Source organism: Cynocephalus volans, chromosome 12 (genome assembly GCF_027409185.1).
Source record: "Cynocephalus volans isolate mCynVol1 chromosome 12, mCynVol1.pri, whole genome shotgun sequence".
NCBI lineage: Eukaryota > Metazoa > Chordata > Mammalia > Dermoptera > Cynocephalidae > Cynocephalus > Cynocephalus volans.
The window spans coordinates 64,963,536-65,034,494 of NC_084471.1; the positions used below are offsets into that span (position 1 = coordinate 64,963,536).

The 70,959-nt window shown below is 34.0% G+C and overlaps 3 protein-coding genes across 3 annotated transcripts; all 3 read right to left on the minus strand.

Annotated features, from left to right (window-relative positions):
* Positions 1–16,234: 16,234 nt before the first annotated feature.
* Positions 16,235–17,179, minus strand: LOC134360674 (olfactory receptor 6C6-like; the record flags this gene model as incomplete). The annotated part of the gene is made up of 1 exon (XM_063075338.1): positions 16,235–17,179. A coding segment is annotated over exon 1 (933 nt), but the record flags the coding sequence as incomplete, so codon positions are not given.
* A 28,542-nt stretch (positions 17,180–45,721) lies between these two features.
* On the minus strand, positions 45,722–46,681 carry LOC134360576 (olfactory receptor 6C6-like). Its single transcript, XM_063075139.1, has one exon. The coding sequence runs from the start codon at positions 46,676–46,678 to the stop codon at positions 45,722–45,724; it is 957 nt and encodes a 318-aa protein (XP_062931209.1). The 5' UTR covers positions 46,679–46,681.
* Positions 46,682–56,670: 9,989 nt separating this feature from the next.
* On the minus strand, positions 56,671–57,609 carry LOC134360633 (olfactory receptor 6C74-like). The gene has a single exon (XM_063075258.1). The coding sequence runs from the start codon at positions 57,607–57,609 to the stop codon at positions 56,671–56,673; it is 939 nt and encodes a 312-aa protein (XP_062931328.1).
* Positions 57,610–70,959: the final 13,350 nt, after the last annotated feature.

The window sequence follows — 70,959 nt, forward strand, 5'->3', positions numbered from 1 at the left end:
GACCCAAAGATACCCAAACATATTCAACCCAAAAAGGTCCTCTCCAAGACAGGTTTAGTCAAACAGGAAAAACTCAAAGTTAAAGAGACAATCTTAAAAGCTGCAAGAGAGAAGCATCAAGTCACCTATAAAGGAGAACTAATCAGAATAACATCAGACTTTTCATCAGAAACCCTAAAAGCCAGAAAAGAATGGGTTGATATATTCAAAATATTAAAGGACAAAAATTGCCAGTCAAGAATACTTTACCCAGCAAGGCTATTTTTCCAAAATGAATGACAAACAGTACATTTCTCAGACAAACAAAAACTGCAGGAGTTTACTACCACATGACCAGTCCTATAAGAAATTCACAAGGGAGTACTGGGTATGGTACCTGAAAAACAAACATCACTGCCATGAATACTCAAGAAAGAACAAAACCCACCATTAAAACAAAAATGCTAACAATAAAGAGAAAAAATGGTTTATCTACCACCCCAATAAACCAACAAACACAGAAGACAAGCAGAAAATCAGAAAGAAAAGAAGATACTCAAGAAATCTAAACAAAAATCAATAAAATGCTAGAAGCAAATCAACACCTTTCAATAATAACTCTAAATATAAAAGTATTAAATTCCTCACTCAAAAGACACAGACTGACTGACTGGATTAAAAAGATGGACCCAGCAATATGCTGTCTTCAAGAGACTCACCTGACCTGTAAAGACACACATAAACTAAGAGTGAAAGGATAGAAAAAAATATACCATGCAAAGAGAAATGAAAAACGAGCTGAAATCGCTATTCTTAAATAGGATAAAATATACTTTAAAACAAAAACCATAAAAAGAGATAAAGAAGAGCACTATATAATGATAAAAGGATCTATCCATCAACAAGACATAACGATTATAAATATATATGCACCCAACATTGGAGCAGCCAGATTTATAAAGCAAACAGTAATAGACCTAAAGAATGAGATAAATACTAATACCATAATAGCAGGGGACCTGACACTCCACTCTCAACATTGGACAGATTATCTAGGCCAAAAATCAACGGAGAAACATAAGATCTAAATGACACCCTACACCAACTGGACTTGGTAGATATCTACAAATCATTCCATCCAACAACCTCAGATATTCATTCTCATCAGCACATGGAAAATCCTCTAGGATAGACCACATGTTAGGTCACAAAGTTTTGACAAATTCCATAAAATTGGAAATATTCTATATATTTTTTCAGATCACAATGGATTAAAATTAGAAATTGATAACAAACAAAACTCAAGAAACTATCCAAACATATGAAAATTAAACAACATTCTACTTAATGACATATGGGTCCAAGAAGAAATTAAACAGGAAATCAAAAAATTCCTTGAAACTAATGAAAATGATGACACAACATACCAAAACCTGTGGGATCCTGCAAAAACAGTACAAAGAGGGAAATTTATCACATTAAATGGAGAGATGTCAAGTAAACAACCTAACACTTCACCTTAAAGAACTAGAAAAACAAGAACAATCCAAATCCAAAGTTAGTAGATGGAAAGAAATATTAAGATCAGAGCAGAACTAAATGAAATTGAAACCCCCAAAAACAAAACAAAAGATCAATGGATTAAAAAGTTGGTTTTTTGAAAAAATAAATAAAATAGACAAACCTTTAGTAAGGCTAACTAAGAAGAGAGAAGACCCAAATAACAAAAATTAGAAATGAAAAAGATGATTTTAGAACAGATATCTCAGAAATAGAAGGAATCATTAGAGACTACTATAAACAACTGTATGCCAACAAATTTGAAAATCTGGAGGAAATGGATAAATTTCTGGACACATACAAACTACCAACACTGAGCCAAGATGATACAGAAAATCTGAAAAAACCAATAACAATAAAATAGATCGAAGCTGTTATCAGAAGTCTCACAACAACAAAAAGGCCAGGACCAGATGGGTTCACTGCAGAGTTCTACCAAACTTTCAAAGAGGAATTGATACAAATTCTCTACAAACTATTCCAAAGGACTGAAAGAGGCCATTCTCCCAAACTCATTCTATGAGGCGAACATCACCCTGATGCCAAAACCAGTCAAAGACACAACAAAAAAAGAAAACTACAGGCCAATATCCTTGATGAATACAGATGAAAAAAATCCTCAATAAATTACTAGCTAACAGAATACAGCAACAAATACACAAAACTATACACCACGATCAAGTAGGATTCATCCCAGAGATGCAAGTTTGGTTCAACATATGCAAATCAATAAATGTGATACACCACATCAATAAAATCAAAGACAAAAACCATATGATCGTTTTTATAGATGCTAAAAAAGCACTTGACAAAATTCAACATTCTTTCATGATAAAGACTCTCTACAAGTTAGATGTAGATAGAAAATACCTCAACACAATTAAATCCATATATGGTAAGCCCACTGTCAGTATCATCCAAGAGCAGGTACTAGACAGGGATGCCCACTCTAAGCACTCCTATTCAACATAGTGTTGGAAGTACTAGCCAGAGCAATCAGAGAAGAGAAGGAAATAAAGGGCATCCAATTGGAAAAGATGAAGTCAAACTGTCCCTGTTTGCAGGTGATATGGTCCTAAATATCAAACAGCCTAAATCCTCTACAAAAAAACTTGTAGAGTTGATAAATGATTTCAGGAAAGTTGCAGGATCCAAAACCAACACACAAAAATCAGTAGCATTTCTATACTCCAACAGTGAACATGCAGAAAAAGAAATCAAAATAGCTAGCCCATTTACAATGGTCATGAGAAAATTAAAATACTAAGGAATAGGGTTAACCAAGGATGTGAAAAATCTCTACAATGCGAACTACAAACCATAGGTGAGAGAAATTAAAGAGGACTCAAGAAGATGGAAAGATATCCCATGCTCTTGGATTGGAAGAATTAACATTGTGAAAATGTCTATATTACCCAAAGTGATCTACAGATTCAATGCAATCCCCATCAAAATTCCAATGACATTTTTCTCAGAAATGGAAAAAACTATCTAGAAATTTATATGGAACAACAAAAAACCATGAATAGCCAAAGCAATCCTAAGCAAACACAAATAAAAATAAAAAGCTGTAGACAAAACACTACCTGACTTTAAACTATACTACAAAGCTATAGTAACCAAAACAGCATGTTACTGGCATAAAAACAGACATACAGGTCAATGGAATAGAATGAAAATCCAGAAATCAACCCATACACCTACAGCCATCTTATCTTTGACAAAGGCACCACGTCTACACACTGGCAAAGAGACTGCCTCTTCAGCAAATGGTGCTCAGAAAACTGGATATTCATATGTAGGAGAATGAAACTAGACTTGTACCTCTCACCATATACCAAAATCAACTTAAAATGGATTAAAGATTTAAATATACATCCTGAAAGAATAAAACTCCTTAAAGAAAACATAGGGGAAGCACTCCAGGAAGTAGGATTGGGTACAGACTTCATGAATACGACCCCAAAAGCACAGGCAACCAAATGAAAAAAAAAAAAAACAAATGGGATTATATCAAACAAATAGCTTCTGCACAGCAAAATAAATAATCCACAGAGTGAAAAGACAACAAACAGAGTGGGAGTAAATATCTGCAAAATTTACATCTGACATAGGATTAATATCCAGGATATAGAACAACTTACAACAGAAGACCCAAAATAACCCAATTAAAAAATAAGAAAAGGAACATAATAGGCATTTCTCAAAGGAAGATATTTGAACGGCCAATGGACAAATGAAAAAATGCTGAACATCACTCAGCATTCAGTTAATGGAAATCAAAACCACTTTGAGATAGCATCTCACTCCAGTTAGGATGGCTAATATCCAAAAAACTGAGAATGATTAATACTGGTAAGGTTGTGGAGAAAAAGGAATTTTCATACACTGTTGGTGGAACTGCAAAATAGTGCAGCCTTTATGGAAAATGGTTTGGAGGTGCCTCAATAAATTGCAGATAGATCTACCATATGACACAGCTATTCCACTGCTGGGAATATACCCAGAGGAATGGAAATCATCATGCTGAATGGATAGCTGTAGTCCTATGTTTATTGCAGCACTATTCACAATAGCCAAGAATTGGAACCAGCCCAGATGTCCATCATCACATGAGTGGATACTACTCTGCTATAAAAAAGAACAAAATACTACTATTTGCAGCAACTTAGATGGACTTAGAGAAAATTATATTAAGTGAAATGTCAGGCACAGAAATAGACATACCACATGTTGTCACTTATTTGTGGGAGCTAAAAATAAATAAATAAATGAATATACAAACAAATAGATGGTGGAGGGCTGGAAGAAGACACAACCATCACAACAATTCTTTGAGCTTGTTAAGACAAGTGAACAGATATGATATAGATGGGGAGGAAGAGTGAGTGGTAAAGAAGAACACATAAAGGGACGCAAAAATCAACTAGAATGTATATTAAGAAGTTAAAATAAAAATAAATAAATACACAAAAAATAAAAATAAACTTCTGGTTTCATTAATTTCCTTTCTTGTTTTGCCATTGATTTCACTGATTTCTGCTGTAATATTTATTATTTCTTCTCCTCTCCTTACTTTACATTTAACTTGTACCTCTTTCTTTAATTTTCTCAGGTGGGAAGGGTGTTTTGATTTCAATTGCATTCCTTTAATTGTGTGCACACAGACATATATTGATGCATGTGTGTCTGCATATATATATACATATATATACTATACCTATATAGTCTGATTTAGTTGTTTCCCAAAATATACATTTAATGCTGTACGTTTCTCTCTAAGCACTGATTTAGCTCTATCCCCTGATTTTGATATGGAAATATATTTTAATGTAGTTTAAGATATTTTATTTTTCTCTTGAGACTTTCTCTTTCATGCATGTGTTACTTAGAATTGTATTATTTAATTTCTGAATATTTGTGGATTTTCTAAGTATATTTCTATAATCAATTTTTGGAATTGACTTTTCGTTTAATTCCATTGTGGCCTGAGAATGTTAATTGCATGCTATCTAGTCTTTCAGTTTGTTTATTTATTTATTTATTTTATCTATGAAAGGCTATAGAAATGAAGTAGAATGCCATTAACATTTAAGTCATAATTTCTAAAAACTCTTCTAAGCCTATTTCAGGTGAATGTACCTATTTATCTTTTCTGCTGATGTCATAGACTTGAAAATTGTTTTAATTTAAAAAATTTTTTATTGATTATACATATTTATGGGGTACAGAGTTGATTATCAGTATTTGTGTATAATATGTGATGATCAAATCAATATTATTATCATGCTCATTACTACAAATTGTAATTATCCTTTGTGTTCCTTACATAGCTTCTCCCTAAACCCCTATTCTTCCCCCTTTCCTAACCTCTAGTAACTATAGGTTTGTTCTCTCTTTCGGATAGTTCAATGCTTTATTGTGGTCTTTCTTTCCTCTTTCTTTCTTTTTTTTTTTTTTAATTGCCAATTATCTTTATTTTTTTTATTTTTTATTTTTTTTAATTTTATTTTGTCGATATACATTGTGGTTGATTATTGCTCCCCATCACCAAAACCTCCCTCCCTTCTCCCTCCCCGCCTCCCCCCCAACAATGTCCTTTCTGTTTGCTTGTCGTATCAACTTCAAGTAATTGTGGTTGTTATATCTTCTTCCCTCCCCCCCCGGTTTTGTGTGTGCGTGTGTGTGTGTGAATTTATATATTAATTTTTAGCTCCCACCAATAAGTGAGAACATGTGGTATTTCTCTTTCTGTGCCTGACTGGTTATACTTAATATAATTCTCTCAAGGTCCATCCATGTTGTTGCAAATGGCAGTATTTCATTTGTTTTTATAGCTGAGTAGTATTCCATTGTGTAGATGTACCACATTTTCCGTATCCACTCATCTGATGATGGACATTTGGGCTGGTTCCAACTCTTGGCTATTGTAAAGAGTGGTGCGATGAACATTGGGGAACAGGTATACCTTCGACTTGATGATTTCCATTCCTCTGGGTATATTCCCAACAGTGGGATAGCTGGGTCGTATGCTAGATCTATCTGCAATTGTTTGAGGAACCTCCATACCATTATCCATAGAGGCTGCACCATTTTGCAGTCCCACCAACAGTGTATGAGAGTTCCTTTTTCTCCGCAACCTCGCCAGCATTTATCGTTCAGAGTCTTTTGGATTTTAGCCATCCTAACTGGGGTTAGATGGTATCTCAATGTGGTTTTGATTTGCATTTCCCGGATGCTGAGTGATGTTGAGCATTTTTTCATATGTCTGTTGGCCATTTGTATATCTTCCTTAGAGAAATGCCTATTTAGCTCTTTTGCCCATTTTTTAATTGGGTTGCTTGTTTTCTTCTTGTAAAGTTGTTTGAGTTCCTTGTGTATAGTCTTTCCTCTTTCTTAGCTCCCACCTATGAGTGAGGAGATGTACTATTTCTCTTTCTGTGCCTGGCTTAATTTACTTAACATAATTTTCTCCAAGCTCATCCATGTTGCTGCAAATGGCAGAATTTTATTCTATTTTATGGCTGAGTAGTATTCCATTATGTATATATACCACATTTTCCTTATCCATTTGACCAATGAAGGACATTTACTTTGGTTCCATATCTTGGCTATTATAAATAGAGCTTTGATAAACAGGTATCCCCTAGATGTGATGATTTCTTTTGGGTATATACCCAGAAATAGGATTGCTGGATCATATGGTAGATCTATCTGTAGTTGTTTCAGAAACCTCCATACTGTTTTCTATAGTGGCTGTACTTACTTACAGTCCCACCAACAGTGTACAAGAGTTCCCCTATCTCTGCATCCTTGTCAGCATTTGTTATTCCAAGTTTTTAAGCCTATCTAACTGGGGTGAGATGATATGTCAATGTAGTTTTCGTGCTGGAAGAGAGGGTCCGGGGAAACCTGATGTTTAGCCTTAACCCACCCCATCCTCTTACCAGGTTCTTGACTGAAGCACAGGAAAGAACTCAAGAGCAGAGTCACAGTAGAAACTGAGAACAGGTTTAATGTAATGAATAAGAGATACAGACTTCACAGGGATATTTCAGCCTAGCTTCAGAGACTGAGAAGGGACCACACTAAGTTTAGCACAAAAGTAAGAAATACACATTTATGGACAAAGTGAGGGCTGGCTCTAGAGTGAACAGCAGCCTGCTAAAGGCAAGTTTGACACAGAAAGAAAGAAACACACACTCCACAGGCAGAGTGCGGGCTGGCCCCAGAAAGAGTGAGTGATAGCCCCGCCTTCTACCAGGATTCCAGTTTTATCGTTTTGCCATCTAATACATACACATGCTATCTAATGAACCGTCAACTAAGGGAGTGGTTTCCAGTTATGCACATGCTCAGTTGGCACCCTTTCATGGCATGTTCATCAGTCAAATTCTATCACATGCACTGCACATATTGAAGGATGTTCTGTGCTTGTTCGCACCTCCAGTGGAAGGTTAATCAAAGGATAAACTCCTTTCCACTGAGCATGCTCAGTCACTGGGGTCATATAAGCCTACGTAAATTCCTTTTACTGAGCATACTCAACTACCAGAGTCATATAACTCCCTTCTACTGAGCATGCTTAGCCATTAAATTTGCATGTTTGCTTCTTGGGGTCTCAATCTCCCCATGTTGGTACTAAAAATAGGTCCAAGAAGCAATGGTAACTCTCCTAGGGGAGGGCTTAGAGAAGGGGATTGAGACCTTGGAGAGTGACTTGAAACCCAGAAGTGTGTCCTGAAGCCCAAATCCATGGAAACGGAGCACCTCCTATCACAGTTTTAATTTGCATTTCCATGATGATTAGTGATGTTGAACATTTTTTCATGTATTTGTTGGCTATTTGTCTGTCTTCCTTTGAAAAACGTCTATTCAGCTCCTTTAACCATTTATTAATTGGGTCATTTGTTTTTTTTACTGTGAAATTGAGTTCGTCACATATTTTGGATATTAATTCCTTGTTGAATGTATAGTTTGAAAATATTTTCTCAAATTCTGTAGGTTGTCTTTTCTCTATATTGATTGTTTCCTTTTGTTGTGCAGAAGCTTTTTAGTTTGATACAATCACATTTATTTATTTTTTCTTTTGTCACTTGCATTCTTGGGGTTTTATTCATAAAGTCTTTGCCCAACCCTACTTCCTGAAGTGTTTACTCTGTTTTTTTCTAGGTATTTACAGTATCAGGTCTCATACTTAAGTCTTTTATTCATTTTGAGTTGATTTTGGTATATGGCAAGAAGTACAGGTCTAGTTTCATTCTTCTGCATATAGATGCCCAAATTTCTCAGCACTATTTATTGAATAGCTAGTCTTTTCCCCAATGTATGTTCTTGTCAACATTGTTAAAGATCAGTTGGCTGTAAGTATGTGGGTTGACTTCTGGGTTCTCTATTCTGTTCCATTAGTCTGAGAGTCTATTTTTATGCCAGTACCATGCTGATTTGGTTACTATAACTTTGTAATATAATTTGAAGTCAGGAATTATAATGCCTCCAGCTATATTTTTTTTACTCAGGATTACTTTGGCTACTTATGGTTTTATGTCATTCTATATGAATGTTAGGATTTTTTTTTCTATTTCTGTGAAGAATGTCATTGGTATTTTGATGGGGATTGCATTGAATCCGCAGATTGCTTTAGGTGGTATGGACATTTTCACAATGTTGATTCTTCCAATTCAAGAGCATGGAATATCTTTCCACCTTTTTGGTTCCTCCTTAATTTCTTTAGTAGTGATTTGTAGTTGTCATTGTAGAGAACTTTCAACTCCTTGGTTAAATTGATTCCTAGGTATTTTATTATTATTATTATTATTTTTTGGTGACTATTGTGAATAAGCTTGCTCTCTTCATTTCTTTTTCTGCTAGTTTGTTACTGGAGAATAAAAATGCTGCTGATTTGGGGTATTGATTTTGTATCCTGCAACATTACTGGAATTATTTGTCAGCTCTAAGAGTATTTTGCTAGAATCTTTAGGCTTTTCTCTATGTAGGATCATGTCATCTGCAAACAGGGACAGTTTGACTTCATATTTTCCAATCAGGATACTCTTTATTTCTTTCTCTTGCCTTATTCCTCTGGCTAGTATTTCCAATACTGTGTTAAATAGGAGTGGTGAGAGTGGTCCTCCTTGTCTTGTGCCTGTTCTTAAGGGAAAAGCTTTCAGCATATCCCCATTCAGGATGATACTGGTGATGGGCTTGTCATAGATGGTTTTTATTGTGTTGTTATTCCTTCCTCTTCACCTAATTAGCTGAGAGCCTTAATCAAGAAAGGATGTTGAATTTTGTCAAATGCTTTTTCTGCATCTATTTAGGTTTTTGTCCTTGATATTGTTGATGTGATGTATCCCATTTATTGACTTGCATATGTTGAACCATCCTAGTCTCGCTGGGATGAATCCTACTTAATCATGGTGTATAATTTTTTTGATGTGTTGCTGTATTCTGATTGCTAATATTTTGTCGAGCTTTTTGCATCTATGCTTATCAGAGACATTGGCTTGTAATTTTCACTTATTGTTTGATCCTTGTCTGGTTTTGGTATCAAGGTGATGCCGGCCTCATGGAATGAGTTTGGGAGACTGGCTTCTGTTTCAACTTTGTGATATAGTTTGAATGGAATTGGTATTAATTCCTCTTTAAAGGTTTGGTGGAATTCAGCAGTAAAGCCATCTGGTCCTGGGCTCTTCTTTGTTTGAAGATTTCTGATTACTGCTTCAATCTCATTGCTTGTTATTGGTGTGTTCAGGTTTTCTATTTCTTCTTGATTTGGTCTTGGTAGTTTTTATGTGTCTGGAAATTTATCCACTTCCTCCATGTTTTCAAATTTGTTGATGTGTATTTGTTTATAATAGTCTCTAATGATTCTTTGTATTTCTGTGGCATTGGTTGTAATGTCTGCTTTGTCATTTCTGATTATTGTTATTTGGGTCTTCACTCTTTTTTGTTGTTGTTGTTACCCTAGTTAATGGTTTGTCTGTTTTTTAAATTTATTTTATAGAACAGAATTTGTTCTTTTTTGGTGAATGTTTTATGTTCCCTTAAGAAGTATTAGTAAAGTGGCTACAATAAATGCAGTTCATAAAGACAGAAGAAAAAGAACAACAGAGTGTTTACTATCAGAAATCTCAGTCTTGAAAAGTCTGTAATAATATATATATAATCAATAATCTATGTGCATAGAGAACAGCGTAGGTAATTCTGCTTACTTAACATATGGAAATTGAATATTGTTATTTAAATGACTTGCCACATTTCTACTATCAGGTAACCCTAACCTCAGTTTATTGACTGAAAGTTCGGAATTCTTTTTGTTATAATTAAACACTTTGATAAAATGATAGAATGTACATTGCTGTTTATATTGTTCAAAACAGAGTTATGTTTATGATGGAAATGTGTAGAATGATATTTCTAAGTTCACAATAACTATTAAATTCTGTAACATATTATTATACAAAGTGACAGTTGACATATTCTTTTTATAATTTCAATTTTACTATAAATGTTTTCATATTTGATTTTTACTTTATTTATTATTTGAACTCATACAGATTCAGGATAATTAGCCTGTCTTGGCAAAGAATAACAAATACTTTTCTTTTGGGCATTCCCTTGTCCTTTTTTGTATAGGGATCACTGACCAAGATACTTTCTATGTTTGCCCCATGAAGCATTCTAATTTTATTCAAGTTGTAACATGTGAGTTAAGCAAATCCTCATTGAGTCTGTAATTTCAAATTTATTTGACCCTCATTCACCATATGTTAAACTTAGTATTATTATCCTGTTTATACTATATAAAAACATTGATACATTAGTTATAATAGAATCATATATTGCATGAAAATAATCCATAGCTTTGTTACTTGCCCTGCACTCTGATACTATTCTGTTCTATTCTATTCTATTGCTAATGGCTAAGAATCTTAATTACTTTAAATTTCACTAATATCTCAGAGTCATTTTGCCAAAGAACATTAAACACCTTCAATGACTCCCCACTTTATACTTATTTAAACAGCAAAGCATGTGTTGTTGGTTGTACTTATGTGTGTAGAAACAAAGACTATTGAGGTAAAGACGCAAGACAGTTAAGATAATTAATTTTAATTATCTTATACAATATGACCATACGTGCTTTAATCAAATTATTGTCTCAAAAGACTGTTAGTTTCACATCAGTGGAAAAGAAATACTTAAACTGACAGACTAAAAGATGGTGAAGATGCATTTAATCATTAATTAGTATCATGATATATTCATTAGATACTAAACTTATTCATTGATTTATGGTTTTATTTCTATTAATTTATTAATATGATGATAATTTATATTTAATTATTAAATTATAAATAATAAATATACTCTTCTAGTTGCCAGAGTGTACCCTGAGGTAAATGCAAGTAAGTTAATCTCATAAATCATTTAATTTTATAGTAACATAAATAAATAATTAGAATTTGACTTTTTTGTATAGATGAATAAATTGACTGGACCCGAGGAGCAGAATTTATTCACTGTTTCTGAGGGTGTCACAGCAGGTTTAAAACAAGAACAACTATTTACCACAGTGAGAACATGGGTGATTCCATGATGAAGATAAAGACATTCCAGATAAAAATAATCTCTAAATGTTATTTTCAATAAAGAGCAATATTTTTTGTTTCCATACATATAATTTATTATAGGGAATACTTGCATCATGGAGAAGAAATTTAAAATGGTCAAATAAAATTATTTTCAAACTTCTGTTGTTTTTTCATGAGATAAAAGATTTGAAGATCTACATCAATTATGAAAGAAATTATAACAATATGCATTTCTTCCATTTAGTAACCACTCAAAATATGCCAGTGACAACTGTATATATATTCTATATATTTTCTTCATATTTACATGTGCTTGTCACTCTTCTACGTGACATGAGCAAAAAGCCTATGGACTTGGTATTTTATTACTCATTCCCATTAAATAGATGAAGAAAAAGTAGCACAGAGAGTTTAAGAAATTTTCCCAGGTTTACCAGATAGTTCTCATAACAAATAGCCTACACTGTCTGAGCTATGTAACTTCTTCATTATTGTGTTTTGTTAATTACCATCGTTAAAAAAGTGAAACAAAATTAATTACTTTTGGGTCATCAGGGAAGGAGGGAGCTGAGATTATCATGTCCTAATCCACAGCAACACCTAGTGAGAAGAACTGCAAATACTGAAATGATCAGAGTTTCCTATTAAAAGAGAGAAGAGTGAGATGAGTCTCGCAGACTTTACTAAAAAAAAAAAGACGTGCATTAAGAACCAATTTATGTTATACAGCATTGTGTATGTAATTGATTCCATGCAATTCTGTGTTTTAAAATGCTTAAAATGACAATCCTTATGTTATACGTATTTTGCTACAATTTAAGAAATGGAAAAAAAGTATACAGTACAATGGCAGAAAATAAAAAAAAAAAATTATGGCTGAAAAGAGGTCCAAGAGGTCCTAAACTGAGCAAGAAAAATAAATGCATTTTTTAAAACATTTATCCTTTTACTTTGCTCTTATATCAATATCGTGAGGTATTTGCTTGAGAAGTACAATAAAGAGAATGTGAGGGAAAAAAATTATTTCCCTTTGGCAGTTCTTTTAATTGAGATAAAACTCTTATAATATAAAATTCACCATTTGACTACTTAAAAATGCACACTATGTGGTGTTTAGTTTATTCACAGTATTGTGCAACCACCATGACTATAAATTTTCAGAACATTTTCATAACCCCCAAAAGTAACCCCTATCCGTTAAACAGCCATTTCTCTTTTCTCAGCCCTAGGCAACCTAGAAATCTACTTTCTGTCTCTATGGACTCACCTACTCTGGACATTTGACATAAATGGAATCACACAGTATGTGGATTTTTATGTCTGGCTTTCTTCACTAATGTAATGTTTTTATGGTTTATCCACGTGTTATAGCATGGATCAATACCTCATTCCCTTTAATGGCTTAATAGTATTCCATTGTGTGCATGTGGGTACTTCAAAAATTTCATGGAAAGATTAGTACATTTTTTAATTGTATTTTTTCACTAACTTTTTGAAGTACACTTGTGTTTAGGTCTTCTTTAATGTATTTAATTTTTTGTAGTTTTTTTTGTACAAGTTTGTGCTTCTTTGGTTAAATAACTGTTACTACTCAAAGATAAAAAGATGAGAAATAATGAAAAATAGGCAAAGGACTAGAATAGACATTTCCCCAATAATGACATCTAAATGGACAGTACAGACATGAAAAGATGCTCAATGTCACTAGTTAGAAAAGTGAAAATCAAAACCACAAGGACATACGACTTCACAACTTCTAGAATGGTTGTATATTATATACAAAGTATCTTCAAAATTTCATGAAAAGAGTCGTATTACCTTTTAATTCCATTTTCCACAAACGTTTTGAAGTACCCTCGTAAATAAAAAGACATCTATGTTCATGGAATAAGAGATTTAACATTGTTAATTAAGTTGGCAATATTCCCCAAACTGATCTACAAATTCAATACAGCCCGTATAAAAATTCCATCTGTTCTTTTTGTATAAATGGACAAGCTAATTCTAAAATTCACATGAAATTGCAAGGGACCTTGGATGGCCAAAACAATATTGAAATAGAGGAACAAAGTTGGAAAATTGATACTTTCAAATTTCAAAACTTACTATAAAGCTACAGTAATCAACACAGTGTGACACTGACATAGAAATATAGACATATAGATCAATGGAATAGAATTGAGAGTAATAGTGGATCTACACATTTATGGTCAATTGATTTTCAACAAGAAGCCAAGATCATTCAGTAAGGAAACAATAGTCTCTTCAACAAATGGTATTGGAATAACTGGATATCCACATGCAAAAGAATGAATTTTTACTTGTACCTCACACTATATAAAAAATCAACTCAAAAGAAATCGAAGACCTAAATGTGAAAGCTAAAACAGTAAATTCGTAGAAGAAACCACAAGTATAAATCCTTGCAACCTTGGTTTAGGCAATATTTTTAAAAAATATGATATGAAAAACAAAAGCAACAAAAGACAGAAGAGATAAATTTGACTTTATGAAATTTAAAACTTTCGTGCATCAAAGAACGTATCAAGAAAGTAAAAAGACACCACAGGGATGGAAAAATAATTGCAAAATATATATCTGACAAGGGTCTACTAATTTTAAAGTGCTTATTGAAAAGCAAACTCTGTTTGGAGAAGGCTTTCAGGGCCCTGAATATAATAACAGACTCAATACCTTCTATTTGTCATGGAAAAACAGAAGATTAACAGTTTTGGCTAAAAAACTGTTAATAAATCAGAACACAAATCTAAAGTTAAATTATTTCTATTCAGGGCCACATAGATAATAGTTACACTACCAAGCACCTTAATGTTTTTTTTTTCCACTCATATTTCTCGATGGCATATTATATACAATATGGAACCCTATTTATTCTAGGGATTTCTTTGTAGATCATTTTTTTTTATGTGAAAGCATATGAATAATACTCCTTTCTTAAAATATATTAAATATATGAGTGTGTGTGCAGGAGTGAATAAAGAGGAAGGCCCAAGAAGAATTATTTTTAAAACTTCCTTTTATTTATTCCAGATATCCAGATGTTTAACAGCTTCCTTCAGTTTGTTCTTCTAAATATCTCTGGAGCCATCTTTATGAGCTTCAGATTCATTGCCACTATTGCATTTCAACTCTCTAAATAACTCAGTTTAAATAGCTTAAATAATAACTTCAGTTTAAAATATTAGAACTCTAACCTGTCTTTCTGACTCCAAACATCTGAAATCCCATTCTCAACACACTTAACAAAGCAATTTTTCTAAAATAAAAATCAAATTACATAGATTTTTAGGTTAAACAAAGAAAAAAAAAAAAAAACCCTCATGTGAACCACTTGCTTCAAAGTCATCTACAGTCCATGTTTCCAGAATGTACTCCAGGTGAATTAAAAATATGTTTTAGGGATTAGATCATGGAATTAGTATTTAAATAAACTAAGCAGGTGAGTGATTCTTATTAACTCTAAATTTTTTTAGGTCTGTAGACCTGAAATATGTATTAAGTTCTGCTATATTTCAGGACATACAAACTTTTCATGATTTAAAGCCTGCCTTTTTTTTTTTTTTTATTACCTTGTTGTATATTATCCCAACTAAGGCAAACTTTTTCCCCCAAGGTAAGTTAACATTTATTGAGTATAATAAGGGTTAGGGACAGATGTAGACCCAGAATTACCTTATATGCACTGCTTCTTTTCATTTTCAAATAACTTTGTAAGGTAAGAATTATTATTATTATTATTATTATTATTACATGTATTTTATAAATAGAAAAACTTAGCAACACAGACTTTGAGAAAGTGGATCAGGCTTAAATGTATGTCTGGATTTAAATGCTGACTTACTGAATCAAGAGTCTATTCTCTGAATTACTATGCTAGTGATACTAGTTAGTGACATTTGGAGTACTTCCTAGTACCCAGAGGTTGCGTATGTTGTCATAACCATGTCGATAACATTCTCTTAGTTTCTTTCCTATATATCAAAAGTCTCACAAGAATTGCCTTTCTGAACTGCATGTATGACTCACTAAAAAATTAAGTGCCCATTATTATTTCCCCACAGTTCTGTATATGACTCTATCATAAATCAAGTTACACGATTTGATTGTTACTGGTTTTCTCATTTGTCTCCCCACTTTTAGCTGTGTAACCTTAATGAGAGATAAAAGTATATGTCTAGAGTAGTATCTGGGATAGAGTTGACCTATAATAAATGGATGTTGAATTAAAGGATTAACTAAGTACATTTAATCAGACAAATTAATATATGATATGGTAATATGTAATTAAAAATAGGTTGTTTTGGAGAGGTTTTGTTTTGTTGTTATGAGTGAGTGTCATGTCTCGGATAGTAAAGGAAATTTAACATTTTTGTTGAAACTTGAAGAAAGGACTTTTAGGATAACACACAAAAGAGTATTAGTCATAAAGAGAAGTAGAAAAGGTGCATTATGCTTAAAGGTTGGTTAAAATGTTATGAGAAGTTTCTTTAATTAAGGACAAATTAAGTAAACTTAAAACATGAATAACATTTTATTTGCTTTTTTCTCCAAGATTTTAAAATTATTTTTTGCTCATTTTTTGAAATAAAAAAGATCTTTTGTAATGTATCCTTGAAAGCTTGTTTCACTTGCTGGTTCCTTAGAGTGTAAATGAAAGGGTTTAACAAGGGTGCAATGGAGGTATAAATAACAGCTACAACCTTGGATGTAGTCACTCTTTCCTTTGCTGATGGCTTCAGGTAAATAAAGATACAGCTACCATAAGTAAGGGAGACTACAATCATGTGAGAAGAACAAGTGGAAAAAGCCTTTGTCCTTTTCTGAGCAGAGGACATTTTTAGAATGGTCTTGATAATATAAATATAGGAAAGAATCACTAAAAGCAATGTGGTCACCAGAGTTACAACAGCTGACACAAATGAAATCAGTTCTAGAAAATGAGTGTCTGTGCAAGAAATTTGCAGGATAGGGGACGTGTCACATATGAAATGATCAATTACTTTGGAAGCACAGAATTCCAGTTTCAGTCCCATAACCAGTGGTGGGAAGGTAATCAGAAAGCCAGCTGCCCATGAACTGAGTACAAGCTGGTAGCACACTTTGTTGCTCATAATGATCGGGTAGTGTAGAGGTTTGCAGATTGCTAAATAGCGGTCAAAAGACATGGCAGCCAGTAGGTAAAATTCGGTAACTCCTAATAAGAGAAAAAAGAATAACTGTGATGCACAACCATTGTAGGAAATGATTTTGTTTTTAGTCACGATGGTTATCAGGAATCTGGGAATACAGACTGTTGTCAATGCGATTTCCAAGAAGGAGAAATTTTGGAGGAAGAAATACATTGGAGTTTTGAGGCGGGGATCCAGCAGGGTAAGGAGAATGATAGACAAGTTCCCCATCACACTCAACATATAGTTTAGGAAGAGAAATATAAAAATTACAATTTGCAGTTTTGAGTCATCTGTCAATCCCAGAAGAATGAACTCTATCTCCCTCGACTGATTCTTCATTTCAAATTTGAGTCCTATTGAATAGACATAGCAAAACAACTTCGAAGGCAGAAATAACAAGATTTTTTAAAGCTACAGACATAGAAAAAACATGTTCAATAATGTAAACAAGTTTAAAATGTATATCCAGTTTGATAAGGCATACAATACCTAAAATTATGGCATAGATCAACTAAGCATCTTCCAATTGATTGCTCCATTTAAGCCAAAGTTATCTTTACAATACTATTTCTTTCTTTTTCCCCCCTCTCAACTTGAAAGGTAATTTAATTTTTGGCTGATCATTTCCAAATAAATCTTGCTTAAATGTTTTAAATGGAGAAATCATGAATATTACTTAAAATGTATTTTCTGTGTATATTTAATAAAGTACTGAAAAAAATCTAGACAATTCTGTTGATGGCAGTTTCCAAGGATTATTAAAAAATCTTTAGCCCACCAAAAGACTTTTAAAATCTTTTTAAGGAACATGTAGAAATACTAATAGTTACATATTTTCTCTTTCATTATAATTCTCTAACACATGCCATTGATTTTTTGCCCCACTGTGGTTTTTCCTTTAATTATTAATTTTCTCTGGTTTCAAATACATCAATCTTCTCATAATCAGTTGCATTACACTTGTTCCTGTATAATCAGGAACTATTACATCTACAGAAAAATAGAATAAATATGATAATTCACATATCAGTGAAAATTATGTGGCTTTTACTGCAGAATTGCTCTCATTTATCTGTAGATATTTATTTCAAGGTACAAGTGACTTACCGTATGCAAGATATATTGGAATAATTTTTACCCTATAGGAATATGGCAGAATCAAGAGTTGAATAATAAATGACAAATATTCTCATTTTTTAATGTTATAAAATATTCAATTATTAATGTTATAAAATATTCAATTATTTCAAGAGGAAATTTAATTCCAATAGTTACCTTGAGAAGGGTTCAAAGTAGAAAACATTTGGGAAATTATATGCACTTTGCACTTCTATTCATACTTACTAAAATCACAGGACCCAGATGTTACACAAAGTTCAATTAGAATCCTCTTTCATACCAGATATGATTCATATTTTGTTTTTTCCCTTAAATTTAAACAGAAAAAAATTTTGCTCGTAAATGACTCAAGGGGATTAATTGAAATACAAAGAAGATAGAAAAAAATTCCCCCTGGAGACTGTTGTTCAAAACATACAAATTAATTACAGAAAAAGAAGGAAAAAGAAAAGAAAACAAACAAACAAACAAAAAAAAACCCAAGGAAATAAAAAAAACTTTGTGAATCGCTTTTAACTACAAAGCTGAAGGGCCATTCTCCCAAAAGACGGCTAGAGATTATTTAAACTCCATACAGAATGCCTACAAGAATTCAAATATTCCATTGTCCTGGGACAATTCTACTGGTTTACCCCAAATAGGAAATGGGAACCTCTCTTCTGCTTCCATTATGAAATGTATTAGGATTTCATTAATTTGATTGTTATTTGCCTAAAAATTGGCGAGGGTGGGGGTGGGGATCAGTACTTAAGTGGTTGCTATTTAATTTTTATTTTGAAACAACCTGAACTTAAACGTTACAAAAGCACATTGTTACTAAAAGTTACACAAACATTGTTATTCCTGAACAATTTGATGCTCTATCTCCTGACCAGTAGAGTATAGTTACTACAGAAAAGAATATGTATTATTACATAACCACAATGCAACCATCAATATCAGGACATTAACATCGATGCAGTACTAATACGTAAATCTTCAATCCTGTTCAAGTTTACCAATTGTCTTAGAATTGTCCTTTATAAGAAAAAAGATACACTTCAGAATTACATGATGTCTCTGTAAGGCAAGATTAGATTGAATTCATTAACTTTTGGAAAAAATACCACAGAAGTGAAGCTTCGTTTCACTGAATGCTATCAGGCATCAAACTATTTCTTTTTTGTTGTTGTTGTTATTCTTTTTTTTTTTTTTTTTTTTTTGTTACTAATGATGTTTTCTTGATTTATTGATTAATGTAGCAATTTGCAGACTTCTACACAATAAAGCTACTCTTTTATCTTTGTAATTAATAAGTATTTTGATATTTTGAATACTATACAAATATCTCAATATTTTGAAAACTTTCACCTTATAGATTAATTATGTCATTATAGAATCATACTTTCCAATTTTATTCATTGCTCTCATTAATTATTTTGATGCTCAATTTCTCCCGGTTTGGCCAGTGTAGGTCCCTTCAAACTTGTTCTTTTTCCTCAAAACTAGAGTGTTCACCAGGGCTCCTCTGATGCACCTTATCTTTTTGCCTGGATGCATGAAACAGTCAAAAATACTGAGTATTTACTCACTTTCTCAGCCATCACTTCTTAACCAGCAATTCCCTCAGGGAAAATAGGACCCAAAGACCAATTTTATTTTCCTGGATCTCTATACCCTGTGTACTGGCCTGGTAATTCTTTCTTATATTACCTCTCTAATGTCAAGCACATGTTTTTTCATATTTCCCATCTGTTCCAGTTGTTTTCCATGTATGGATTGTAGATATTTCTAAGTTTTCTGAATTACTTTTTTCATAGTGATGTTAATTACATTTTCCTAACCAAAAATGAGGTTAAAACTCATCTTCTGATGTTTCAAGCACTGTGAAGTACGCCAGTTTTACGTAGGTTGTTTATTTATTTCTTATGGTTTTGTAGGAGATTTATATATAATATGTATATATATTGCATATCCTAATCATTTCTGGCTGCAGATACTGCCTCTTGTGACATACTTTTTCTCATTTTATAGTGTATTGAGGAACTAACTTCCATAGCTAATTTTCTGCTTAAAATGCCTTTAAACTCTAATTCTTAAATAATGATTTTGCCAAATATAAAAATCTAATCTGGAAATTATTTTTCTCTCCGTATTATTAAGATATCATTAAACTGTCTTTGTATCATGAGGTTGTTGTTGAATAGTTCTTTTCCATGTGTAACTAATCTATCTTTACTTTCTGGCTGCTCTGAAGATCTCTTTATCCTTGTGGTTTCAAGAATTACATTACGATTTGTCTACTTACAGATTTCTTTCTATTTAACTTGTTTAAAATTTATTTTGTTTCATAAAAATGCAAACTGGTGTTTTTAATGAATTCTGGAAAATTAGCACCCATTTTCTCTTTTAAAAAATTATTAATTATTTTTATATTTATCTTCATGGGATACAATGTGAAGTTTCAATATATGCATATACTGCACAATGATTCACTTAGTGTAGACAGCATAGTTTTGCACCCTTTGGTTCACTACTTATCCTTCCCTGAATCCCTCCCCCTCCCAGTCTCTGGTAACCATTTTACAACTGTCTACTTCTAAGAGAAACCGCCCCGCCCCCCTCCCTTTTTTTATATTCCACATATGAGTGAGACCATGTGGTATTTGTCTTTCTGTGCCTGATTACTTCACTTAACATCAGGGATTCCGGTTCCATCCATGCTGCTGCTGCCTTGGCATTGGTGGTTCAGTGGTAGAAATCTCACCTCCCATCCATGCTGCTGCAAGTGATAGGATATCAATTACTTTTATAGATGAATACTATAGGTTTTTATGTCCATTCATCATTGACAGACATTTAGGTTGATTCCATTTCTTGGCTATAGTGAATAAAGTTGTGATGAACACGGGAGTGCAGGTGTCTTTTTGATATATTGATTTCACTACTGTTAAGTATAATAGCAATTGCTTTATATAACTGGCTGTTCCAGAGTTGGGTGCATATAAATTTAGAAGCATTATATCCTCTTGTTTAGTTGATCCCTTTATTATTATATGAAGACCTTCATTATCTTTTGACACTTTCCTTGGCTTGAAGTCTATTTTATATGGTATAAGGATAGCTACTCCTGTCCTTTCTTGATTTCCATTTGCATGAAATATCTTTTTCCATACCTTCACTTTCAGTTGGTATGTGTGTTTGTAGGTGAAGTGGTGAGATTCTTGTGGGCAGCATATTATTAGTTCTTGTTTATAATCCATTGAGCCACTTTATGTCTTTTAATTGAGGCATTTAATACATTTACATTTAGAGTTATTATTAATGTATAGGGAATTGTTAATACCATTTCGTTACCTTTTTTCTGGTTGTTTTGTTGATACTTTTTTTCCTTTTTTTCTGATCTTACTGTCTTCCTTTGTAATTGAATGGTTTTCCCTAGCAGTGTATTTAGATTTCTTGCTATTTATTTTCAGTGTGTCTCTTACAAGTTGTTGCGTTATGCTTACCATGAGGCTTACAAAAAAATGTTATACTTAGATTATTTTAGACTAATAACTTAATTTTGATAACAAAGAAAAAGAAATAATCAAAGCCAACTCTACACTTTGGCATTACCCTCCTTCCGCAAACTTTTTGATAATTTGTCATTTCAGGTTACATTTTTTAATATTGCTTATCTTTTATGTGGTTATTTTATTTGTTGTTTTGTTACATTTGTCCTTTAGTCTTCACATTCAGGATGTAAGTGGTTTATTCACCATCCTTATGACACTGGAGTATCCTGAGGTTGTCTGTGAATTTACTTTACTAAAGAGTTATGTACCTCCGAATGTTTTCTTGCTGCTCCTTCTAGTGTCCTCTTCTTTCAGACTGAAGAACTCCCTTTAGCATTTCTCATAAGGCAGGTCTATTGTTGATAAATTCCCTTAGCTTTTGTTTGTCTGGGAAAGATTATTCTCCTTCATATTTGAAGGTTAGTTTTGCTGTATTCAGAATTCTTGGCTGACAGTCTTTTTCCTTCAGCACCCTGAATATACCATCCCTTTCTCCTCTGGCCTGCAGGATTTTTACTAAGAAATCTGCTGAGAGAAGTATAGTTCCCTTGAATTTATGTTTTTTTTTTTTCCTCTTACTGTTTTCAGTACCCCTTCTTTGTCTCTGGTTTTTGATAATTTGATTATTTTGTGACTTGGGTGTTCCTCCTTGGATTGAATCCGATCAGCCACCTCTGAGCTTCCCGTACGTGGATGCTTTCATCTTTCTCCTTACTTGGGAAATTTTCAGCCATTCTTTCCTCGAGTATGATTTCTACACCTCTTCCTCTTGCTTCTCCTTTGGGTACACCAATTATGCATAGGTTATTTAGCTTGACGGAGTCCCATATTTGCTGTATTCTATTTAATTTTTTTAAGTTCTTTTTCCCCCTCTGATTTGATAATTTCATATGTTTTATCTCCAAGCTAATAGATTCCTTCCTCAGTTTGATTAAGTCTGTTCTTGGAGCTTTCTATCACATTTTTTGGTTCAGATATGTATTCTTTATTTTTAGAATTTCTGGTTGTTTTTTTTAATTGATTCAATTCTTTTGTCAAGTTTCTCATTCTGCTCCTGGACTGTTTCTCAGATATCTTTTAATTTTCTATCTGTATTTTCTTGTGACTCCCTGATCATCCTTAAGAGGTTTATTTTTACTCTGAGTTCTCTGTCTGACATCTCATAAATGTGCTGTTACTCTGGGTCCATTGCTGATGCTTTGTTTCTTTCCCTTGATGGTCTCATATTTCTCTGTCTGACAGGGGTTCATTGGTGGTGTAAGACTTTTAGTGGTTAATATCAGAACTTTGCTTCTGGTCTGTGTTTTTTTTCTTTTCCCCCCCAGTACCATGTTGGATTATTAGCTACCACCACCACTTCAGCTCTGCACTGGAACTAATTTGTTATCCTTTGGTTAATTCCAAACTTGGGAGAACTTCTTACGGGGATCAGTGTTTGAGCCCTGTGGTCGAGCTAAAATGCTGCTTTGCTGCCGATTCTCTGGGGAAGGCTCTTTGTGTGGCTCAGATTTTAACTGTTGGCCTTTCCATCATTTCCAGGTCTTGCAAGGTCACATACACCTGGGCTGTGTGAAAATTCTGGCGCAAGACTGATTCTTTCCACAAAATTGCATCCCCTCCTGTTCTACCACACTAACCAGTCTCACTGAGTAGGCCTGTACCAATCAGAAGGCTGAACAGATGCCCACACTCTGCTCCATTTTCCCAAGGAGGACCAGCCTCCCTCCTTTACTCCAAATGCTTTCCGTGGGGTGGGCTGTGCCCGGGTCCCTCACTGTGACTCACAGGCCTCTGGGTGGCCTCTTTCTTTGGTTATCTGGGCCCTTCCATCCTATATGCGTCCTCTGGAACCCTGTTAGTGGTCTCACTGGCCTAGTGGCTTGTATGGTATGCTCCAAGGCTCTCTTTTCCCCTGAGACTTCAAGAAACTTTCTACAAGGGGCACAGCTGTGGCTTTTGGCAGCCTCTGCTTTGTGTGCTACAACCTCTTTCCACCCCTCACCAAGACAGCCCTGACATGGCCAGGGCTTGAAAGCCTCAGAGCACTCCCTTCTTTGTCCCACCATCGCTTCTCCCACCTTTACGAACTCTGTGGGTTTCTCCTCCTCTTCCCCTGAGCTCCAGCAGTCGCAGGTTGAAAGTCTTTTGCTTTTTAATAGTTGTAAATTGATCAGTTGTGGGAGAGACTGATGCAGGGCATTGTCTATTCCACCCTCTTAATAATGTCCTCCATTATTTCTTAATAAAATTATAATCCCTGTTCTAGGTATGTTCTTTTTCTGGGTATCCAATCAAATATAAGTTAGAATTTTTTTTAATCATATGTACAGCATCTTATGAACTCTTTCATATTTTCACTATCTTGCCTTTCTAACCTCTATGATTAAGAAGTATTTTCCTGCTGGTATATTAACTCCTCAAATAAGTTAATCAGCTATTTAGCCTATACATAAAATTTCATTTTATTTCCTTCACGATTTCTTCTTTGACCCATTTATTTTTCAGGAATATGTTGTCTAATTTCCATGTATTTGTATAGTTTCTAGTGTACCTTTTGTTGTGTATATCTACTTTTATTCCATTGTGGTTGGTTAAAGTAGTTGATAGGATTTTGATTTTTTAAAATTTGTTAAGATTCATTTCATGTCCTAATATATGCTCTATTCTAGAGAATGTTGCATGTGCTGCTGAGAAGAATGTTTACACAATAAAGACCCACTTTCACTCTTCTGCATGTAGATATCCAGTTTTTCAAACACCATTTATTGAAGAGACTATCCTTTCCGCATTGTGTATTCTTGGGGCCCTTTTAAAAATCAGTTGACCAAATATGCCTGGGTTTGTCTATAGGCTTTCTATTCAGTTCCATTAATTGATGTGTCTGTTTATTTGCCAGTATCATCCTGTTTAGATTACCATAGCCTTGTAGCATACTTTGAAGTCAGGAAGTGTGAGGCTTCCAATTTTATCTTTCTTAAGATTGCTTTGGCTGTTTAAGGTTTTTTAAAGGTTTCATGTGAATTTTAGGATTTAAAAAAATTCTGTAAAAAAAGGCTTTGAGCTTGCCCATTCCCGTCATCTTCCAGACTCTGCTGCCACCTCCACAGTTCTGATGAGATTCTGTGGTTGGATTCTGTATCCTTAAAGAAGGCAGGGCTTGTCCTTCCTGGAGAACAAAAGCCAGTTCCAGAAGCTCTGCCATTGGGGGTCAAGACCAAGATGGTGACGGGTCTGGAGTGGGGGTGCCTGAAGACAGCATGAGCCTCGGAGGTATGTGCTGTACAGCCAGAGTGCTATTTGCATTTCCAAGAGCAACAAAAAATGAATAAGTCTTTGCCATGCTGAGTGTATGCCAATCAGAGAGGAGCCAAGATCTGTGGGGTACCAGCACGTGACCCAGCAGGTAGGCCTCGCCACTGCCACCTGACCCATCTCCAGCCCCACCAACTGTGCCCGGATCAGAGAGGTGCCCAACTGGAGAAGCCCAAGATCTGTGGAGACCACAAGCCCTGTGGTGCTAGCGTGAGACACAGCAGGTAGGCCTCACTGCCACCACCTGACTCCATCCCCAGCCCCTCTGAGTGCATGCTGATCAGAGATGCACCCAGCCAGAGAGGCCCATCATCCTTGGAGACTACTGGCTCTGCAGTGCCAATGTGCAACCCAGCAGGTACGCCTTGCCACTACTGCCTGACTCCGTCCTCAGCCTGGCCGAGTGTGTGCTGACCAGAGAGGCAACTCCCCTGAGAGGCCCAAGATATGACGTGACCAGGCAACCAAAGCCCTAGTAGGCAAGTGAGCAGACACCGAGGCAGCCATACAAAATTGGCAACCCAGCAGCATCCTAGCCAGGCAATAGTGTCAAAGAAGTGGACTGTGAAATCCCCTGCCACAATGACTAAACGTCAAAGGAAAGATACCAGAAATATGAAAAATCAAGAAAGTATACCACCAAAGGGTAATGACTCTCAAGCTCTAGATCCCATAGAACAAGAAGCCCTTGAAATGTCTGACAAGGAATTTTGAGTAATAATTCTAAGGAAACTAAATGAGATACAGGAAAACTCAGCTAGACAACATGATGAAATGAGGAAAAGTATACAGGACCTGCAAGAAGAAATGTACAAGGAAATCAATGCCCTGAAAAAGAATGTAGCAGAGCTTGCTGAGCTGAAGAATTCATTCAACCGAATAAAAAACACAACAGAGAGTTTGACCAGCAGGCTTGCAGAACCAGAAGAGAGAACTTTTGACCTTGAAGATGGGCTGTTTGAAATAACATAGACAGATTTAAAAAAAGAAAGAAAAAAGAATTAAAAACATTGAAGAAAATCTAAGAGAGATATCAGCACTCAAATATCCGAGTCATGGGCATTCCAGAAGGGGAAGAAAAAGGAGATTGCGTTGAAAACATATTTAACAAAATAGTGGCAGAAAACTTCCCAAGTATAGGAAAAGACACAGATCTTCAGATTCAGGAAGTTCAAAGATCCCCAAACATATTCAACCCAAAAAGGCCTTCTCCAAGATATGCTATAGTCAAATTGGCAAGACTCAAAGACAAAGAGAGAATCTTAAAAGCTGCAAGAGAGAAGCATCAAATCACCTACAAGGGAGTCCCAATCAGACTAACATCAGAATTTTCATCTTCATAAGTGCCAGGAAGGAATGGGATGATATATTCAAAATACTAAAAGACAGAGATTTCCAGCCAAGAATACTCTTGTAAATTTCTCAGACAAACAAAAACTGCAGGAGTTCACTACCACATGGACACCCTTACAGGAAATTCTAAAGGGAGTACTGGGTTTGGTACCTGAAAAATAACTACCACTGCTATAAAAATTCAAGAAAAATCAAAACCCACTAGTAAAATAAAAATGGCAAAAATAAAGAGAAAAAGAAAAGTTTATCTACAACCCAAGCAAACAACAAATACAGAAAACAAACAGTAAATCAGAAAGAAAGGAACAAAAGACTCTTAAGATATCCAAACAAAAAACGATAAAATGCTAGGAGTAAGTCAACACTTTTCAATGACAAATCTTAATGTAAATGGCTTAAATTCCCCAATCAAAAGACACAGACTGGCTGACTGAATTATATGCTGCCTTCAAGAGACCCACCTCACCTATAAAGACTCACATAGCCTAAGCGTGAAAGGATGGAAAAAGATTTACCATGCAAACCAAAATGAAAAATGAACTAGAGCAGCTATTCTTACATCTGATAAAGTAGACTTTAAACTGAAAGCCATAAAAAGAGATAATGAGGGCCACTACATAATGATAAAAGGATTCATCCATCAAGAAGACATAACAATCATAAATATATAAACACCCAATGTCAGAGAAGCCAGATTTATAAAACAAACTCTATTAGACCTAAAGAAGGAAAGAGACACTAATACCATAATAGCAGGGGACCTGAACACCCCACTGTCAATATTGGACAGATCATCTAGGCAAAGATCAACAGAGAAAGACAAGATCTAAATAATTCTCTAGACCAATTGGACTTGGCAGATTTCTATAGAACATTCGATCCCACAACCTCAGAATATTCATTCTTCTCATCAGCACATGGATAATTCTCCAGGATAGATCACATGTTAGGTCACAAATCTAGTCTCAAGAAATTCAAAAAAATTGGAATTATCCCATGTATTTTTTCAGACCACAATTGATTAAAATTAGACATCAATAACAAACAAAATTCTGGAAACTGTACAAACACATGGAAATTAAACAGTATTCTACTTAATGACATATGAGTCCAAGAAGAAATCAAACTGGAAATCAAAAAATTTATTGAAACTAATTAAAATAATGATACATCATAAGAAAACCTATGGGATACAGCAAAAGCAGTACTAAGAGGGAGAATTATCACCTTAAATGCTTACTTCAGAAGAATGGAAAGATGGCAAGTGAACAATCTAATACTTCTCCTTAAAGAACTAGAAAAACAAGAATGATCCAAACCCAAAGTTAGCAGTTGGAAAGAAATTATTAAGATCAGAGCAGAACTAACTGAAATTGAAACCCAAAAAACAATACAAAACATCAATGAATCAAAAAGTTGGTTTTTTGAAAAGATAAATAAAATTGACAAACCATTAGCATGGCTAACAAAAAAAAGAAGAGAGAAGACTCAAATAACAAAAATTAGAAATGAAAAAGGCGATATTACAACTGATTCATCTGAAATACAAGGAATCATTCGAGACTACTACAAACAACTATATGCCAACAAATTTGAAAATCTGGAGGAAATGGATAAATTTCTGGACACACACAAGCTACCAAAACAGAGCCAAGAAGATGTAGAAAATCTGAACAGACCAATAACAATAAAAGGGATTGAAGCTGTTATCAGAAGGCTCCCAACAAAGAAAAGGCCAGGACCAGATGGATTCACAGCAGAATTTTACCAAACATTCAAAGAGGAATTGACACCAATTCGCTACAAAATATTCCAAAAGATTGAAACAGAGGCAATTCTCCCAAACTCATTCTATGAAGCAAACATCACCCTGATACCAAAACCAGGTAAAGGTACAACTAAAAAAGAAAACTACAGGCCAAAATCCTTGATGAATATAGATGCAAAAATCCTCAATAAAATCCTAGCTGACAGAATACAGCCACACATACACAAAATTATATACCATGATCAAGTGGGATTTGTCCCAGGGATGCAAGGTTGGTTCAACATATGCAAATCAATAAATGTGATACACCATATCAATATAATCAAATACAACAACCATATGATCATATCTATAGATACTGAAAAAGCATTTGAAAAAATTCAACACTCATTCATGACAAAGACACTCTATAAGTTAGGTATAGATGGAAAATATCTCAACATAATTGAAGCCATATATGATAAACTCACTGCCAATATCATCCTGAATGGGGAAAAGCTGAAACCTTTTCCTTTAAGAACAGGAACTAGACAAGGATGCCCACTCTCACCACTCCTATTCAACATAGTGTTGGAAGTACGAGCCAGAGCAATCAGAGAAGAGAAGGAGATAAAGGGAATCCAGATTGGAAAAGATGAAGTCAAACTGTCCCTCTTTGCAGATGACATGATCCTATATTTCGAACAGCTTAAAGCCTCGACAAAAAAACTCTTGGAATTGATAAATGATTTCAGCACAGTAGCAAGATACAAAATCAACAAACAAAAATCAGTAGCATTTTTATTCTCAAATAATGAACATGCAAAAAGACAAATCAAGAAAGCTTGCCCATTTACAATAGCCAAAAAAAAATAAGATACTTAGGATTTGAGTTAACCAAGGTTGTGAAAAATGGCTATAATGAGAACTACAAACCACTGGTGAGAGAAATTAGAGAGGATACAAAAAGATGGAAAGATATCCCATGCTCTTGGATTGGAAGAATCTACATTGTGAAAATGTCCATACTACCCAAAGTGATATACAAATTCAATGCAATTCCCATCAAAATTCCAATGACATTTTTCTCAGAAATAGAAAGAACTATCCAGACATTTATATGGAATAACAGAAGACCACGCATAGCCAAAGCAATTCTGAGCAAAAAGAAAAAAATAAAGATGGAGGCATAACACTACCAGACTTTAGACTGTACTGCAAAGCTATAATAACCAAAACAGCATGGTACTGGCATAAAAACAGACACACTGATCAATGGAATAGAATAAAGAATCCAGAAGTCAACCCACACATCTACAGCCATCTGATCTTTGACAAAGGCACCAAGCCTATACACTGGGGAAGAGACTGCCTCTTCAGCAAATGGTGCTGAGATAACTGGATATCAATATGCAGGAGAATGAAACTAGACCCATACCTCTCACCATATACTAAAATCAACTCAAAATGGATTAAGGAATTAAATATCCACCCTGAAACAATAAAACTACTGAAAGAAAACAGGAGAAACACTTCAGGAAGTAGGACTGGACACAGACTTCATGAATATGTCCCCAAAGCACAGGCAACCAAAGGAATAATAAACAAATGGGATTATATCAAACTAAAAATGTTCTGCACAGCAAAAGATACAATTAACAGAGTTAAAAGACAATTAACAGATTGGGAGAAAATATTTGCAAAATATACATCTGACAAAGGATGAATATACAGAACATACGAGGAACTAAAACAACTTTGCAACAAAAAAACAAGTAACCCAATTAAAAAATGGACAAAAGAGCTAAATAGGCATTTCTCAAAGGAAGATATATGAATGGCCAAAAGACACATGAAAAAATGCTCAACATCACTCAGCTTTTGGGAAATGCAAATCAAAACCACACTGAGATACCATCTCACTCCAGTTAGGATGGCTAATATCCAAAAGACTGTGAATGATAAATGCTGGTGAGGTTGCAGAGAAAAACGAACTCTCACATATTGTTGGTTAGACTGCAAAATGGTACAGCCTCTATGGAAAATGGTATGGAGGTTTCTCAAACAATTGCAGATAGATCTACCATATGACCCAGCTATCCCACTGCTGGGAATATACCCAGAGGAATGGAAATCATCAAATTGAATGTATACCTGTTTTCTCCAATGTTCATCGCAGCACTATTTACAATAGCTAAGGGTTGAAACCATCCCAAATGTCCATCATCAGATTAGTGGATACAGAAAAGGTGGTATATCTACACAATGGAATACTACTCAGCTATAAAAAAGAATGAAATACTGCCATTTGCAACGACATGGATGGACCTAGAGAGAATTATATTAAGTGAAACTAGTCAGGCACAGAAAGAGAAATATCACATGTTCTCACTTATTTGTGGGAGCTAAAAATAAATATATAAATACACAAACAATCTGGGGGAGGGAAGAAGACACAATTACAATTCCTTGAAGTTTATACAATAAGCAAACAGAAAGAAGTTCGTTGGGAGGGGGAGAGGGAGGAGGGAGGAGGGAGAGGGAGAAGGGAGGGAGATTTCGGTAATGGACTACAATAATCAACAACATGGTATACTGACAAAATAAAATAAAACTAAAAAAATAACAAAAATAAACAAACAAACAAATAAATAAATAAATAAAATAATTTTTAAAAATCCAAAAGAATTTATTAATTAAAAAGGATTGGAATTTTGATAGGAACTTTATTGAATTTTTTTTTTTTTTTTTGCTTTGGTTATTATGGACAATTTTATAATATTAATTCTTTCAATTCATGAGCATGAGATATCTTTCTATTTGTTTGTGTTTTTTTTCACTTTCTTTCATCAGTGTGTTATTGTTTTTACTGAACAGATATTTCACCCAATTGTTTAAGTTTATTACTGAATATTTTACTCTTTTCAATGTGTCATAAATGGAATTGTTTTCTTGATTTCTTTTTTGGATAGTTAGTTCATTGTTAGTGTATATACATGCAACTGAGCTTTATATGCTGATTTTGCATCCTACAACTTTGTTGGAATTAGTTTATTAGCTATAAACATTTTTTTTGGAATATTTAGGGTTTTATATATATCAGGTCATGTCATCTGCAAACAGTTTAACTTCTTTCTTTCATATTTTGATGCATTTTAATCTGTTTCTCTTTCCCACTTGCTCTGACTGGGAATTCTATCACTTTGCTGAATACAAGCTGTGAGAGTGACACCTTTGTCTTCTTCCTGATCTTAGGGGGAAAACTTTCAACTTTTCAACATTTCGTATGACTTCAGCTGTGGGCTGTCGTAGATGGCCTTTACTATGTTGAGGTATATTTCTTATATACCTGAATTTTTATTTTTTTAAATCATGAAAGAATGTTGAATGTTGTCAATGATTTTTTTGCATCTCTAAAAGTGGTCGTGTAATATTTATTCTTCATTCTGTCAATATGATACATCATGTTTACCGATTTATGTATGTTAAACCATACTTGCATCCCACCCAGGTATAAATCCAACTTGATCATTGTGTATGATACCTTAATGTGCTGTTAAATTCAGGTTGGTAGTATTTTGTTGAGGATTTTACATCTATATACATTGGAGATATTGGCCAGTAATTTTCTTTTTGTGTAGTATCCTTTTCTGGCTTTGGTAAGAGGGTAATGCTAGCATTGTAAAACGAGTTTGGAAGTGTTCTATCATCTTTAATTCATTGGAAGAATTTGAGGAGCATTGGTATTAATTTTTTGTAAATGTTGACCAGTGAAGTCATCTGGTATTGGTTTTCTTTTGTTGGAAAGATTTTGATCACTGCTTCAGTCTACTTAATTCATCTGTTCAGATTTTGTATTTCTTCATGATTCAGTCTTATTAGGTTTTATGTTTCTAAAAATTTATCCATTTGTTCTAGATTATACAATTTGTTGGCATGTAATTGTTTGTAGTGGTTTCTTATCATCATTTGCATTTCTGTGGTATCAATTTTAATGCATCTACCTTATAATTTTATTTATTTGAGTCAGATCTCTTTTTTCTTGGCTAAATGCTTATCAAATTTGTTTATTTTTTTAAAAATCTTAATTTTTAAAATATATTTTCAATGTTTTTCTAGTTTCTGTTTAATGTATTGCTTCTTTAATCTTTATTATTTCCTTCTTTGTGTTAAGTTTGTGCCAGTTTGTTTGTTCAGGTGCAAAGTTAAGTTGTTTATTAGAAATATTTATTTTTTCTTAAGGTAGACATTTACCACTTTGAACTTCCCTCTTAGAATTGATTTTGCTGCCTCCTATGTGCTTTGGTACATTGTATAATTTTTCTCAAGATATTTTTTGATTTCTTTTTTGATTTCTTCTTTGGCTCATCAGTTTTTCAAAAGTATGTTTTTAGTTTCCATGTATTTTTTAATTTCTATTTTCCTTCTGTAAATTTCTAGCATGATATGACTTTGGTTGAAAGATAGTATAATTTAAGTCTTCTTAAATTTAATGCAACTTGTTTTTCAGACTAACTTATTATCTATCCTGAAGAAACTTGCATGTATACTCAAGAAGAATGTATATCTGGCATTGTTGGTGGAAGGTTCTGTGCATGTCTATAAATCCATTTGGTCTTTAGTGTTATTCAAGTCTGCTATTTCTTAATTAATTTTTTGTCTGGGTGACAAAAAATCATTGTTGAATGTAGGGGAATACAGTTTCCTACTATTACTGTATTGCTCTGTGTTTCTCCTTTCAGTTCTGTTAATATTTGCTTTATATATTTAGGTGCTACAATGTTGGATGTATATATATTTATAATTATTATTTACCCTTGGTAGATTAACCCCTTAATTGTTGTATAGTGACTTTCTGAGAGTCTTTTTTATCTGATATGATTATTACCACTCCTGCTCTCTTTTGGTTACCTTTTACATAGAACATCTTTTTCTATCACTTCATTTTAGGCCTTTGTATGTCCTCAAAGCTAAACTGAGGCTCATGTAGATAACATATTGTTGGATTTCATTTTTATTCACTTAGTCACTCTGCCTCTTTTGATTGGAGTATTTAATTCCTTCACATTTAAAGTAAATTTTAATATGTGAGGACTTACTATTGCCCTTTTGTTAACTATTTTCTATCTGCCTTTTGTTTCCTTTGATCCTGTGTTCCTTTTTTGCTGCCTTCTTTCTGATTTGTTGGTGTTTTGTAGTGGTATGCTTTGATACCTTTCATTTTATCTTTTGTGTAATTATTAGAGGTTTCTTTCTTTCTTTCCTTGTGGTTTCCATGATGCTTACCTAAAACATTTTATAGTTAAAACAATCTATTTTAAGCTGATGACAGCCTTAATTGCATACAACATACCTACACTTTTACTTCACCTGCTCACACATTATACTATCAATGTCACATTATATATATATTTTATTGTTTATGAGTTGCTAATTGTTGTACCTGTAGTTATTTCTAACACATTTGTCTTTTAACTTTTATACTAGACTTAAAAGTGATTTATTTACCACTATTTCAGTATTAGAGTGTTCTGAATTTGATTATAGTTACTGTTACCAGTGAGTTCATACTTTCATATGTTTTTATGTTGTTACTTAGTGTCCTTTTATTTTAATATGAATAGCTCCCTTTAGCATTTTTTGTAAGTCATGGCTGGTGGTAATAAACTTCCTTAGCTTTTGTTTGTCTGGAATTGTCTTTGCTTCTCTCTCATTTCTGAAGGACAGCTTTTCTGGGTGTAGTGTTCATGGTTGAGTGCTTTTTTTTTCTTTTTCTTTTCTCATTACTTTGACTATATCATCCCACTCCCTCCTGGCCTGCAAGTATTCTGCTGAGAAATCCATTAATTGCCTTATAAGAATTCTGTTGTATCTGACATGTTACTTTTATCTTGCTGCTTTCAAAATTCTATCTTTGACTTTGACTTTTGGCAATTTGGTATAATGTGTCTCAGAATAATCTTCTTTGAGTTTATCTTAAGTGAGTCTTGAGCTTCATGAATATGGAAGTCCATATCCCTCCTGAGATTAGAAGAGTGTTCAGCTATTATTTTTTAAATAAGCTGTTTGTCCCTTTCTTTCTCTCTTCTCCTCCTTGGACCTCAATAATACATATATTTTTCTTTCTGATGTTGTCCTATAGGTCTTGGATGCTTTCTTTGTTCTTTTTCATTCTTTTTCTTTTTGTATCTCTTAACTGGCTAACTGCAAATGACCTGTCTTTGAGTTATTCTGATTCTTCTTTTGCATGATTGAGTTTTCTGTTGAGTCTTTCTATTGCATTTTTCAGTTCTGTCATTGTATTATTCAGTGCCAGGATGTCTGCAGTTCTTTTTATGATTTCTATTTCTTTTTTAAACTTCTAATTCTTTTCATGCATTGTTTTTCTGATTTTGCTTAGTTGTTCTTCTGTGTTCTTTTTCGTCTCATTGGGTTTTATTAAGATAATTATTTTGAATTATTTGTCAGACAACTCAGATCTCCATTTCTTCATTTTTGGTTACTGGAGATTTATTAGTTTCCCTTGGTTGTGTCACATTTGCCTGACTCTTCATGATCTGTGTAACCTAGGATTGGTGTCTCCACATTTCAAAAAGCAAACACCTCCTCTAGTTTACACAAATTAGTTATGCCAGGTAAAGAACTTCTTCTGTCATGCCCTCAGGCTGAAGAGATTGCTTCAGGGATTGCAGTTAAGTGGGATAGGGGTGATGTCACATGACTGCTGCTGGGTCCTCAGTGGGGTCTGTGATTGGTGGGTTTGTTGCCAGGAGTTTGGACAAGTGTGAATCTTGTCTGGTCCCTGGTGGATGGGACTTCCTCTCAGACCTTGTAAGAGTAACATTGGGACAAGTATTTGTTGCAGGATCCACAATTGGGACCACAGATAGCAGGTCTTTTAGCAAATGTGTGAATGGATGTTATTCCCACCAGGTCCTTTGGAGGAGTCCTGCAGGGTGTCTGCAGGGTAGATCCTTGTGTTGGCAGAAAAGACGTCTAACCATGGCTGAGCAGGAAGAATGTGAGTCACAGAGCTTCATTAGGGACCACAACTTGGACCAAGGTCAGTCGGATTATCTCCTGGGGCACAGATGGGCAAATTTCCCTGTGGATCCCTTGGTGAACAAGATTTCTTGTATAACATGGCTGTGAGGGGCTAAAGCTGGGTCACAGGGTTGATTTAAGATCTGCAGTTGAGGTCAGAAGGTCTGCCTCTGGGTGCATTCACAGGAATGTCTTCTAGTAGGTCTCTAGGTTGGCAGAACTGTTCCTGGGCCATGGCTGAGAGGGTTTGGAACTTGGTCATGGACCATTACATGGTCCATAGCTGAGACCTAGCTCAGTGGACCTGTTACCCAATGTATTGCTGGGTGTGACTCCTCCTGGTTCCCTTGGCAGATGGTACTGGTAGCAGAACCAAGACCAAATGGCCCTGTAAGCAAACCAACAAGTGTTGGGACTCTTTCTAGGTCTATAGTGGGGACCATGGTCTGTGAGCCCCCCACCTGGGCTCAAGCCTGCCTTCTCAAAATGGCCCACCTAGGGAGTTGGCTTCATGGAGTTCTGCAAGCTGTTACCTGGCTCCCAAAGCTTCCACTGTGGCACTTTTGTACATGGATGGCTGCCTAATTAATGTTGCTGTGGGGGAATATAAGCAGGGGACCCCCCTGTTCTGCCATTTTGATGATATCCTTGCTTTTATTTTTCTTATTCGGCTTTTGATGATGATAGCTTTTCATAATTCTAGATCAATATATCTGCATGCAGCACAACTAAGCACTAGATTTGGGACCCAAACATTGAATTGTTTTCCAATTTTATGAATTTTAGTAAAGCCTAATAGCTGTTGCCAACACCTTTTTATTTTATGTCTCTGTGATGATCTATTTTAGGACTCATTCACTCTTTCTGTATTTCTGGACATTATAGATTTATCTTTCATTTCCTTCAGTTCAGCCATTCATCTTATCAGTTTCTTTCTTAATATTTTTCAAGACTTTTATCTCTTTTGAACCAGAAGTATTTTTAAAGTATCCAAGTACCATATTTTAGGAAATTATAGACTCATCTCCTTTTTCATGTTTCTGACACTGTATTTTTATTAATATTATTGATATTACAATGACTGTGTGTATATTGCTATTTTTTTCCCCACTGATGTGTGTATTAGCTTTCCGTGGCTGCTGTAGCAAATTACCACACAGTGAATGGCTTAAAACAATGAAAATTTATTCTTTTACAGTTCTGCAGGCCATAAGCCTGCAATCAGGTTCACTGAGCCAAAAGGTGTTGGCAGCATTGTGCTTCTTCCAGAAGCTCTAGGGAAGAATCTGTTCTTTGCCTCTTCCAGGTCCTGAGGGTTGTTGGCATTGCTTGGCTTGTGATTACTTTATCAAATCTTCAACTTTATAAGTACATTGCATGCTGCTCTTCCTCTTTGTCAAATATCCTTCTGCCTTTCTTTTTATAGATCACTTGTGATTGCATTTAGAGATCACCTGGTTAGTCCAGGATAAGATACCATATCACGATCCTTAATTTAATTGCACCCCCAAAAAACTTTTGTGCACACACAGTAATATTTACAGGTTCCATATATTGGAACCTATCATTTTTGGGAAAATTTATATGCAAATTACTTCATCATTATCTCATCATTAGTAGATTTATTATTCTCATTAATCTGGCTACTTGTAGTAATTTGTATGCTAAGAATGAACTGTTAATTGGGTCATCAGGATCATAAACTAATGTCAAGTTTAAAATTTTTATGGCCATTGCCTATGTATCCTTATTCGTGTCATAAAGTTTGTTTTATTTAGTTTTCTAGGTTTGTTTATTTATCTTTATATTCCTTAGATAATAATGTAATAATTAAATTGACAAATTATACTATGCTACTACAAAGTCCTAAGCACTATACAGATATTATATTTTTACAGCTAAAAAGTTTTAGTGATAGAACAATATTCTTACTATATCATTTTAGCTAACTAGAAAATAGATGCTGAAATGATTAATTAATGTGGTTTTTACAGTACACCTAAGTAGTTTGGAACATTGCAAATTGAACTTCCAAGTAGGCTGTTGATAACTATAATATTAATTCATCTATAAAAGATATAATACTTATTTAGTGTTATTTACTTACTAGTTTTAATTTTGCAAATATTAAATATGTTATGTAAAATTATGCAATGTAACTGTGAAAAAGCAGGAAAGTTGTATCATAAGATTAGAGGAAATTCCTTTTAGGGTATATCTGCAGCCTGGATAATCAGACATCAGACAAGGAAAAACAAAAACAAAACGAAAAACAACTCACCAACCAAATTAATACAGTGAGATATTCTTCCAACAAAGAAAAAATCAATGTTACAGGTTCTCTTTAAAAATTGCAATATTTGAGTTACACTATATTGTGTTTAAACTATTAGAGAACTTGTGTTAAAATACATCTAACACATTGACTGATTAACGTAGGGAAAAAGGATGATATTATCTTTGAATATGAATCTGTTAGAGTCAAGTATGTTATTTACCTGGAGTTTCCAAGATCATCATAAGACAAAATACATCCTTGTTGCCAAAGCTTTCCTAACATACAAGAGTAACTAAAAATACACATAGAACCCAAAAAGAAATAAGTAGGAAGTGACATTGTGAGGTAATTTACAACTTATGTAATCTTTAATAATAAATCTCAAACATAAACAAATCCAATTTTATTTAACAATGTAGGATATTTCAAATCTATTTCTTCTTTGAATGTTTTTATAGTTTGTAATATTTACTACTTGTGTTTAATTTAAAATTAAAATTTCTTTTGAAATTTATTGAGATTGTCATTTTCATATACTATTATTGTTTTAATATGTGGAGAATCTATAATTATGCCAATCTTTCATTTCTGTATGGTAAGTTGGTCTTTTCATTTTTTTCTTGATTATTCTTCTAAATTATAATCAAATGTATTGGTATTTGCAAATATTCAAAATAACTTAAGCTTTGTTCTTTTATTTCATTTGTCCATCAAAATCAAGCAGTAAAATTAATTTATAGATTTGAAATTTAATAAACAAAATTTACCCCTGAAAAATGTCAAATACTTGCAATACATCCAAGCTTGAAATAGCTATCATTCTCAAAAGCATATGAAATATTTATTTACTATGAACTGAGCATAAAGGAAATTCCAACAAATTCTACAGTTTTAATTCTGAGTATGCTTCCTAATCATAATGGGATTAAAGAAGATTAAATAACAGAAAAATAACTGGAAAGTCACATAAAGTTTGGAAATTAATCAGTATACTTCTAAATAACCAATTGAATAAGGAATGAATCAAAAAGGAAATTAGAGAAAATTTTGAATGGTATGATAAAAATGTAACATATCAAGCTGCTAAAAATGTGTTTACAGAATATTTACCTGAATAAATGTATTTTTAATTGTCTGAATGTTTGTGTCCCCTCAAAATTTATATGTTGAATTCCTACACCTCAAGGTGTTGGTAATAGGAGATGGGGCCTTTGGAGGTGATTAGGTCATGAGGGCTTTACCCTTTTGAATGGGATTAATGCTCTTATAAAAGAGACCTCAGATAGCTTGCTACTCCCTTCTACCACGTGGACACAGCTAGAAGGCATCTTCTGTAATCCAGAGAGCAGGGTCTCTCCACCTGACATCAGATCTAACCTTGGATTTCCTATTCTCCATAACTGTGAGAAATAAATTTACGTTGTTTATAATTTACCTAGTTTACCTTTGTTTTGTTTTGTTTTGTTTGTTTTGTTTTTTACAGCAAGCTGAATGGACTCATACAATACCAAAAAGGACAAAAGCTTGAAATCTATTGTTGATTTGAAGTCAGCGAGTTGGAACAATAAGAATCCCTGGATTCTCCTCCCTACCGTGAACACACCAATTTAACAACAACATGCAGAACAATTTCATTTGCGAAAAATCCAGAAACTGGTTAAAAAGTTTTTAAATCCCAGGAAAGTATGAAACCAGCCACATCTAAGCCAAAGGAATATTTGTGACACCTTCTTGCTATAAGCCCTACTTCAGGAACAATGTTGCATGATCAGGATAAAACTCCCAGCTCCTTGGTTCTCCCCGAGGAGGGAAGAAAACACTGGATCACATTTCCAATGGCTTGATTTTTCTAGGTCTGCCTGAGGCACAAGCTTCTGACTTACTGGTCTTGGAATGCTTTGGGACCTGACATTACCTAGTTGCCTGGGGGCCATTGAGAACAATGACTGTGGTTTGAAATAGCAAGCTAGAATGTACCACAGCTTCTTACCCTCACACCCAAGCTCAGTGAAAAGCGAGTAGGTGGATAAAACAAAGAAACAAAAAAACTCCCAGCTTATCCCTGGACAAGGAAAGAACTATACCATCCATCCAACATTCTGATATTTCTGCCCAAGACTCTGGATTTTGTCTCATCTGTCTTGAAGCACTGGTGGGACTTGGCATACTCTAGACACCGGTAGACTAGCAAATAGAGACTGTCATTTGTACCAGAAAGTTGGCACATGCCAGTCTAACAAAAGCTAAGAAGGATCATCAGCAGATTTGCCTCACCAGAAATGCTAAAGGACATTATTCAAGTTGAAAGAAAAGGACAATACACAGCAATGCAAAAGCATGTATTAGTATAAAACTCATTAATAAAGGTAAATATATAGACAAATACATAATACCTCAAAATACTATAATACTATAAAGATGATGGGTAAATAACTTTTAATTAAAGGACAAAAGTTAAAAGACAAAAGAATTAAAAATAACGTATGTTAGTGTATACATGATAAAAAATGTATACAGTGACATCAATAATATAAAGTGTGTATGCAAAGGGAAAGAAGTAATTGAGTAGAATTTTCACATGCAATTCAATTTAAGTTGTCATGTTAAAACAGACTGTTATAACAATAAGTTTTCTTATGTAAGCCACATGGTAACCACAAAGAAAATAGCAATAATTTTACACAAAAGAAAAAGAGAAAGAAGTCAAAGTATATCACATATCAAAAAGATTAACAAAACATAAAGAAAGACAGCTAGTGAGGAAAAGAGGGACAAAGAACCACAAATCATACAGAAAACAACTAATAAAATGGCTATTGTATGTTCATCCCTATCAACAATTAGTTTAAATGTAAATAGATTAAACTCCCCAATCAAAACACATAGAATAGATGAGTGGATTAAAAAAAAGAAACAAACATTGTCTGGCTATACACTATTCACAAGATTGGCTTTAGATTTATAACCTACCAAGGCTTAGTCGTAAGGAAATACAAGTGTTCCAGGTGCAAAAGTAGAAGTGCATGAAATCTCAGATCCATCACTACTTTGACCTTGTTCATTTTATTCTACAGTGTACAGCAATTCTGATCATTGCATTTTGCTTTTGAATCAAGATGATTCTTTCATGTCTTCTAAAGAAACAATTTGCCCCCATATTTTAATTTTATTGCATTGTGGTACTCATGAATCTGGATAAAAAGAGTATGGAGAGAGATAAGGAGAGACAGAAAGACAGAGAGAGGCAGAAAGATAGTGCGCGCAAGAGATTTGAATTTGACTAGGTGAAATTTAATTTTTTCAGAGAGTCTGACCCAGGCTGATTTTTATATCTGCATTAATTCGACTTTATTCTTATACAAATCACTTCTCCACTTTCTGAAATATTGTATTATATCTTTATAATGTAAAGTCATAGCATCATTTCGTTTTCAGTATGAAAATATCCTTTCATGTATTCATTTTATTTCTGAGGACACTCGGGCCCCAAGATTTCTGATAACTTTCCTAAGACCAGGTAAGTGGTTACTGGTATAAGACTCATTGCCATGACCACCAGCATATCTTTATTTTTATCACCATCATATTTTTTGTCCTCAATGTCATTATCACATTTCAACTCTGATTTAAATTTCTTATTGGCATGTGAATGTTATCATCTTTTTTCATTCTCTGATTTAATGTATTACAGAAAAAAGCAGGAAAATATTCTTGTTTACCTCAGTACTAAATTGTCTTAATATAATTCATTTTTTTAATTCTACTACTCAGGTTCTATACAGCATTGCTAGGAATTATTAAGTGATATTTATAATAACATATGAAGCTTATACATAATAATGCTTGATAAATTAGTTCTTAGTATTCTGTTTCAATCACAGGTGCAAATATACACCTTGAAACTTAGAGAAACAATGAAAAATTTAGTTGTAATCTTCCTAATGATTCCAGGTATTTTTTAATATGTAACTAATGATCAGTTTTAAGAAGAAATGGTTACTGTACAATATAGTAATTGATGAAGGAAAAAGAGACCAGGAAATCTGTAGCTCTCTTTTTCTATCCTTGGTGATGCCTGAGGTAGTTTTGATTTAGACCAGATCTCCTTGAAAATGCTTAGGTGGAACCTACTTGTTGAAAGTCCTCTGAGAATCTATAGATTACATGCCTATATCAGTTTGAAAATATTTTCAGCAGGGAAAAAAAAAAAAACTAGTATTTCATAAATTGAAGTTTCTCAGTCTCAGTACTTTTGACATTTTAGGCCTGATAGTTTTTTGCTTTGAGTGGCTGTCTTTCAACAAATGATGCTAGAAACATTGGCTATCTATGTGCAAAATTGTTAATTGTGATACATATTCCACACCACATACAAAACTTAATAGAAATGAGTCATAGGTGTAAAAATTAATATAAATGTATTAAACTTCCAGAAAAAAGAAACATAATAGAAAATACTTGTGACCTGGGCTAGGTAAAGGCCCAGAGATTACAATGTTGCATTACGAATCTTTAGGTACTAATGAATATGTTCATTATCCTGATCGTGGTGGTGGTTTTAGCTTTGTATAATTCTTAGAAAATATAAAGTATTCCATATATGTCAAAGCTTATTACATTATACACTTTAAATCTATGTAGTTTACTGCATACCAAACATCAATAAAGGTTTTAAAAAGTATATTGACTCAAAATGAATCATCATGGAGAATAAATACTGTACGCAATAAATATGTGCCTTTTGTCTGTATGAAACAACTATTTTCCAGAATTGTGCTATGAGGAATAATCTGGTGTTGTTTCATATCAACATACTGTCAATCAAAATCATTAGCTGATATAAAGTTTATTTTTCAAAGACAAAGTTGTCCTCTTATTTCCAGTTCCTTTTCCACTTAGCAAATTTATATTAAATAATTGTAATTCTGGGAAATAATGCACAGACTCTTCTCCTTTGGCAACACTAGTGTCTGCACATTCAGTAATTCAGCAAGTTGCCAGCCAAAAAGGTACATTTTCTTTGTGCAGGTATTTCATCTATTAAAATGGCTTCAGGAAGTTAATATAATCATATCTTTCCTCTATCATTCTTCCTTTGATTGTGCTTCTAAAGTCAGTGCTTCCACCTTTTTGTAAGCCCTGCATAAATATATCTGGCCCCGGTTGTTGGTGACTATCTTCAGAATCTGCTATATGAGTACTATGCCTTTTATTTTGGACTTTAACAGCAATTCATGGGTAACATGAAATTCTCATTTTACACCCAATTTTGCAAACTATTTTTATTTATTACTAAACATATGATTTCTATTATCATCACTGAATTATTATGAGAATCTTCTCAGACTATTAAAAATATTTTTTCCATTGATCTAGTCCTAGAGTTCTATTTTTCATTTCTTCTGACAGCTTCATGTTTTGGTATTTCAACCCTCCAGAAAACATGGTTATTGTTTAGATCATTACAAAAGAAACCATGAATTGAACCATTTTATTCATGTGTAAGGGTCACACTACTACAATTAGTTTACGTATAACTACAGAGAATTGAAAAGAAATCTGTCCAGAGTTTATGAAGCCTCAGGACAAAGACAAAACAATTTCTTGGAATTCCAAGTTCACTTGGTCCTAACAATGCCCTACTGGACTAGAAAGGATCTCTACTTTTTAATAGTTGGAACTTGAATTCCTATGGCTGATTTTGGTAACTTTAATGCTCTCAGAAATGAAAAGTAAGCAGAAGAAAGTTTATGAAGGAATTTGTCTCTGACCTTGTAAACTGTTAGTGTCATCTATTATATGTTTTAAGATTCAGATATACTTTTTGTATTATAACATATTTATTATATGGACCTCACTCTCTGTAATCAGTGACACGATAAATATTTAATTTCCAGGAGCACTTTAGAAGTTCTTAGAGGTCTATTTGTTGAGTTAATAAGGAATAAATGAATAAACAAGTGAACAAACAGTTCTCTTTCCAGGGTCTGGTATTTGCTGTGTAAAAAGAATTTAGCATAAAGGACCTTGTAGTAGATGTTTTGTTCTCTCTGGAATCTAAATCTAGATCTTAACATTTAGACCTGTTTTAACCTCATGTAAAAATTAAATTAATTTACTCGTAATATAATATATTTTCTTATGTTTATTTTTTATTTTTATTTATTTATGTACTAATTCTTCCCTCCAGCAGAGACCCACCTACTGTACCCTGTAGACTCATGCCTTTCAACCACAGGACCAAGTGAGTCTGAAGTAACAGGAATGGATTTCATGGATTTAAGCATTCATAATGGCGAGAGACATCAAATACTACTTTGTGATGGGATAAATTGAAGAAGAGGGTGCAAAATTGATCTCATCTCTCCTAAGCTTTTCCCAACAGTGACATCACTCTTTGGGTAGAGCCAGTGATAGAAACAATGACTTGCGGTTTCAGTAACCACAGCTTTGGTTATTTTCTAAGAACATGAATTGACTTTTATGTTGTGAACTCTACATCATATATGACCTCCTTCGGTGTTCTCTAAGTGTGGAGGAGAACTGTGACAACATTTCTCAGAATTCTCTTGTCAATATGGTTCTAATTTACAGTTTGTCAATGAGAGGACTTTGTGCAAAGTTTGGAAGTTGGAAGAGAAGCAGAGACTATTGTTTTCCAGAAGTGATTGTAGTCAGACTGGTGAGCAAAGGTGAGATCCATCGTAGCGTCTCACTAAATGAGAACTCCTTTACTGCTAGGACTGCTTGGTAGTCACTTTCTCAGAAATTACTGAAAATCACTGCTGTTTTCTGTTAAGCTTTTCTGAACTACTATCTTCAGGGCTTCAATCAACAATCTTTAGAACCGATTCCTCAACATCCTATCTAGTGTTCAAACTTTTGCTCCCCTTCAAAAGCAGGTTGAGTCTTGGAGACTGTTGCATTAAAAAAAATAAAGGACTGAAAGAGTTAATTTGGGGCAGAAATGGGCCCCTAAAATGAGTGACAAAATGAAGGATGATGTTCCTCCACATGAATCCTTCTTTTCCTCTAGGGACAATTTCTGTAGCTCTATTGCCTTCTAGAATAGGAATTGAGGAGTAGAGTCACCAAGACATAGGGGAACAACTTCTCCCAATGAATTCTTCTTTGGCAGACAGCTTATTTCTAAAGGATGTCATGGGAGGATAGAGGCTTTCAGGGATTGGCAATTCAGAAAGTGAAATATGCTTGCTTTTCACATTGATCAAAGTAAATGATTCAGTCTCGTGGAGAGATTCCTCAGAGAATAAAAATACAAATGTATTGGAATAAGGGAGGGAACTCTGAAAAAGGACACTAAGTATTTTGCTAAATCACATCAGCAAAAAGAAACGGATTATAGATGCATACGATAGCATGCATGAACCTCAAAAATATTATGCTGAACAGGATAAGCCAAAGTTCATACTGTGTGGTCTCTTTTATAGGAAATTCCAGAAAAGGCAAAACTAATCCATAGTGAAAGAACTTCAGTGCCTTGATTCAACGGCAGATGACTGGGAAGAGGCAAAGTGAACTATTCAGTATGAATGTATTCTATCTGTATTGTTACATGGATGTGAATTTTTGTCCAAATGCATTAGTATAATATGATTGTATGATTGTATATTATTGTATACTGAATATACTTAATTAATTTGGTGAAAGAAGACACAAGCAGAATTGATGAGGAAAATTTTAATTTACAAATTACTTTAAACATGTGGAAATTTCCCCAAATCCAGATATAAATAAATTATACCGTGAATTTCTTTCATGGGTTACTGTCACTTCTAAGCTCCAGAAGTCTCTGAAAAAACAATATAAGCAATTGGAACAACAGCTTGGAGTCCAATTACTTTTACCCAAGTCAAAAACTGATAACGTTTATAAATATAATGATTCTTCATCATTACAACTCCAGAGGTGAAAATTATTCAGTGGAATCTCAATCCCTTTGCATATTTTAGATCTCTGATTTCAGCACCCTTCAATCTTTGAATTTTTAATTTATCTTTCGAGGTTCCTTACAAGTGATGATTCCTCTTAGAAGGCTACTTTGATTTTTAAAATCAATCATATTCTCTACCACATTTCTATTATATCAATTGCATTACATAATAGTTATCAAGACATTTCTTTGTCTCTGTCAGTTTCAGCAATGCTAAATACCTAAGAGCAGATACAATGCTTAACAATTAACACATGTATTGAAATGATTAAGTATATCTAGCAAGGTTCAGTTGTACAAAGTATTCGCTAAACACAGCTCTCATTTATGAGAAGAGACATTTGTAGGAAAGGATGGAATTTAATATTCTTTGTATTGAAGAAGGCAATTTATGGGAAGATCCACTAGGAATAAAGAACAAAGAGGAGTGCAGAGAGCAGAGAGAGTAAACCAAATATAATATAAATACTCCAGGGGAGAAATGGCATAGATCCGAGCTAACATAATTGAAGGTTGTATTCAATTTTACCACCCATGTTTCAATGGCATGTTATTTATGTCCAAATTTTGTCTCACTGTTTTGAAAATAACATCTTTGAAGCATATTCTTAAGAGATTCTTTCACCTGCTGGTTCCTTAGGGTGTAAATAAAGGGATTGAGTAAAGGGGCAACAGAGGTATTGAGCACAGCTACACCTTTAGTTACAGTCACCCTTTCCTTTGCTGATGGTTTCATATACATGAAGATACAACTCCCATAAGTAATAGAGACAACAACCATGTGTGAAGAGCAGGTGGAAAAGGCCTTTTTTCTTTGTTGAGCAGAAGGGAATTTTAGAAGGGTTTTGATGATGTGTGTGTAGGAGAGGACCACTAATAGTAATGTGATGACAAGTGTCACCACAGCTAAGACAAAAGCCATCAATTCTATGAAACGTGTATCTGTGCAAGAGATCTGCAGGATAGGAGAAATGTCACATAGGAAGTGATCAATAGTTTTGGAAGCACAGAAATCCAGCTCGAGCCCCAAGACCAAAGGGGGAAAGACAATTAGGAATCCAGATACCCAGGAGCTGAGCACAAGTTGGTAGCACACTTTGCTGTTCATGATGATTGGGTAATGCAGCGGTTTGCAGATGGCAACATAGCGGTCATAGGACATGGCAGCCAGGAGGTAAAACTCTGTTACTCCTAACAGAAGAAAAAAGAATAATTGAGTTGCACAACCACTGTAGGAAATTGTTTTGTCTCCAGTCAGAATGCTTATCAAGAATCGTGGAATGCAGACTGTTGTGAATAAAATTTCCAAGAAGGAGAAATTTCGGAGGAAGAAGTACATTGGCGTCTTGAGATGGGGATCCAGCAGGGTGAGGAGGATGATGGTCAAATTCCCCATCAGGCTCAATATGTAATTGAAAAATAGAAACAGGAAAATCACAATTTGTAGCAGAGGGTCATCTATCAGTCCAAGAAGAATGATCTCTGTCTCCGTTGATTGGTTCTTCATTTCTCTTTTGACCTGTCAAACCTGTAGAAAATGAGAACTAATATCACAAGTAAGAAAACATATTTCTCCATTCTCAGCCATAGAAAGTTTCATACTTAGAAACTTACCCATGTGCAAATATTTTCACAAATCAACTTAGAAGTCATCAAAATGGACATATTCTCCAATTCATCAGTCGTGTTTGTAAGAATGTTGAGGCATTCTTCTCCTGTACAGAGTTGAATAAATTCCACTTATCACTATATAGGAGGCTTATTGTTGTTTGAAATATAGTTCCATAATTTGGTTCATGTTAATCTTTTACCCATGTTTCAAAAACTTCATCCCAATAGGCTGTTAAAATATTTAGTATTTTCAAATTTCTGAATGTAGCTAATATCTCAAATAATTTGTTACTTAAGGTATTCATTCACCATCAAGTTCCATTTGATATTCACTCATTCATATCTATTTATCCATCACTGAGTTCCTTTTCATATTTTCTTTACTTACTCTTTTTTGATATCTTTTTTCTTCAGTTTTTCTAAATCCATCTGCTTGCCTATTCACGTACTTTATAAATGGCCTTTAGATTCAACAGTTAAATATATTTCCCATAACATCAATTCTGTACGATAGAAATAAAACAAACAGAAAAAAAAAATTGGTCTTTTTACATTTTACTTCCCTTTTAAAAAAATTCTATTTACAATGGTCTCATATTTCTTTCTTGTGCAAATACAGTAAAAAGCTTATCTTTTTATTTGAATGTAAAATGATTTTAATCCGTAGTTTCAGCTTTTGTCACTGACTACTATTGCAGTTATATTTTCCAGTTACTGATTATAATTTTTTGAAAATTATTTCCTTTGTACTAGAGAAAGACTTGTCTTACCCAATTTTCAGAATTGTCAGGCAGTGTTTAAAAGGGATTTCTTTTATATTCTTGCTTCCCCTTTTTAATATATAAACTATAATAGAAAAAATTAAATGCCACATAAGTGATTTTTTTCTTTTTAATTAAATTAATACATATTCCTCTGCTTTTCTAGATAACTTGATATTCTATTTATTTACACATATTCTTTTTAAGCTACTGACTGAGTCCCTAGAATCTTTGTCTTAAACATATTTGATTGCTTGCCACCAGTCTTAATTTTATATCATTCATGAATAACATGTTAATGGCTACATGATAGCGCTTGCACCATAAAGACATTCCTATTTTTTATGCCTTGTGTTTTTCCACTATGATAAAATATACAGGTAATGTGTATGCATATGTATCATTATTATAATACATGCATATTATCACATATAATGTATTAAAATAGAAATTTACATTGTGAATTATCTGTGGAATTTCTATAATGTCGTAGACCAAATATACCAGTAACAACATTGCTTCTTTATTTTATCTTTATGTACCACTAATCAGAATCTGCTGAGTTTTGCTAACCGCAATAACCATCTTTACCCCTGAGCTTGATGTAAATGTGTTTATTAAATTTCTTGAAAATGTAAAGAATAGCTACTGTCTAATTTCCCTCTAAAATTCATCCAATGAAACTATCTGCTCATAGAAATAAAGGAAATAAATTCGAGGTACATTTGTAAATTAAAGCATATATGCTATTGTATTATATATATATATATATAAAAGTTATATAGGAATTTTTACTTCTCCATCAGAAGAAATAGATCAAATAAGACATTTAAGGTCAAATGTAATTCCCTGACTTGGATTTGCAAAATTTTGCCCTAACTTCTGTTTTGCAAAAAGGATAAGTTCATTATTGTCTTACCTTACACAGGGCATACTAGATTTGTTTTTCTGTTATTGCACATTGTAGAATACAAAGGCTAACTAAATTAAGGGAGGTTATAATTACTTTAAGATATCACTCAATCATTAAAGAGTTATATAATACCAAGTTTTATTCAGAAGGATTCAAATAAAGATGAAGCATAAGAATGATTCAAGTTTCAAAATATTTCCCACTTTCAATTCCGTTCACCTTCACAAAACATCTCAGGATTCAGACACTTAAAAAATCCTGATGTATCTCTATCATTCTTTCCAGTCTAGTTAATTTTCTGAAAGTTTTAATTAATATTTAAGTAACTGTATTATAACAAATATTAAAACCTAGGGAAAATGGGCCGGCCCGTGGCTCACTCGGGAGAGTGTGGTGCCGATAAAACCTAGGGAAAAAAAACATCTTTAAGTAGAGAAATTTAACATACCTCATAATTCTAAGCTACAGTTACAGTTTTATCTTTTTGCTCAGTTAAGACACAAGGGAATATGCCAAAATTACAAAACAGAGGAAGAAAGAAAAAAATTTTCCCTAGATAATCTACTAAAATTACAAAACAAGATAGAATTCCCCATAGACTGCTATTCAGAAAGTACTATTTATGTAGAAAAAGTTCATACTGTTTGTTTTTAAAAATGTAGGAAATACACAACAAAAACATTCCTTTTTTTTTTCACAGTCCTGAGGTAATGTGAAAAAATCTGCTAGGCTAGTTTTCTCCAATAAAAAACTTTCTGATACTTTCACTTCAAAAAATTAGTAAAAATTAAAAATACTGCAAATGGATTCAAACTTTAAAGGAGGGTTTCAGTTGTGCACTGGTGGGATATGACGTGAATATTCAAGTGTAATGGGTTTGATTCTTTATGACAGTGTTTCTTTGGTGAATTCGGAAAATATCTATGGCGGTACATTTGGTTTGTAACATGTGAAGCTGCGCAGGATAAGTTAAATGTATGAAGTATCGGAAGAGTATACTCAAAATGAGTAAAGGGATTGGTTAACCATATTGTCTTTATGACCAGGCTCTAAACTTTTATTAATCAAAGTCCTCCTATAAGAGACCACTTGTCATGACCCAAAACAAAAGTTATCAAAAGCAAATCAAAAATGACTACTAGTGTTTGAAATTGAACAAATATTAGTTACTGCCATTCATTCTAAAGAAAGCTTCAGGTCTACAGAAATAACTCAGAGTTGAAAGACAACCCAGGCACATTGCAGTCAGACAAGAAGAACAAATCGTCAATTTCTAGACACACACACAAAAGCATCCAAGAGTTTTGATCAATAATGTATTGAATCTATAGATCAATTTCAATTTGAGATCTGAGGAATACTGAGTGTTCTGACCCATGAATACACACTCTCTTTTCTTTTAATTTTTTTAGGTTTTTAAAACTTCTCTTAGCAATAGTGTATATTTAAGTCTGATGTTGAGCATTTTTTCATATGTCTGTTGGCCATTTGTATATCTTCCTTAGAGAAATGCCTACTTAGCTCTTTTGCCCATTTTTTAATTGGGTTGATTGTTTTTTTCTTGTAAAGTTGTTTGAGTTCCTTGTATATTCTGGATATTAATCTTTTGTCAGATGTATATTTTGCAAATAATTTCTCCCACTCTGCTGGTTGTCTTTTAACTCTGTAAATTGTTTCTTTTGCTGTGCAGAAGCTCTTTAGTTTGATATAATCCCATTTGTTTATTTTTCCTTTGGTTGCCCATGTTCTTGGGGTCATATTGATGAAGTCTGTGTCCAGTCCTATTTCCTGAAGTGTATCTCCTATGTTTCCTTTAAGAAGTGGTATTGTTTCAGGGTGTATTTTTAATACTTTAATCCATTTTGAGTTGACTTTAGTGTATGGTGAAAGGTATGGGTCTAGTTTCATTCTTCTGCATATTGATATCCAGTTCTCCCAGCACCATTTGCTAAAGAGGCAGTCTCTTCCCCAGTGTATAGGCTTGGTGCCTTTGTCAAAGATCAGATGGCTGTAGGTGTGTGGCTTGATTTTTGGATTCTTTATTCTATTCCATTGATCAGTATGTCTGTTTTTATGCCAGTACCATGCTGTTTTGGTTATTATAGTTTTGTAGTATAGTTTAAAGTCAGGTAGTGTTATGCCTCCAGCTTTATTTTTTTTGCTCAGCATTGCTTTGGCTATGTGTGGTCTTTTGTTATTCCATATAAATGTCTGCATAGTTCTTTCTATTTCTGAGAAAAATGTCATTGGAATTTTGATGGGAATTGCATTGAATTTGTATATCACTTTGGGTAGTATGGACATTTTCACTATGTTGATTCTTCCAATCCAAGAGCATGGGATATCTTTACATCTTCTTGTATCCTCTCTAATTTCTCTCAGCAGTGGTTTGTAGTTCTCATTATAGAGATTTTTCACCTCCTTAGTTAACTCAATTCCTAAGTATTTTATTGTTTTGGTGGCTATTGTAAATGGGCAGGCTTTCTTGATTTCACGTTCTGCATGTTCATTATTGGAGAATAGAAATGCTACTGATTTTTGTGTGTTGATTTTGTATCCTGCTACTGTGCTGAAATCATTTATCAATTCCAAGAGTTTTTTTGTAGAGGTTTTAGGCTGTTCGATATATAGGATCATGTCATCTGCAAACAGGGAGAGTTTGACTTCATCTTTTCCAATCTGGATGCCCTTTATTTCCTTCTCTTCTCTGATTGCTCTGGCTAGTACTTCCAACACTATGTTGAATAGGAGTGGTGAGAGTGGGCATCCTTGTCTAGTTCCTGTTCTTAATGGAAAAGCTTTCAGCTTTTCCCCATTGAAGGTGATATTGGCAGTGGGTTTATCATATATGGCTTTAATTATGTTGAGATAGTTTCCCTCTATACCTAACTTATAGAGTGTCTTTGTCATGAATGAGTGTTGAATTTTTTCAAATGCTTTTTCAGCATCTATAGAGATGATCCTATGGTCCTTGTGTTTGATTTTATTAATATGGTGTATCACATTTATTGATTTGCATATGTTGAACCAACCATGCATCCCAGGAATGAATCCCACTTGATCGTGGTGAATAATTTTTCGTATGTGTTGCTGTATTCTGTTTGCTTGTATTTTATTGAGCATTTTTGTATCTATATTCATCAAGGATATTGGCCTGTACTTTTCTTTTTTGTTTTTATCTTTACCTGGTTTTGGTATCAGGATGATGTTTGCTTCATAGAATGAGTTTGGGAGATTTGTGTCTGTTTCAATCTTTTGGAATAGTTTGTAAAGAATCGGTGTCAATTCCTCTTTGAATGTCTGGTAAAATTCTGCTGTGAATCCATCTGGTCCTGGGCTTTTCTTTGTTGGGAGCCTTCTGATAACAGCTTCAATCTCCTTTATTGTTATTGGTCTTTTCAGATTTTCTACATCTTCATGGCTCAGTTTTGGGAGCTTGTGTGTGTCCAGAAATTTATCCATTTCCTCCAGATTTTCAATTTTTTTGGTGTATTGTTGTTTATAGTAGTCTTGAATGATTCCTTGTATTTCAGCTGAATCAGTTGTAATATCATCTTTTTCATTTCTAATTTTTGTTATTTGGATCTTCTCTCTTGTTTTTCTTTTGTTAGCCATGCTAATGGTTTGTCAATTTTATTTATCTATTCCAAAAACCAACTTTTTGATTCATTGATCTTTTGTATTGATACTTGGGTTTCAATTTCATGAAGTTCTGCTCTGATCTTAATGATTTCTTTCCATCTGCTAACTTTAGGTTTGGATTGTTCTTGTTTTTCTTGGTATGATGTATCATTATTTTCAATAAATTTTTTGATTTCATGCTTTATTTCTTCTTGGACCCATATGTCATTAAGTAGAACGCTGTTTAATTTCCGTGTGTTTGTATAGCTTCCAGAATTTCGTTTGTTATTGATTTCTAATTTTAATCCACTGTGGTCTGAGAAAATACATGGGATTATTCCGACTTTTTTGAATTTATTGAGACTTGATTTGTGACCTAATATGTGATCTATCCTGGAGAATGATCCATGTGCTGATGAGAAGAATGAAAATTCTGAAGTTGTTGGATGGAATGTTCTGTAGATATCTCCCAAGTCCAATTGATCTAGAGTATTGTTTAGATCTTGTGTTTCTCTGCTGATTTTTTGCCTAGATGATCTGTCCAATATTGACAGTGGGGTGTTCAGGTCCCCTGCTATTATGGTATTAGTGTCTATTTCCTTCTTTAGGTCTAATAGAGTTTGTTTTATAAATCTGGCTACTCCAACATTGGGTGCGTACATATTTATGATTGTTATGTCTTCTTGATGGATCAGTCCTTTTATCATTATGTAGTGTCCTTCATTGTCTCTTTTTATTGTTTTTAGTTTAAAGTCTATTTTGTCAGATATAAGAATAGCTACTCCAGCTCATTTTTCTTTTCTGTTCGCATGGTAAATCTTTTTCCATCCTTTCACTCTTAGTCTATGTGAATCTTTATGGGTGAGGTGGATCTCTTGTAGGCAGCATATAGTTGGGTCCTCCTTTTTGATCCAGTCAGCAAGTCTGTGTCTTTTGATTGGGGAATTTAAGCCTTTTACATTAAGAATTGTTATTGAAAATTGTTGATTTATTCCTAGCATTTTATTGATTGTTGTTTGGTTGTCTTAGGTGTCTTTTGTTCCTTGCTTTCTGATTTACTGTTTGTTTTCTGTATTTGTTGGTACCTTAGGTTGTAGATAGCGTTTTTGTTTGTTTGTTTTCTCTTCATTAATTCCATTTTTTATTATACTAGTGGGTTTTGATTTTTCTTGGGTTTTTATGACAGTGGTAATTATTTTTCAGGAACCAAGCCCAGTACTCCCTTGAGAATTTCTTGTAAGGGTGGTTGTGTGGTGGTGAACTCCCGCAGTTTTTGTTTGTCTGAGAAATATACTATTTGCCCTTCATTTCGGAAGGATAGCCTTGCAGGGTAGAGTATTCTTGGCTGGCAATCTTTGTCTTTTAGTATTTTGAATATATCATCCCATTCCTTTCTGGCTTTTAGGGTTTGTGATGAAAAGTCTGATGTTAGCCTGATTGGGGCTCCCTTACAGGTGATTTGACACTTCTCTGTTGCAGCTTTTAAGATTCTCTGTTTGTCTTTGAGTTTTGCCAATTTGACTATAACATGTCTTGGGAAGACCTTTTTGGGTTGAATACGTTTGGAGATCATTGAGCTTCCTGGATCTGAAGATCTGTGATTTTTCCTGTACCTGGGAAGTTTTCTGCCACTATTTTGTTGAATATGTTTTCAGTGCAATCTCCTTTTTTCTCCCCTTCTGGAATACCCATGACTTGAATATTTGAGTGCTTAAGGTTGTCTGATATCTCTCTCAGATTTTCTTCAGTGCCTTTGATTCTTTTTTCCTTTTTTTGTGTGCTTGTGTTATTTCAAACAGCCCATCTTCTAGTTCAGAGCTTCTCTCTTTGACTTTCACAAGCCTGCTGGTTAAACTCTCCGTTGTGTTTTTCAATTTAAGCAGTTTGACTTTAGAGTTCAAACTTAGCAACTTTTCCTCTTTCAAATATTAAGATTATTTGATATGGCCCTAAGTAAACCAGAATAAAGATGTCTCTGCGATTAAAATATATATTTATTTCATATTTTCTTTATATATATTATATATATATAGTACTTAAGAAAGGTGAAATTGAATTGGGCATTTAGAGGGCTCAGGACAAGTTTATTCATCTTAAGAAAAGAAGGTATTAGGAAGCAGAAGAGTACAGGGGCTTTAGGTAAGGATACTAACAAGCGGGAAAAAAGTAATGCTGTTAATACCCTTTAGTCTTCATTTTTGAGTGCTCTGTATGCAAACAACTTAAATGTCCTGTAACAGACAGCTCAAGAATGACTGGTGTTTAGGCTTAAAATGAACTTTAAAAGACACTAAAGTCCACAATTGGAGTTATGAAAACTAAGCCTTTATGAGCTTAAATTTTGACTATTCTTTATAGCTCTGTGTCTTTCAAAGCAATCTTAATCTCACTGATACATCTTTTACCCCTCTGCATAGTGCTAATAATAATTATATCACACCATTATTTCAGGAGTTACATCACTCAGAAAGCATCTAGAATTGCCTGTAATTTCTTGAGTAGCCAAAAAGATATAGGTCGTATTATTAATACCACAGTTGTCCAGCCTACCTCACCTGAGCAGGAAAACTGAGTGCATTTCAACATAAAGTATTTGAAAACTTCAAATGGAAGCTCTCTCAAGAAATAAGTTGTACCTGTATTTAAGAAGCTGTGTCACTTGCAAATAATAATAATAATAACTGTCTAGGGATTAAGGGTATAGAGGCCAGCAGTAGTGGTTCGAATATTTACAATGTCATAGACCAACTGAAGTACCCCACAGGACATGTGATATAACTTTAATCTTCCTAGAGAGGAAAAAGTGAGAATATGGAAGTCTTAGTTTAGAAGTACTAGATCTTTACTGAGAATTAAAGAAAATACTCTATGGTAAATAACTAGTAGGTGAGAGAAATTTTAAAATTTGTAAATTATTTTAGAATAGCTTAAGGATAAATTAGTTGTTTAACTTGGACAGTATGTTTTAAGCAAACTGATCCTCATTGGCACATAACAGAATCAAAACTAATCAGAATATTTGAGAAAGCCTTAGGTTTTACATTTATTAGATTGTCTCACAGTGTTATATACATATATATCTTCATTTTCTGTGCTCTTAAAATTCCTAAAAGTTAAGTAATGCTGTGAATCATTACAGGTACATTCTCAAAATGGAAAAGATGTATACCCAAATGATCAAGAAAAAATGGAATCAATTTTTAAAATAACATTTTCCCCTGAAATTATACTTTCAACCCAAATACCTTTTAAGATCCAATCACTCTATGAATTCTACAGAAACCTATATAATTGTCCAGTCTATTATATACAGTATGTGTTTTTCTCCTTGGCTATATTTTATTCCTCTCCATTAGGCAGTATTTTTTAACCATATTGTTTTCAAGCGAAGATCCACAGCTCGAAAAATGTTTTAATTGAAAAATAAAAATAAAATGAAATGTAAATGAACAATACATCCTACTACACACATGTTTATTAAAAGATCATGAAACAGGATATATCTGTGAAAATATTTTTCATCATACTTAACTTTTTAAAAATTATGGTTATCGCACAGAAATTAATTTCATATTCCTCTAATAGATTCTGATCTACATAGAAAATCTCCTTAAAAGGAGGATTTTTTTCTTCTACTATCCTGGTTTTAATTGTAGGAGGTTTATCCATATACGCATAGTTCTATATCTACATACATGTGTGTATGTATATTACATATGTACATATGCACTTATATGTAGCTGATATATATACATCATACAAATAATTTCTGAAAAGGATAAATACATTGAGTTAACACTGTTAATTTAATAATCATTCACAAATTATTTCCAGTTAGCTTCAGGAATAACTCAAGTTAATCAAAAAGAGTTTTGGGGTATAGAAATAACAAAAAATATTGTATTTAATAATTAATTTAAAAAACAAACCAGTAAGATAGAATGTTTTCTTTTAACCATAATTGAAACTATCTGTAAATGTAACTTCTCTCAAATAGAAAATAAATGAGTAGTTTCTATAGAATATGCTTTAAAACAACAATTATATGTGTGTATATATATAAACATGCATTTCAAAAATAAGCACCAAAACTGATGGCTAATCTCTGCTACAATTTTCTTTTAATTCCATCAAATAGGCTAAACACCAATAAATTGGTAGCATAACAAAAATATCAATAAATACTACTTTTAGTAGTTGTAATTCATCACAAATAAAAATAGTATAATAACCTTTGTGTTGCATGATACATTAAATGTAACTTAGATGAAACAATATTTTATAGTCTTGAATAACTGGACATTTAAAAGGTAAAAGAGAAGTACTGAAAAACTTAGTTCATTTTTTTTCAGGTATGCAGAGGAAAAGAAATTAAGATGAGAAAAAGTCATCTCTAATGAAGAACAAATATTAGCTTCTCTGGACTGAAGATTTTTATGAAAAATATTAAAGTTTTAAAAGATGTAAACATGCATATTAAAGCAATGAAGGGAAGCAAAACATAGGAAGCAATGTCTTGGAAGTAACTCCTGGATACACTGATAATATTCAAAACTTCTTTATTTATCTCCTTTATATAGTGTGTAAGAATATTCATTTTTTTAAGAAAAATATAATCCTGTTTATCATATTCGTGAAGGCTTTTTTCACTTGCTGATTCCGTAAGGTATAGATAAAAGGGTTCAAAAGTGGAGCAACTGAGGTATTAAGCACCGAAATTCCTTTGGAAAAAGATATTCGTTGTTTGACTGATGGTTTAGCATACATGAAGATGCAGCTGCCATAAGAAAGGGATATGACAATCATGTGAGAAGAACATGTGGAAAAAGCCTTTTTCCTCTGACTAGCAGAAGGAATTTTTAGAATTGTCAGGGCAATATAGGCATATGATATTATCACCATTACCAATGTGACCAAGAGTGTCACCAAAGCCGAGATGAATGCCATCATCTCAATGAGTTGTGTGTCTGTGCAGGAGATCTGCAGGAGGGGGGTAGTGTCACAGTAGAAATGATCAACAATGTTGGAGGCACAGAAATCAAGACTTAGGCCTAAGAGGAGTGGAGGAAAGATGACAAAAAACCCAGCAAGCCAACAACTGAGGACGAGCTGTGTGCAGATCTTGCTGTTCATGATGGTTGTGTAATGCAGGGGCTTACAGATGGCAACGTAGCGGTCATAGGACATAGCCGCCAGCAAGTAAAATTCAGATGCTCCAAGCAGGAAGGCAAAAAACACTTGAATAACACAACTATTATAGAAAATGGTTTTGTCCCCTGTAGCCATAATAGCTAGCAATTTAGGGATGCATGTGGTAGTATATGAAATTTCTAAGAAGGAAAAATTCCGAAGGAAAAAATACATGGGTGTCTTAAGCTGAGTGTCCACCAGGGTGAGTGTGATGATGATGAGATTGCCAGTGACGCTTAGCAAATAGGTGAGAAGCAGGAAGATAAACAACACCACTTTCCATTTCGGGTCATCAGTCAAACCTGCTATGATGAACACTGTCACTCTTGTATGGTTTCCCATTGTGATCTTCTGACTTTTACCATGTGTGAACAGAAAAATAATAACAATGCCTATAGAAAAATAACAGTGATAACTTGTGGTTAAGCTAAAATTGATGAAAATGAAGTTTCAGGCAGAGCAATATAGTGCTCATTCATGTTTTAAAGATGGTTATGCCTGAAAAAATAATAGTTTGTATTTCCAGAGTATCTGGATAGAGAATTAAAACTTCTTTTGCAATTATACCACAGAATAATTTATATAATAGTAGCAGTCATTCAATGTATTTATGTGAATAAATTTGAGTAAAATTAGGGAACTTAAAGGACATAAAAATTCTCTTTTTTCTTTGGTTTATAATACCCAAGAGCTGGGATGGCATGCCGTTTCCTGTTCAACTAAAGATGTTTAACTGAATAAAAATTTAAAAGCTTGTATACAAAAACCAAAATGATTTCTTATATTAGGTGTTTATCAGTCTACATTTTGCATTTCACACACACACACACACACACACACACACACACACACACACACACACACACACACACACAGACACACACACACTCCCCTAGTCATCATTAATAACAGGACTAGTAAATCTTTTCCATTTTACTCAATCAAACTCAAATGCATGATTCTTGTCTCAATCTCTTTCATGACTAATGAGATCTAATTTTAAAAAAGCGAAAATGAAAAATTTTTACTTGGGAAAAATTTTATTTGCTTTCTTATTAGTGTTTACATCACCTCAATATCTGTTGTCACCCCCACCCTTCCCAGACTGTACCCCAATACCAAATCAACAGGAACAGTTTGGTCATGTCTGTGTGTGTGGCAAACTTCGGAGGTTAGAATGTACCGGGTAAAGTGAAAAGTGAGATGTAAGGATATAGAAGCAGAGACAAATGCATAAATATGGGTTTAGGAAACCGTAGGAGATGACAAAATTAAAGACAATGCTTCATGGAAACCTAGACAAATAAGAAGGATTTTCAGAAATAGGATAATGAGGTTGAGCTTCTTCTAGTAAAATGATATTAAAATTTGTAAATTAGTATATAAAAATTATAAGAAGGAGAATGTTTATTAATGATATTTCTCTCCATCTACTTCTATTCTTTATACTTACATTTTTTGCTATTTGTCTAAAATAGAGATTGAAAACATGATTAATTTTGAGTTCAGCATGGCCTAAAAGGGAAGAGGAGTGTTTGGTGAATTTCAAATGCATAATGAATCACGGAATAGTGTTGACACAAAATTTAGGAGGTATATATTTCCCTATCAGAAAGATAATCAAATGTCCAGCTAACATACAATTAAAAAGATTTTAATAATAAATAACTCTTTTCTTCATTTGGCATATATTGAGACAGTCTGCTTAAGGAAACAAATTGTAATTAGGTCTGTAAGTATGAAAGGAAGAAAAGTTGTTTCCAAAAATATGTAAAGAAGTTTACAGTTGGAAATTTAGATTACAAGATAAGTCTTAGAAGGAGATGAATGAAACAAGGTATTCCTAGGAGAGAAAACAACTGGAACAGAAATAAAGGGTACACACGTGACTTCATTAGAAATAATAAGTACTCTTCTGCTACCAAAATCACTCTGTTAATAGTGTAGATATATATAAGTGAAAATAAATTACTGTTCTTCTTGGACATTACTTTCACATTCAGATAATTGTAAATCAATCTGTTATAGAAATTTCCTTTATTTATACAAAATTACCCTGATAGTCCAGTTGTAGAAATCCATAGATCTAAAACACTTTATTATGTCAGATCATTCCTTTGTCCAACTTCAACAATTATACAAACTCCTATATCTCAACAAGCATTAATTTATTTTAATTTAAAATAAATCAAATTAATGTTATGAATTTTAAAACTGTTAGTAATCAGGACTATGAATTGCATTTTGCTTAGTTATGTTAGATATTGCGAATGTAAGATAAATTTAAAAGTGAAAAGCTTTTCAATTCTAAATTATCAATGTATTTAATTTGTCTTCTTTCACCATTTTTGCTAAATCAAAACTTAAAAGTTGGGGTAAAAAAAGATTAATGCTTTAATGATAAGAATAAAAACAATGTGAGTTACAATACAATCTAACAAAAAATATCACCTTTAACATTTAGAAAATTAAATTTTTTTTTACCTTTTTGAGTCCTAAAGCAGTATGTGAAATAATACTTCAAAACACAAGTATTTATCTTACATACAAAAATATATTAAGAAGATATAGGCACAGATTTATTCAGACCAAATCATCTGTGCTTCAATATTCAACTCTTTTATCAACATGGTTAGTGCACACTGGCGCTCCATTCCTCTCTGAAGGGATCTCACTCTATCCCACAATCTGTGACTGTTTCTTCTCACCTGCAAATAGCAGTCTTGGAAACGGTTTGATTAGGCATTTGACTACAGATAGACTACTGTGCTAAATTTCCTCTTTAGTATAATTTACTTATTTATGCATTGAATTATTTTTTATAATTTACTTATTTATGCATTGAATTATTTTTTAAGTATGACCCACAATGCCATATAAAATTAATCAGCTCGAGATCCATGGAGATTTTATGCTTTCTGTGCCCTCGAGGAAAACATCTAAAGATTATTAAGAATTCTCAGGAGTATGTGAAATCCAAAAACACTGTTTCCCAAAGGATCACCAATTTATGTATTCTACAAGTGTTCTCCCCAAGTACTAAATTTTTTTTAAAACAAAATATCCATTAAAAAGAAACTAAACTATGTCTCCAGAGAATTCAGTACAGTTTGCCCTAATATTTGTTTGTGCTCCCACATATCCATGTTTTGAAATTCCAAATATATAGATGAGGATTGGAAGGCAGGAGAAAAAAAAAAAAAAAGAAAAGTTATTGTATGTGGGAATAAAAGGTGAGAATATAAACTGGGGAACACAGCCTGTCATAGACAACATTGTTTCTCAAGCTGAACGCACCATTCATAATTCATCAGGCACACATAAACATTTAACATCTTGAATAACCTTCAGTTTCTTTCTTACATGCTGTCTTTCTGCAGTCTTTGTGATAATGTCTAGTAGTCATAAATTTATATTTCATAATAAGTAAGCATTCTCTACTCTTACCCTTCTTAGCAAATTGTTTTGACCATGTGACTACATTGTGACCAAAGTATGTACATGGAGCTAATTTCTGCAACTACCAGGAATTATCTTTTGAGTAAACAGGATGTCCTTTCCTTTCTCTTTACCCCTCTAACTGTTGTAATGTGATGTGATGTCAAGCCATTCAGAGCCATGAGTGAGCAAACACACCAAGGATGGCTAATCAACAAGACAACACACCCAGGTCCCTGACGCCATTGCATGCCTAGCAGCATAGAGACACAGTGAATTTATGGAAGAGTTTCAACATACCAACCTGAATATTTAATTGAGATAAGATTGAATATCTGTGTTGTTTAAACCACTGTGATATTTGTCTTTCTCATACTCTGCCAAATTTAGAGGGGTAGAGAAAGTTAGAGGGATAAAGAGAAAAGAAAGGACATTCTGTTTACTCAAAATATAATTCCTGGTAGTTGCAGATTTTATTACCAACATCTGAAAAGTTTCTAGACATTTATCCTAATTAAAATGTGACAGGTTAGCCCAGGGCTATTTCATAGATACTGACAGAACAGACAAGTCTGCTGTGTCAGAGACAGAGGACATTTTTACTCGCCAAATAACAGTCAGCAGGACCTTCATATTCTTGTTAGTTCTGTTTTTCACCTAAATGTTATGGGGAACAATGTGGAGGGGGTTCCTAATGTACTCATAATGCACTGTACCACAGCTGGGGAACCCCAAGTTTAGGAAATAATCTCTAAAGATTCATGGTAGTACTGTCTCCAACATTGCTTTCCAGCTGACTAGTAAACCTCAGGGCTCCCAGTCAGTAACTAATTTTTTGAGGGACTGATTGAGGTTAACTCACCTCCTATTTCTTCAAGTCATCAGCCATATGGCATTTGTCTACCCTAGTCAATGACTGAAAATAGGGATAGGAGGATGTCTGGAGGTGTTTTGCCTTGAGGGTGGGTGGGTGAGTGGGAAAACTTTCAGGTGCTGTAGTAGTACCCTATTGTTCCGGTTATTTTGACAGAGCCACCTGGTGAGGATGGCAGACCCAGCAGTCAATTACATTTTAGGTTCATGCAGCAATTTGGGAGATCTTCACTGGAACTTTTCTTCTGGAGGTAGGCTCCAAGGGCACTCCCCGTGCCTCCTGAGATCTAGGGTGTTTCCTCTCAAAGTGCAAATTTTTCTTCAACCAAATTCAGCTGCTGCATTCCAGTAGCAAAAGCCTCATCTTTTTTTTTTTTTTCTGATCCTACGATCATACCCTTCTCATTTATTGATCAATTTTATCATCTGTTCAAAGATCCAGCTTCTAGTTTCATTAATTTTATTATTTTCCTGTTTGCAATTTCATTGATTTTTACTCTAATTTTACTTCTCTTTTAATTCTTTTAGGTTTCAAGTGTTCTTCTTTCTTCTTCCCACTTACAGGAAGCTTAGAATGCTGATTTTAGGATGGTACTTGAAAAGGTTTGTGGAAAAATGAATTGAAATATAAAAATTAAAAATAGAAACTTTGTTTCCCAACATAAGCCCCATCAAGTTCAAGACGTTTTTGTAAATGTTGATACCAGCTAATGTTGCAGGGAACCCTGACCATTTTCTAATCGTTTAACCTTTCCTTTTTTTCGACTCAAGAAACCATTTTAGAAATTTCATGCTTGGCTGTCTTAATAGCAAACTCTGGTTCCTGCAACTTAGCTTGCCTGCTTCCTGCACCTGCCTGTATCCATATGCAAATAGGAGACAACAGTCTCACACCACCTTAAGGTCTGGATGCAAATTAGGGTCCAGAGCTGACCAATGGACTATGTCCTATAATCAACCAATACAAATTAGCAGGACTGCATCCCTCATTTACATAAGAGGACCTGAATGGAAACTTGGGTGGGAAGTTAGGGCAGGAATTTTGGCTATATGAGACTGCCTCTTTGCTTTGTTCAGGGAGACACTGGTCTAGGAGTCTTTACTCCCCAGTGTTCTCCTTGCTTGCAAGCAAAAAGGCACTGTAACACTGAACAAAGAGCTGTAACACCAAATAAAGAGCTATAAAACTGCAACACTGATGCCAGCCTTGGATTCCTCTGTGCGATCACCCCTCCAACACTAGCTAGCTCACTTCTAAAGAATTGAGGTTCCTGGAGATTTAACCATGTCAAAGAGGTCTTTTTTAGTGTTATTAACTGAGGAAAACTAGGTACCCTTTAAAGATTTTTTAAGATTAGAAAACAAAAAGTCAGAAGGAGCCAAATCAGGATTGTATAGTGGATGCCTAATAATTTTCCATCAAAACTCTCACAAAATTAGCCTTATTTAAGGAGAGTGTAGACTGAAATTAAGGCTGTTGAGGCAGTAATAATTTTATGAAGGCTTATTGAGAGCCATATGTGAGAATTGACTCTGGAAACACAAAGCAACAAATTTGTGAAGTGCTCCAAATTATATTACGAGCTGAAAAGATTTTTATGGGAAAGTCTGGAGAAGAACGGGGGACTCCCATACCAAAGTTGTCCCGTTTTCATAGGTGGGTAAAACACAGAAGTTACAAGTACTGGTTACATATTACAGCACAAGTGCAAAAATGTTTACATGTGGAATGAGTGTCTATGTGCAAAATGATCAGTGAACTTTTATGTTTTGACTCACTTTACAAATAACTTTGGCTTATACATAGCAGGCTATACATTAATTGGCACATGAAAAGTTTTAAGAATTAACTTAAACTTTTTGTTTAGTAACAGCACGTTGACAACAAATCTCAAGACCTTTCCCCAAGGCTATTAAGCTTTAGAGAGGCTGTTTGAATCGCATATCCTTATTTGCCATTTCTCCCCTTTTGATCAAAAACTTTGTTAGAAGGCCTTGAACATCAATTATTTTGGAGAGGCTCCTAGAGCATTAATCTCACAGTACTGAGAAGGCTTACTCCCAGGAAGTCATGTCCCTCACAGGGGGAAAGAGTTATTAGCATGCAGGTGGGCCAAATTTGTCAGCAACATGGGTAGAGTCATGATTCGCAGCAACATGCTATTCTTCTGAGTAATGAATCATTTTTAAGTGCTGTGCACTCATCAATTTAGTATGAGCAGTGGATTTAAAGCAAGCCAACATACAAGTCACGGGCAGTTATATAGCTAGAAACATAATAGCAATGTTGACAGTAATGATAACGACTACTTGTAGTCCAGAGTGGAATAAGGACCTCAATCTGGAAGGTAGCCAGCTAAACAGATCACATAGGGGTCTGTTTTTCTTACGTGCTATAACCATTCAGTCTTTTGAGTTATTTTTTCTACTGAGTTTCTACTTTCCCAGAGATATTAATATACGGGCAGCAAGAGGTGCATGCTACTGTACAAACAGTTCCTTGTTTAGCTAGCAGATAATACAAGATAATTTTATCTAAAATTACTTGGGCCAAGGCATTTAGAGATTTTGGCTGTGTAGTAATGCTCTTAGCAGTGTCTTCAGCTAATTAACCAGTCGTGGCTAATAAATTTCAAATCATATCCCTATTGACATAAACTTCAGAACTAGGGATCAAAAATCTTAAGATGTTCTTTCCAATGCTGTCATCATAGTCTTCTGGAATGATTCTTTCAAATCAGGAATATAGGGGAAAAGGGGAACCATGAGTAGTTTTACATAAGGATAAAGCAGTACTAAATTGAACCAATAGACATGGACCTTCTAGAGGCCAACTGTTAAGGTAACAATGTGCTCTTCCCTAGTGGACAAGTCATTTCTAATGCCAAAAATATACCTGGAGGAGCACCTGTGATTCCTAGGGTAGTTTCATTAGTTGACTCATTCATGAGAAGTGTGCTAATCTAACTATGGAACTCATCTTTTCCATGCTTTCCAGAATCTGCCTATTGACTCCACTCATTGGCATTGTTCAAACGTAAGGTTCTTCTTAGTAACACACTTATCAACCCAATATTGAAGTGATTCAGAAGGCTCAGGGGTGTTGTTATTTGGACCAATTTTTATAACTTGAAATAACCTGAAGCATGGAATGATATAATTTGAATTGTGGAGAAATTCAACCAACCCAGTACCATTATATGTCAAGATGAATGAGGAGGAACATTGTTGTGGTAGAGAAAGATTCCCTGGTGAAGCTTTCCCAGGACATTTCCAGTTAAAGCTTTGGCTAATACTCAAAACATTCTCATAATAAGCACATTTTATTGTTCTTTGGCCCCTCAGAAAGTGAACAGACATAAAAATGCCTTGAGCATACCAAAAAACTGCTGCCACGGCCTTTGCTCTTAAGTGGTCTGCGTTTACTTTGAGTAGACCATTTCTAGCTCTCAGTAGCCATGGCTTTGATTGTGCTTTGTCTTCAGCATTGTACTGGTAAAGCCATGTTTCTTCTCCTCTTATAAATCTTGGAAGAAATGCTTTAGATTCTTGATGCCACTTGTTTAAAAATTCCATTGAAAGCTCTGCTCTTGTCTTTAGCTGATCTGGGTGAAACAGTTGCATGGCACCCACTGAGTGGAAAGTTTGCTCAACTGTAATTTTTCAATCAGTGTTGTGTAAGCTGAACCAATTGAGATGTCTGTGGTGTTGGTAATTGTTTCTGCTGTTAAGCTTGGTCTTCTTCAATTAGGACACAAACATGATTAAATTTTTCTTGCAAATTGATGTGGATGGTTTTCCTTTTCTGAATTTTGATTAGTATAAAATTAATAGTTATTCTAATTTTTTATGTTTTTAAATTTATTTTTAATTGAAACATAATTAATTATATATATTTATGGGCACAGAGTTGACTATGAGTATTTTTGTGCAATACGTGATGATCAAATCAATATTACTAGCAAGTTCATCATTACAAATCATAATTATTCTTTGTGTCCCTTACCCAATTTCTCTGTAACCTCCATCCACTTCCCCCTTTCCCATCTAGTATCCATTGGTCTGTTGTTTTCTTCTGAAAGTTCAATGTATTATTGGGTCCTTCTTCCTTCCTTCCTTCCTTCCTTCCTTCTTTCCTTCCTTCCTTCCTTCCTTCCTTCCTTCCTTCTTTCCTTCCTTCCGTCCTTTCGCTCCCACTTATGAGTGAGGATATGCTGTATTTCTCTTTCTGTGCCTGGCATATTTCACTTAACATAGTTTTCTCCAAGCTCATCTATGGTGTCACAAATAGCAGAATTTCATTCTTTTTTTAATGTATTCCACGGTGTATTTATATCATATTTGCCTTATCCAGTTGTTCAGTAATGGACATTTAGTTCAGTTCCATATCCTGGCTATTGCATATAGAGTGGCAATGAACATGGAAGTGCAGATATCCCTTCAACATACAGTTATTTTAGTTTTTTTTTTTTTTTTGATTAATGTCAATATGGAATATCTTCACCATCACTTTACTTTTAATATATATCACTTCATATTTCAAAAGGATGTAATGTAGACAATGTAGAGTAAGTTCCTTTTTTTAAATCCTTTCTGGCAATTTGTATCATTTAGTTGGTATACTAAGACCGCTTGATTCTCAACATAATTGAATTATTGCCTGCTGTGTTTGTAAATATATTCTATCAATGGGTTTTTTAAATTATGTTGTCTGCCAATCCCAAGAGAAGACTCCCACTACGGGGAATAGCAAAGGTCTATGCCAACCACCAAAAACAGAGTCCATGTATTTGTGGCCCCTGAATCCTGGGCTACTGTTTAGGTCCACCTGCATGGCTTACTTATTTGTCTGAGTCCAACAGGACAGAATGCACCAACATGAAATAAGTTATAGGAAGTGGGTTTATTGTTTACAGACAGGTAGCAAAAGACAGAAGAAGTGACTAATCCATTGTAAGCTGCTCTCCTACGCCTCAAGAAAGCTGCCCAATGCAAACAGTCTTAGCTGCATATGCCCCATTTTGCACCACAGCTTAGGTACCCTAAAAGGCAGCGCAGTTTAGTTTATATACCACAGGGTACTTGTGACACACTGGGAAAAGCTTTGAAGGACATCCTGTTTCCAGGGGAGAAAGGAACTAAATACAGCCTGTCCCTGGAACTTCCTTCCTATCTCAGAATGTTGCACCTTCAAGTAACACTAGCCACTTCACCTGTAGTGCAGTAATTTATAACAATATTTCCAATTCCTGTCTTCTACCACTTGTGACTTTTGTACCATTCATTTCATATATATATATATATATATATGTGTGTGTGTGTGTGTGTGTGTTATAACCAGCCAATAAATTGTTATTATGATTGCCTTAAACAACAGTAATCTTTTAGATCAGTTAAGAATAAGGGGGAAAAACAGTATGTTTTACTTTTCGTTTTGTAGATCTGAGTTTGAACTTATATTATTTTCATAATAATGAACTTCATCCTGAAGAACTTTAAAAAAAAAAGTTTATGTGTTCCAGGGATGAATTCCTTAATTTTATTTCTCTGAACAAGTGTTTAGTTCTCTTTCACTCTGGAGAATAATTTCACTGAATATAAAATTTTAGGTTGATGCTTATTTCTTTTGTTTCTTTCAACTGTTCATATATTTCACATGCTCTCTTCTTGTTTCCATGATTTCTAATGAGAAGCCAGAAATGAATTTTTTTTCCTGTGTTTTAAAGGTTTTCTCTTAATTTTTGATTTTCTGAAGTTTAAATATTATATACCTAGATGCCGGTTTTGTTTTGTCTGGTTTATGTTTTGTTTTGTTTTTATTTTTTTTCTTGCTATTTGTTGTGCTTGGTGTTTTCTGAGCTTTTTGGAAATGTGATTTGCTGTCTGTCATTAATTTTGAAATTATTCCAGCCAGCCATAATGACGTCAAACATTTCTCTTGCTACATTCTCTCTAGATTCTCCTCCTGATCTTCCAATTGTGTTCATGTTTCACCTTTGCAAACTGGCCCACAGTTGTTGGATGTTATTTTTTTCCATTATTTCTTTTTTCTTTGCATTTCAGTATTACAGTTGGAAGACTTTACACTGACCTACTTTCAAGCCCACTGATTCTTTCATCACCCACGCCCTGTAAAATGTTGATGGGCTCATCCATGGCATTCTTTAACTCTAATAGAGTGTTTTTAATTTGTAGTATTATTTCTTGATTCTTAGGGTTTTTATCTCTCTGCTTACTTTACATGTATGTTCTTGATTTGGTCTTATTTTTTCCATTAGAGCTTTTGACATAACAATCATAGTTATTTCAAATTCCCTACTTGGATAATTCCAACATCTGTGTCTTATCTAAGTCTAGTTTTGATGATTTTTTTCCTCTTCAGACTGATTTCCTTGCTTTTTGCCATGCTTGTAATACATGTTGAATTTGGACAGCACAATAAGAATGGCAATAAATAAATATAAGAGTTTATGTTAATTTTCGTAAGAGTTGGCTGTGTTTATTGTTGTCCACAGCTGTAAGGGCCAGAGGCTTTCATTTTCTCTATTGACCTTCTTTCCCCTCCTTATTTTGTGTTTTCCTTAGAACTGTCTCAAAGAGATTTTGTGTTATAGAGCTCATTCTGTTTTAATTCACAGTTATCATACTGAATTGCTGTTGGTGTGATCATATGTTGTGGGAGATTCAGAGCATTCTGAAATCTTCCAATTAAATTTCAGCTTTTAGTGTGCCAGTGTCCTCATGCTGTGATCTTCTCAGGTCTTACTCCAGTGGTACATTTTTTTGGTTCCTAACCACTTCCCTCTGTGGTTGTAGCACTCCCGGTCTATTTCCTTGATGTCATTTCACATGTTGACAATGTTTCTTTCCCCCTCTTATGCCTTATCTCACCTTAGCCTCTTAAGTCAGACAGGAAAGGCAACAAGAGATAGAGTGGGAAGATTTGCGTCATTAAAATGGGATTAGACTCTGGCAAAATCTTTTCCCATTTAAGAGTGGGCCTGTGCTATGGAGGAGGCTATGGGTGCATTTCACAGTGATTATTCTTCCTTTCATTTGCCAGAGTCACAAGAGATTATTTCTCAAATATTTGCCTTGAGAACCTAGTGTGATTTCTTGAGGTAAAACCCATAAAATGTTTAGGGTCACGAACAATTGTGGCCCCAGAAATTTTTCACTCTAAATAGAAGGAACAAAAAAGATGATTTCTATATAAAAATAATAGTCATCATCATTGTTTAAGCTAAAGGATAAAAGGGGATTTTCTGATAAAGAAATACAATGTTCATTCATATTTTACAGACACTTATGCTAGTAAGAAAATCAGTCTTCCTTTCCAAGGCATCTTGACAGAAAATTAAAATTTCAGTTTATATATTCTAAGAAAATAATAATCATATGATTGTAGCAAATGTTGATTATTTTCATGAGTATAATAAGAAGGTCTGTAAAGCTTGAAAAATGCATTTTCTTTGGAGATATTAAGCAAAAGTTGAAATAATCATTTTCTGATCAGTTAAAGAAGTTGTGAATAGCAACCAACATTACACATGTACATCAATCTACATTTCACATTTAAAACACATACAAGACACACAAACCTAGCCCTGGTCAATACCTGAATTTGCTCACTTTTTCTATTTCATTTAAAGAATCAAATCTCAATATACCTGATTCTTGTGTGATTTTATGACTGAAAAGAGATACTCCAACATGAAGACCTGAAAAATAGCTCAAAAAGCAAAGTTTTCTTCTGGGCTTCTCTTGCCCTCCTGTCTGTCAGCCTTATTCTCTCCTGAGGCAAGACATAGAAAATAGAATCTCTCTTCCCCTCGGTGGGTTACGGATGCACTATAACACTCTTCTGCCTTTCTGTCTTGGAGCTGGCCATAAGAAAATACTCTGACCTGCCTTATCTGATTGTAGGTCGTAAGACCCCAATTCCAGAAAAGTTCCTGCCCCATACCCTGGAAAAATTAAAGCTACACAAGAAACCCAAGAAGAATCTGAACAAACAGGCCTTGCTGGGTTTCCCTCCTGAGTCTACCAGCATCAGATCATACTTTTCTTGTCCTGCTATATAGAATCAGGATAAATATGGACAATATTCCCTATATTTTGGGCCTTCACCCTGAAGGCTTTCATGTCATGTAAAACTGTAACAACATTTTTTATAACTTTTCTTTATATTAATCTATGTTTGCAAGGTGATTTTTCAGAGAACTGTCAAGTGGTTGAAGAGGGTGTCTTCCCATAGCCCCTATACACTAATGCTACTGTATTTCAGATTTGTCACTGTAAGACATAGGAAACAATATTATTCACTTGTCTCATACCTGATGACACTTACTACAGGTAACACTGTCTTCCAATACAATTTCATTGTAGAGAGTTTGGTAGTGCTGACATAGAGACAAGAATAATATTTTTACTTTTGGCTATTGTTTTGAAAACAAACAGGGTCTTGGGCCGGCCCGTGGCTCACTCGGGAGAGTGTGGTGCTGTGAAAACAAACAGGGTCTAGTAAAGTGCAAAGCAAGATAGGGATATAGAAAAAGAGAAACATAAAAATGGGCTTAGGAAATGTGATGAGAAGAAAAAAGTAAAGTGAAGAGAAAGACTAAGGGTTATGGGAGCATGAAGAGAAATATGAGTTTTTAAAAATGTTAGTAGAACTAGTTCTACAGAAAATGAAAAGATCAACATTACATAAGTAAATGTAAACATAAAGAAATAACAAAAATAAAAATGACAGCAAAATGGTGCAGCATTTATGGAAAATGGTATGGAGGTTCCTTAAAACAATTACAGATAGATCTACCATATGACCCAGCTATTTCACTGCTGGGAATATACTCAGATGAATGGAGATCATCATATTGAAGGGATACCTGTACTTCAATGTTTATCGCAGCACTATTTACAATATCCAAGAGTCGGAACCAGCCCAAATGTCTATCATTAGATGAGTGGATAAATAAAATGAGGTATATCCACACACTGGAATACTACTCTGCTATAAAAAAGAATGAAAAATACCATTCACAGCAACATGGATAGACTTAGAAATAAATAAATAAATAAATACTGTTCCCCTGTTTACTGAGGGCATGATTCTATATATAGAAAACTCTAAAGACTCCACACAAATAGATTGTTAGAGCTAATAAGTGATTTCAGTAAGGACTGCATATAGCCAAAACAATATTCAGAAAAAAAATAGATGTATCACACTTCTTGACTTCAAATTATATTACAAAGCTATAGTAATCAAAACAGTATGATACTCACATATGAACAAACACATAGACAAAAGAAACAGAACAGAGAATCCAGAAAAAAACCAAAAATTTTTGACAATTAGACCACCATAAAAACAAA

Excerpts from the sequence above, each read along its gene's own strand:
- LOC134360633 (XM_063075258.1), bottom strand. The coding sequence starts at position 57,609 with ATGGGAAACCATACAAGAGTGACAGTGTTCATCATAGCAGGTTTGACT.
- LOC134360576 (XM_063075139.1), bottom strand. The coding sequence starts at position 46,678 with ATGAAGAACCAATCAACGGAGACAGAGATCATTCTTCTTGGACTGATA.